Below are 70,539 nucleotides of genomic sequence, written 5' to 3' on the forward strand. Positions count from 1 at the left end.
TACTAAACACATTCACCTCTTCGATGACTACAGTATCAAGTTATGAAGGGTTGCAACATTTTATCTTTCTCAAGTTTCTTGTCATTATCAATCACTCTCATCCAATCAGCATGCAAGTTATCAAAATAACACGATAAGTGCGTACTATTGACAATTGAAAATTTATATTGACTCTGTTGTACCTACTAGGCGCCCTCATATATTGTCGTGACAGCTTATTATTAAATATAAGAAATGAGTCCTTCATTTAGGATATACGAAGATACCACAAAATGGAATCAAAAAGGAAAAAGAACGCTTAGTGGAATCTATCAATGTCCGGCAGTGAATGAGCTCAGTTGCGATGACATGCTGTATATAAAGAGAAATGATACATTGAGGTCGAACAATTTTCTTCTCTATTCATGGTTCACAATGGAATTCTATACAGGGACTCCAAGAGGTTAACGATTGAGTTTTCACAATGTTATTGTTTCTAACAAGGTTTTGAATGTAGTATAAGTAATTCTCAGTCCTTGTGAGAAATGATGGAAGATACATTGGGAGTTCTTTTACTTACTTACTCTTCACATTATATTGGATTTTGAAAAATAAAATCGTGAACAAAGATATGTTAATCACATATAGTGTTACACCATTGTCTATTGCGTGTGTTCTTTCACTGGGCTCATTTGTTTGACTGGAATATCGTTACATCGACACTATGGCAACGTACACTGAGCGTCAACTGTGTGCGAGTAGCAACAGTCTCAAAAATGGTTTTTACTGATATACAAGGCCGTTTCTTTTATCATGTGGTGACATTGCTATATTCTAAACTGTAACAGATACGAAGACGATTATAATAATAATAATAATATATTTATTGGCAAAGATACATTGTTCAATGATACAAATTGTACGAGTCAATTTCCAAATAAATATAGAATTCCCACAGAAGGATATACCTGTGCGTGGGGTCTGCAGCAATTTGAATACTAATGAATACAATTTAAAATTTGAAATATAAAGTGGTATCAGTGAATAAATAAAAGGTAAGACGTTTTGAAATTATCAGACATATTATTTTAATTATATCATCAATCGTCTTGTATGAATATGTGAATCAGTTTCTATGCATGTCACTATGATAGTAAACATTTTTCATATCAACGTGTTGGTGTATCTGAAGCCTTGGCAAGCCTAACACCCAGGTTTTGAGTTTATTCTTAAATGAATTATCACTCCTGATATTTTTTATATGATGTGGGACGAGATTATATAACCGAGGAGCTAGGTATGAGTAAGACCTTTGAAGGATGTTTTTCCTTGAATTCGGGACATATGCATTATTTTTTTGTCGAGTTTCATATTGGTGTTCTATTATCCTTAATTCATGTCTATTATTATGTTGTCTTATTATAGTTTTGAGAAAGTAGAGTTGTCTTATGTCTAGAACTGATGTTTCTTTATATAATGAGTCGGTCGGGTAAGTTCTTTTTTTGAGGTGGATAATTTTCAATACTGATTTTTGTGTTTGTTCTAGGTGTTTCAGAAAAGTTGTGTTTGCTGCGCCCCAAGCAATTATTCCGTATGTAAGGTGGGTTTCGAACAATGCATAGTATAGCATTCGCATCTGGGCTGTTTGTAGGTATGATCTCACGTATTTTAATCTATATGCAACAAATCGTAGTTTTTTGACTAAGTAATCAATATGTGCATCCCATTTTAGATGTGCGTCAATATATATACCAAGGTATTTCAATTTATCCACTGATGAAACGGAAAGTTCTACGTCATCGTATTTTATTGAAAGTGATTTGAAATCTGGTAGATTCTTGGCATACGAAGTGAAGGTAAAGTAAAATGTTTTGGATATATTTATACTCAATAATTTACTTTCGAAACATTTAACTATTATTTTGAAATTTTTTTCTGCTTTTTGTTTCAGAGAATTCCAGGATTCCGATTGAAAAATAATTGCAGTGTCGTCAGCAAAGCTGATTATATCACCTTCCACATTCAGTGAGAACATATCGTTCAGGTAGATGTTAAAAAGTAGCGGACCAAAAACGGTTCCCTGAGGTACGCCGTACTCAACAGTGTGTAGGTCACTCTTGACGTCTTTAATTTTTACACATTGTTTTCTTTGATTCAGATAACTGCGCAATAGTGAGTACGGTAGATCTCTGAATCCGATGCTGTCCAGTACTTCTAGCAGTTGATTGTGACTGACAGTGTCAAAAGCTTTTTTCAAATCTACGAATATACATAGGGATGGTACATTTTTATCTACGTATTTACTAATGTGGTTTGTGAGAAATGATATGGCGTCTACAGTTGATTTGCCCTGTTGAAAACCGTACTGATTTTTAGATAAAATATTATTTTTATTTAGGTATGCACTGATTCGCGATTTCAGGATAGACTCATAAATTTTTGCGAAATTTGTAATAACAGATATTGGACGGTAGTTCTCCAGTTTGGTTCTATTTCCAGATTTAAATATTGGTGTTATAATAGCAATTTTGAAGGGGTTTGGACATATTCCACTACTGAAAGACCAGTTTATCAGGTAAGTTAACGGTTTTGCAAGTTCTTTAGCTATTAATTTGATAGTTTCTGCTCGGAGATTGTCGATTCCGGGACATTTTTTATTTTTTAGGTTCTGTATAGTTCGCTCGATTTCTAATTCATTGGTTTCTTCTAGGAAAAAGGATTTAATTTTTCTATTTTTCAGATAGTTTTTTCTGTAATTTGGCCTTTTAAGAATGTCATTTGCTAGGTCTTGACCAACTTTCGTGAAATATCCGACGAATTCATTGGCGATTTGTTGGGAATTAAATGGGAAAAAAGGTAAGTGTCATTGGGAACAAAACAATGATCGAAAAAAAATTACGGGGACTCTCGCCCTTTTCGAGTTATACGGGGAAAACCAAAAATGCTGTTTTTGGTTTTATATCAAAAAATGGAAAGAGAAAATATTAGTGTATTCGGAGTGTATGACGATGTGATAATAAATATTCGATGAAACGTTTCGTGTCATCATGGCTTCCATCAACTTTTTTTTTCAATATAGACATGTCTATGAATAAAGCGATACATTCACAATCCAAGGGTATATCACCATCTATTGTTGGTGAATTTTGATTCGTTCGTCCATATTATTTTTTTACAAGTATTTCCAACTTTCCTATTTCTACGTCTTAACCACTTCGCAAATCGTACTCTTTTTTCGTAATTCTTTTCATTGAGGTGATGAACTCTGCGTATCCTGTAGCATTAGTATTTGTTCTCTTTCAAAAAAGTTCTGGTGGACTCTACAGAAATCCCCATTTCGTGGGCAATTTCTCGTGAAGAACAATCCTTATTAGCATATTTTTTGTAACTGGCCAATCCCAAATCAAAAGAAAGATGTTTCACTGTGTAAATTTTTTATGTGGTAATATTTGCCTACCCACAACATTTATTTGACTCCTCACACTTCCAATAACCACACATTTTCTTGTATTCTTTCTGTCAAATGAAACATTGTCCCTCAAATTTTTTCCTAATCGTCTAAATATTTGGATGTTCGGAATACGACGATTCGCGTATAGCTCAACATACATATTTCTTGCCAAAAGAGAATTTCTATTCGATTTTCATCATTTGAATGCATCTTTGATATGTCCATAAATGTCTGACAGTTCTCAACAGATATCAATAACGTATTCAATTTTCCTGCCATAGAAATCAAGCAAAGCCTACGCGTTTAGGATGGTAAATGAATTGAGATGCTATTTGATCATACGAAATACAACAATCGAATTTTGAGCAGAAATTAATGTTTTCGTTACTTCCAGGATTGAGAATCATAAAAATTTTACGACTTATAATTGATTAGGGAGAAATAAGCCTTGAAAGAAGGATTACGGCAATACAAAACTTTCAAAACGAAAAAGTACGAATTTTCATTTTGTCAAATTTTTTGGGTTGTCTGAATTATATTTTGAAGAAATCTAAACAATTCACAAATGGTGATGGTAGTTATTTCGAATGAAACGCTGTAAAAATATCAAATGTAATATATTTGAATTTATTGCTTCATCAATATCTGTGACAGATAAGTCCGTATTTAAAAAAAAAAGTTGATGGTGGCTATGTCGACACGAAACGTTTTATCGTCATAGTGCACTTCAAATACAATAATATTTTTTTTCCATTTTTTGATATTCTCTGTAATAAAAATTCCATTAAAAAAAAACGAAAAACCGCATTTTTGGTGTTTTCCGTATAACTCAAGAAGGACTAGAGTCTGCAGCAACGGCCTGTGTAGTATACAGAATCGAAAATGAAACAGGTTGAATGTCTTCAAGACACGTTTACCGAAAAATGATGGAAAAAATAGTCGATTGTGAATTCGAGAGGACATTTTTCTATCATAACCGCAACTGTCATACCTCCTGTCCCACCCGTTGGTGACCATCACTCTCAGAATGTCAATAGAGAAATAACTCAATGTTACATCTCTAAACGATCAATTTTCTGAAGAGTTCATCTATCTGACTGTTCACTACGTAACATAGAATGTAGGGGAGACCGGGGCTACAATTAACAGAGGTAAGCATTAACAAGCAAATTTCTCTATAACTATAAACACTACACCTCCAGTGCGTGTCGCAATTTGACAACTCAATCGCGCCACATGCCACAGCCGTCGGTTAGTTGCGCTCCGCGCGTCATGTGAGTGAGTTGTGTGCCGGTTGATATTTTTAAGCAGGTAACAATCTTTTTAGAGTTCACGATTTTTTTATTTGTACAATAATTATAAAGTGGTATAATTATGTTTTTTTGTTTCTCTAAAAGCATATTTTATACTCAACAATTCTAAGTTTTTTAATTGCCATTAATATGGACCAATATTTTATTATGTTATTTAATACCCAAAGTGTACCTTTGTGGCTATAATTACCACATGAGAGGGGCTAGAATTAACTTGTTAATACTTACCTCAGATGGGGGGGGGACTGGTATCAACAGATTAGCTTAATGTGTGTGAATGATTATTTTATATGTTTCTTCTTTAGGTATGACAGCATGAGAACTTATAAACAGACAACTACGCGTGTTCATTCAAAAATTATATGAACAGAGCACAAACTCCTTGGATGGCCAGTAACCCGTAATGTAATGTCTATATACATATGACCTCCCTGGAATTGTTAAAGAAGCGCTACCGTTGGCTTCAAACCCTACGAATATAATAAACGCTTTTGAAAAGTCTGGCATCTGGCCGTGCAACGAAGATATTTCTCAGGAATCTGACTTTGTGCCTTTTTTTGTCTCGGACCGCCCAGACCCCAGCGATCAAAACCAGTCACTAGTCCCTGAACCAACTGTTGATAATGATGACGTTGATATTGATGATCCGTCACTAAATTTGAAAAACCCTGAAATTTTGGACGATGTAACAAATTTAGATAATAGCGTGACTGATGTTATATCGCAAATGTTTCGTGAACCAATACCTGGACCGTCAGGCATGCAGAAAGGAGCTAGTGATTTTACACAGTTGAAACCATAACATATCAAATCAAATCAAAATATGCTTTATTACCCAAGATATAAACATCTTATTGGCAAAGTCTAGTAAAGTAGAACATGTATAAGGGACAATTAACAAATATAAACTATAAAATAATGCTTAAACACCGGAGCAGAGTATATGGACAGAACAATATTAGGTCCAGCTGAACAGCTACAAATATAAGTACATGAATTTATGAATATTAAGTAAACGTAAATATATAATTCTACATAATGAACATTGATAGCCATTTTGTGTTGGTTTCAATAACTTGTTTACACAAAGCTACATGTCAATTATTCGATAGAGCCTTGGTAGAATTCGTCCACACTATAATAGGGCCTCCCAACAAGGTATTCTTTCACTTTCTTTCTGAATTTCTTTCCATTATGTATTCGCCTTAAATTAATGGGAAGGTGGTTAAATAACTTCTTGCTATTGAAAATAATAGAATTTTGTGTAAGGGCTAGAGAAGGTGTGGGAAGGGAAACGGAGTAAGACTGACGTGTACTATAAGTTGCGGTGTTCCCAAATTGATTTTTATATTTTTTGTGGATAAGACACACTGTTTCCAATATATATACCAATATATATCCAATATATATACCAAAAGCTCCACCACGAATTACGTCAAACAGAAAACGCGCTATTTTTACTAATAGGTACTCCGGAAAAAATGCTCTAGAAGAACATGAAATTAGAGAAAAATCACATCAAAACACCAGAATGAAGAAAACAAAAAAGATAAGGAAAAAGGTAAGAGAAAAGGTAAAGGAAATGTGAAAGGAAATGTAAATAAAGACGAAAAAGTAGGAAAAGTGAAAAAAAGGATATCAAATGAAAGCAATAGCTCTAACGATGATGATGACTATTTTTGTATCATTTGCGGTGCCTCCTATAATGAAGATACATCAGGTGGTGAATGGATCGAATGTATCTTTTACAAGAACTGGGCGCAAGCAGGATGTATCAAAGGTGATATCACAGCATTCTGTTGTTTAAATTGTAATTCAGATGATGAATACGAATAGATACTCTTTCAGTTCGTAGGCATTTCAAATAGTTCTCAATCCTTGATATTTTTTGTTGATTTTTGTTTCAAACTACATTTTATATACGTTGTTTAGGTATAAAGACGATAATAATAAAGTTTAAAGATGTTTACTAAAGACTCATTACCTAGCTTTTAAGATAGAAAATGTGCCAAATGATATGATGTTATTTGAGTAATATGTCTAATTAAGTTCAAATATAAAAAATATGTCCTGTTTAGCACTCATAAATTCTTATAAAATAATTGAAATGCTAATTTATAAGAGGTTTTTAGCAATTTCAAGTAAGCGTTGAGTTATTTGAGAGAGATTTTTTATAAGTTTATAAGAATACGAGTTCCTTGCAAGGCTCTATTAATAAAACTTTCATTACTAAAAAAAATATGTCCTAACTATATTTATTTTTCTTTATATTAGTTAGCATAACCTATGTTGATTTTTGCCCCTTCTGTTAATACTTGCCCCATACCTGTTGATTCCAGCCTTAAACCTGAGGTAACAATTAACAATTTTTGGAAAAAAGTGTTTATTAGCATTATTGATATTAGCATCATGAATCCCAAAAATCAAGTCTGAATATTGAATTATTTCTTAGCTACAACTAAAAATATATTTTTTGTTAATTGTAGCCCCGGTCTCCCCTACATTTTTTCAAGTTCTGTTATTTCTTTTATTACATGTTCACGTCATATTCCAAATGATGTATTATGATTTGAAATACGGAACAGCTGCTTTTTCCGCAAGAGGGCACAAAAATGCAAAGTAAAGAACTGAACAGTTACATAAATGAAATCTTTGTAAATTAACGTTTTCAGTGATGTGCGACAATCATTAGACCCTTTTCTTTTTCAGTTTTGAGGGTGATAGTTACTAAAAGACAGAGGGGAGCTGTGACACTTGAGGTTATAACTGAATTTATTAAATTTTGAAATCAATATGTTTTGAATGTTTTCATGTTCAACTGAAATTATTTCAAAGTGAAATATTGGAAGTTCTGAAATCTGAATGTTTTGTAGAAATTCTTCGCGAACATCTAGTGGAAAAAAAGAGTCATAACATATCATTGTATTAATATTCATTTGAGTTCAATTGAGTTATCAAATTTTAATAGGCCTGGTGACAGCAGTGGTGAATACAATAATAAATAATTACGACAAAATGGCAAATGAAAGAAGAGAGAAAAGAGAGAAGGAATTGAAGAACCAAAACGAGATGGAAATAAGAATAGGCTGGACAGAAAACAAAATGGAAAGAAAATGGCAACATAATAAAAAGTAATCAAAATGAAAGAAAACTCAAAAGAACAATTGATAGAAACACGAAAGTTTGAAAGAAATTGAAAATAGAATAACAAAATAAACCGGCATGAGAAATTAAAATAGAATGAGAACTTCAAATTAGTTGAATTACCAAGAAGAAAATCCGATAAAACGAACTTTTCCAACACCAGTCCCAATAAAAGGGTATGAAAAAACATAACAACACTGAGGTAGACGATGAAATTCGAAAAAGAAATCAGTCCGGCAACAGAACGGAACCAGCCGGAGAAAAATTATTGGAAGAGTCTAACGAGTGTAAGAGGAAGTATTCTCAAAACAATCAATGGAGTTAAATGTTGTAGTAGCCCTCTATCCCCCATTTGGAATGCATGCTCTTGAGAATGTAAAAACTGAAACTTATCGGTTTTTCATATCGCTTCAATTTATTTTCTCGTGCGATAATTTCGATTTTGGGGTAGCTCATAGGATAATAATTTCAATTATGTTCTAAGTGGCAATTATGTTATGAATGAAACCATTATATTTGTTTGAAGGTGGTTGACAATGTTTCGTGGTGTATTTCATCAGTTTGGACTTCCATTGTCTAATTTAATATAAATTGATTTGAAATCCCTGAACGAATCTGTAAAAAATTGAGAAGATTAACCAAAAAATAATAATTTTATTGAACAAAAAACTGAAATTACAAAGAAATAAAATACAAGCAACAACCCAAAAAAAAATAAATTATTCATACAAGCTAAAAATTAAAAAATATTATCAACAAGAAATGAAAATTAAAAATTAAAAGATTCCAAACCAAGTTATGTCACGACGTTTCGATTGTTAGTATCCATAATCGTCTTCGGATGACAACTGGAGGGATTTCTTCGTGATCTGACTATTTATAGGTCATTCGAGTGCTTTCACCTATCTCCTCTTCCCTTTCTCCGCTTCATTGGTTTAGCGGGAGATGACCGTTTGGCGGGAGTTGTTCGTTTTCCGCTTGATTAGACGTTTCCATATATTACGTATCTCTACGTTAGCTTGACTAAATGCTTTGTCGGACGGCTTCATTGAATTTTCTCCTAAGCCAGTATTCCTCCTTGTGGATGATTTCAGCTTGAGCTCACTTGATGTTATTCTGATGAGTCCAAACATGCTCTGCTATTCCGGATTTGCTGGTTTCTCCTCGTTGTGTGCGTTTCTTGTGCTCAGTAATGCGAACTTCCAATGGCCTCTTTGTTTCACCGATGTGTGATTCTCCGCACTCGCAGGGTATCCGGTAAATGCAATTCTTGGAATCGCAGTCCTCGTTTGGTGGCCTGGTTTTCGTGAGGCTAACACAGGTAGTGTTTCCAGATCTGAAACAGGTCCTGATATTATACTTGGACTCAATCATTCTTATCCTTTCCGATAATCCTCTGATTTAGGAAAGTACAAGTACCGGTTGTGGCGGCTTCTCTTCCTTTGAAGCTCTTGCTGTCTTCTAGCTAAAGCCTGTTCTACCATCAATCTGGAGTAACCATTCCCTTGAAGGTCATTTTTGATGATTCCTAATTCCTTTTCGAGACCTTCCTTTGTATTACTCTCTTAGTCGATTGATGGTTGTTGGATTTCTGGCTCAGAAACTGTCCTGTGTGAGTGGGTTTTCGATATACAGATGTTTCCCATTTAGTGTCGGTCCTTTTCACCAATACGTCTAAGAAAGGCAATTCGTTGTGGACTTCCTTCTACATAAAAAGTGATGGAAGGACTTACGTTGTTGATGTGCTTCAGGAAAGTGTCAGGAAAGTGGCTGAATCTCTGGAGCTAGTGATCGGTCTGAGCGGAACATCCTTTGGGTTGTTGCTTGTATATTTTTTTTTATTTCAGTTCTTGGTTGAATAAAATTGTTATTTTTCGGTTGATCTTCTTAATTTTTCACATATTCTTTCAGGGAGTTTATATCAATTTATATCAAATTAGACCGAACTGATAAAATAAACCATTATATCATTCCAAATTTTGAAATCAGCTTGGTGAACTATGCAACCGCCGCGAATTCTTACGGATAACATATTTCTACAATTTCTACAAATTACATCAATGAATTGAACCTCCCGCTCGAATCATTTCCGACTTTGGTGAAAACCATATGATTGGCAGTTTTTGAGTTTTTCTCATTCATACAATCACGCACGACAATAAACTTCATAATATATACTGATTATTAGAGCATTAAGTATATATTATATTTTACATAATACAGCCGAACATTACAGATAATCCCGAACATTCTAGAAGATTCCGGAATTTTCTGGAATGTTGGTGAATATTGTGGAATACTCCCGAACACTCTACTATGCTATTAACTGATTGCACTAAAGTGCGGAATTTCCAATCCCTCCATTTTCAAAAGTATGTCTTCCAAATAAAAACTAGAACCCTCTAGTTTTTATTTGGGATGTGAGAATGAGAGACCTACCACACCATATAACTCCCTCGATAAATTCACAATAATCTAGCTCTTCCAAAATGTTCCATATTATTCTTGAACATTTCTCTTCATTTCACTTCTGTGACATTTCCTGTGAATGATATATGATTCGATTCTATTTCGAATGTTTGGAATACAAACGGAATAGAAAATATGTTTTTCGTATAATTCGGTAGGGTTTTTCTTCCAGTTTCTGTCTGAAAGTTACTTCTTCGCAGGATCAACATATCTTCGAAAGATTCCCACATTTTTTTATCATGATGAAGAAATAGAAAGCCAAAACCTTCTTTCCCAAAATTTGATTTCTCTTCAAAATATTCCCTTTCAATTTAAGTAAATACAGGTCATGCTTTTCCATAGAAATGATACTTGATCTGCCGTCAATAAAAATCCATTGATAATAATAAGTATTCTTTTTAACGACAGTTCAAGGAACATTCCTTTAGAAAATCGGTGGAATAAAAATACAAATGATTAGTATCATTATGTGAATCAAGTAAAGAGAACTATTATATCCTCTACAATCCTGTAAATAATTTCTCGTCCAAAGAGACCCAAGTTTTTTTTTATTTCCTTATCAAGCTTTCCAACGCGGACACCAAGCTATAATCAGTTCATTTCTAGCAACCACAAATTCAACCCTTTCTCCCTATGCAATCACACTTCCGTAATACACATGTCCAAATAAGATGAACCTGTCAGTGTTGGTAAATTCCAAGCAATGGAATGCCCAATGACAGGCGAGAGTTATCATCCTCAAAGACTTACAAGAAATAGGAAATGAACATTTTCCACTACATGTAATAGTACAAGGAAGTCAATTTGACTCGACATGACAGGTCTAAATATGAATTGGGCTGACATATCCGTCGGAAACTCTAGAGACAAATACTGAAATTTAACGAGATAAATAAATCTGAAGTAGCGGAAATACATAGGGGACCAGACTTAGAAATGATTATGTCTTTACTCCTATTTATTCAAGGACAGCTGATCTGTAGAGAATTGAAAACTATTGTTCTCTTCTGTTTCAAATATGACGATATCAAAGCAAAGCAAAAATGTTTTTCATTTATATTGTATTGATCGTTCGAATGATCATTTTAGAGAATATGTATACAGCTTGTCAAATCTAGGAAGAGACTTGAGAATTCTCTCTCTCTCTCTCGCTCTCATAGTCTTCTAAAGAACGCACATCTAGTGGGCGGGACCATAACCTAATTCAGAAAGGTTTTTGAAATCTGTTTTTTCGTTAATCAGCTGTCGCACCCATACCAACAACAACTCTCAGAAGTTGAGAAACTTGTGCGAGCTAAGAACTAACGAGGTCTTACCTTTTAACGTGTGATTCCCAACACGGCTCTTCCTATATTTGACAAACTGTACCTGATATAATATGATGATATTTTTCGGTCTTCTTATAACGATGAATCAACTCTCTTTGTATCATTTTTTTCAGGACACAACACAAGCACTACAGGAAGATCCTTGAGGCGCTCTCAGAGCGGTGTCTGTGCGGAAGTAGCGATTCACATTGGATTCGAATCACTGGAGATTCAATCCAATGTGAATCGGTCTCAGAAAGTTTATTTCACATAAACGCAGTTCTCCAGATGAAAGAAATCTTAAATAGTGAAGTTCGAGAAGTACTGAGTTGAACCTCAAAACGATGAGCAGCCACAGTTCGTCGAGTATCGGTGGAATCAAATGTACCAAGTCACTTGAACACTTCCCGTGAAAGTATCTATAGAAGAAAGACAAATCTCCAACCTTTCTTCGATGTTCTAGGCTATCAAGGTTCCAAGTGAAGTTCGCGTCTCCAATCAGGCTGATGTCTCTTTTCTGGATGGAATCCAGCAACTTCAGGGTGTGTTTGGAGGCAGAGCCTCATATATGAGAACAATACTACAAAGAAGGTCCTGAAAGAGAAACTAAAAGCTGTTCGAGAGAGACAATGGACCCGTCTAGAAGAACTGAATACTGAAGACCAGTCTGCATGGCGAATGCAGAAAGTACTCAAGAACGGACCTCGACAGCCATGCCCGCCAATACACGGCGAGTAAGGAATCGTCTACACTGACCAGGAGAAGTGGGACCCATTCGCGGACAACTTCGAAAGGCAGTGCAGAGAGAACGACGTCCCGTTCACGGACGAGGTAGACAAAATACAGAGACAGGTGAAAAGAACGGTACGAAGACTAAGAAAACGAACGGACAACACGCAACCCCTGGCCCCAACATCTCTCGAGAAAGTGAAAGACATTCAAAGACGTCTATCCACTCGGAAAGCACCAGGCCCTGACAACATAACAAACCGGGCACTGAAAGTACTACCGCGCAAGGGTACAGCAGTCATAACCAACATCATAAATGCTATAGTCAGATTGCAGCACTTCCCGTACCCGTTCAAAGAGGCAACGGTAATCCACATCCCGAAGCCCAAGAAGAACCACCTGTTCCCACAGGCCAATTAGCTTACTTCCTTCCATAAGCAAAGTGGTGGAGCGTGTCATCTTGAAGAGACTCGAAAACCAAACCAGAGAGCTTGGAATCCTTCCGGATGAGCAATTCGGTTGTAGATCAGAACACTCGACAGAGCTACAAGTCCTGAGGGAAGTAGACTTCGCGACCGAAGGCTTCAACCTCGGCAAAGGATACCACACCGGAGCTATCTTCTTAGACGTCTCCAAGGCGTTCGACAGAGTTTGGCATGACGAACTACTGTGGCCAAGATGAGCGATTTTGGATATTCAAAACCAATGGTAAGATCCATTCAGTCTTTTCTAGCTGACAGGCGATGCCGTTGCAGAGTAGGAGACGAACTATCAACAATTCGACTTTTCTTCTCCGTATAAACAGCGGACGTGCCCAAGCCAGAGAACAACTTCAACAACTTGGCACTCGCGGACGACACTGCCATGCCATGCCATGGAGAGATCCACGAGCCAAGCGCATGTCACGAGATACTTGCAGCAACAGGCAGACAGATTAGTGGGCCACCCGGTGGAAGATCAGTATAAACCCTGACAAGTGTCAGGTGATACTGTTCATTGGCAGGTTTGTACAACCGGAAGGCAACGTCACCTTCAACGGACAAGAAATTCCGTGGACCAACAAAGCGACATACCTGATGGTCATCTTAGACAGGAAACTAACATTTCAGTTTCACGTACGGCAGAGAATTGGAATGGCTAGACACGCCAGAAAACGCCTGGCACCTATCATAGGACGCAGAAGCAACATGGGATTGAAAGTGAAGTTGCTGATGATCAAAACCGATCTCATTCCCATAATACTGTATGCCTGCACTGCCTGGGGCCAGTGCGCACAGACATACAGGAAGAAGATACAGTCGTTCATGAACGCGAGCGTAAGGGCCGCCATAAACGCACCGTACTACATTCCCAACAGATTTATATACAGTGACCTAGACCTGGACACGCAATATGTGGACGTGTATATGAGAGAACACGCAGAAAGCGTGTTCGATAGAATCATTTCGCAGGACAACCCAGCGCTACGCGATCTACACGATGCGGTAAATATGTATGACCCCAGATTCACAGAAAGGGATAAACACCCGAGGCCAACAAAACAAAACCAACGACCACCCTCACGAGTCGCCCTCAGGCAGCACAGGTAATCATATCATTAATTAGATAAACTCTCTTTCAGGTAGGTTCAACGAAGAACAACTCGACCGCGATACACTTCTCCTTATATTCACTGAGGAACGCTCGACGCTAATAACAATTGCCGCCAGTTAGTTTTTGGGGGCCCCCATGCAAAAATTCAGTTAGGAATAGTCACGACAAAACACTTCAACCGATCGCAAAAGAATAGCACCTAAAGGCTGGCTTTCGACCATAAGAGGTCAGATCTTGCTGAAGTGCCCATCAGTAAGTTGAGGATCGCTCGGAGAGCGGGGGTGGATGGAGTGGGGTAGTAGGTTCTCCTCGCTAACTAGCTGGTGGGAAAGCTTCTACTTCAGGGCACTCAACCCGGGATGGGGCATGGGGAGGGGGAAGGTCCAATCTGAGCTTTATGCATCAAAAGTTGCTGAGGTGTGTACAGTTTTCTAGTTCGGAACAGTGTTTCAAGCTTTTGAGAATCAACCTTTGCAATTCCAGCGACATGATTGTGCCAAGACATGTTGGTGTCCATTTTAACTCCTTAACAAACTTATCGAAGCAGAAAGCGGAATTGTCTGACCTGACTTTATTATATCCGGTTCGGAGACATTTATCTTCTTGGAGAAACCCAATGCTTGGGTTTGTGTGGCATTGAATTGAACCTAGTTACACGCCAATTCGAAATCACTCCTAGATCCGCGTTAAGATATGCAATCTCCTGCTGCCGGTGAAGATGTGCCTCCGTAGCCGATGCCCTGGAATACGAATGGAATGAAGAGACAAGTATGCTGTCGTCAGAAAAGCAATATATTGGATTCCTGATTATAATCAAGCATTCGACACTAAGAATCATGAACTTCAATGTGCCAAAGTTCAGTATATTGGTTTTAATGAGATCTCACAAAAATTCATCAAATCATTTCTCAGTAATAGAACGCAACATGTTGAACTCAACAGTTTACCATCTGATTATATTCAAATCTCACATGGAACGCCCCAAGGGTCCATCTCATCTCCGCTACTCTTCATCATCTATATTTCTGGATTGAAATGTGTGAGACTTAATATTGACTAAAAATGACACTTTCAATCACAGGTCAACTCACTAACAGGTAAGACTAATGTATCAATAAAAAATTCCATTCGAACAGTCATTTTCTCAGTCGAAACGTGAAAGTCATTTTATGCAATAATTTAATATTATGCATATTCAACTACTGCGATATCATCTATGGCCTTTGTCTCGATCAAGTCACGTCATCAAGAATACAGAGAGTTGAGAATGTATGCACAAGATTGATTTTGGGTTTAAAATTTGGAGATCATATATCTTCTTTCATGTATCAGACTGGCTGGCTAAAAATGTTCAACAGAAGAAAACTGCATCTGGCTAACTTCATTCATAACCTCAGAATAAAACAGCAACCTCAATATTTGCTGAAGTTGATATACAGTCGCGATACACATGATAGAAGTCCCAGAAATCGGAATTAATATTCCATCTCACGGCATAATTCCAAACAATATGAGCGATCCTTCTCTCATCAGGCCTTTACTATCTATAATAATATCGAAAAAAGTAGAAAACAGCTTTCTTTATTATCTTCCAAATATAGATTTAAAAAATTTGGCCTGAATAAACGATGATCTTGAAATCAATTAACAAAAAAAAAAATCTTTGAAATATTTTCCGTTTCAGTTCATTTTCAACAGTTTATATTTCAACATACTATAATTAATTTTATTTGTATGTTTTTTCAAAATTCAAATTCAACACAAAATCGGGCAACAATCATTGCGAAATGAATTACAACAATTACAAAAAGTGGTTGCGAGAAATTTTCTTACTCTTTTAGAAAAAAGCGTTTTGGTTATAGACAATGCTCCATACCACAATGTTCACTAACAAAAGTGCTCAAACATTTCCTCGAGGAAAGATGAGATGAGAGGATGATTAGGACAACGGAACATTCATTTCACGGATGATATCCATAAACCACGATTCAAATTACATGAAATTGATGGGATTATGGAGACATGCTGCACTCGGATTGCCTCCTTATCGTTCAGATTTGAGCCCAATAGAAATACTATGGGCATCACTCAAACAAAATGTGGCTGATAAAAATTTGGACTTCAATTAAAAATCTGTTGGAAGATTAATCTCAAGAGCAGTGAAAAAAGAACGTTGGGATCACGCTAGACGTTTCGAAGAATTTTATGCCTCGATGGAACTTGCTCTTGATTTCGCAATAGACAAAATTATTATTATTGTTCAAGATGATAGTGATAACGATAGTACCAGTGAAAATAGTGATAACACTACAAGCAATTCCGACCTGTCTGGAGTTAAACCTTTGTAATTTTCTGATCATAACTCCAATTATATTTTTGTTTGGAGTCATTATTCTTAATAAACATAATGTTTCCCAATGGATATTCGTTTGGAAATTTAATATTCAACTATATATTCAGAATAAGTATTTCTAACTTTCCTCAATAAACCAGAAATAAAATGCAATTCAGGCTGCTAGAAAACAAACTCATTTAAATTCATTTACGTATACCGCATTATCATACTAAACTAATAATTGAGCATTAGTTAAAAAAACCATCAACCCTTATTGCTACTTGCGACTAGGACTGTACTCTCAAGCCACTCTAAAATCCAAATAGGCGCACCAAGTCGCAAGGCAGATTTCATCGTTTTCTAACCTAATGCTTTCTCTCTCAGTAGTGTACGCAGGTGATATGTTACAAGTCGCTTTCTAGATTTGACAAGGTGTACTTCAGGGGATTTGGAAAAGTGAACAAGTCAGACGATATCCAAGTAGTAGAGAAAAAATCTGATCAAGGCCGTATGACGCAGTTCAAGGTCAAACGTAAAACCATCTAGAAGTGACCTAGTCACGAACGTGTGACGTGCTTTAAGATTGTTGCGAATTCAAGTAGTGGAAAGAAGACTTCGGAACGGTATAAATTAACTTCCTCAACATTTTTTTTCTTGTGAATATTGGTAATTATTTCTCTATATGTTCATTCAATGAGTTTGTTGAGAAAAAATCGCGATGCTTGAAAATTTCTACTTGATTTCAGGTAATATTATTGGTCATTAGTCAAACTCGTGTTGTGGTTTTATAAACTGTTCAGTGAAAATCCTACAAAAAACATATTTACAACGTGTGAATGATAAAATGTGCTTATGAAGAAAATTGAAAATATTGAATATTGATCACCATATTCAGTTTCTACCCCACAATAAAAATATGTTGTTCTTTCATGATATTTTTTGAATAACTTTGGATGAACTATTCCAATGGAAAAATTCTCATGTATTTCGCTTCGGATTTTTCGAATCTCGGGTGAGTAGAAGTTCTGCCATCTGCAATTCAGTTTTATAATTACGAATTGCACCAATTTTTTTTCTAGAACCACTTTTCATGATTGAAAAATAGTTCTAGTTGACTAATCTATATATATATATATATATATATATATATATATATATATATATATATATATATATATATATATATATATATATATATATATTAAATAGCAATCAGCTGTTTTCTCTCATGGTATTGCCAAATGACAGTTTTCTTTGAGAATTGGAAATTAATCGATAAAATTGTGAAGTTTTGTTGTATAATTGATAATAAGTATGTTCATGTATCATCGAAAACTCAAAAAATCAATGTTAACCTAAGATTATTCTCTCCCCAAAATACTTTTCGATATTATTTGCAACAAATTAAACTTTTTGATTAGAAGGTTCTTGCATATGAAGATAGTTATGTGAAAATGATTTCAACAGAAACTTTCAGAGGAGTAAAAAGGGCCATCATGAAACGAACATAATATTGGTTATAATTGGATATCAATTTAGTCTCAGGCAAAAAACATATTTGTGTGAACTTGTAGCCCATTGAACTGACCTCAAACTTTGTGATTCCATGAATTTTAAATGAGAAAAAATCCTTTGCAATCGGTAGCCAGGCGGTTCGACGTGGGTGCTTTGTTCACTCACTCGAATTGACTGCCGTGTTGGTCGTTGGTTCAAGCCCTAGTCTGAAGATCGATTTTCACTTGCTATCGTCCAATCCGTGTTGGGAATCACACGTTGAAAGGTAAGACCTCGTTAATCCTTAGCTCGTACTAGTTTCGACTTCTGAGATTCCAAACAATTTTTTTTATTGAATATATTTCAGATCCCGAAGAAACTAGTGCCCTCCTCTGTATTTAATTTTGCCATCTTTCTGTGAGCAACAGCCAAAGCCTATAAATCATTTTGAAGTTATGAATGACACCATCAAGAGCAGCATTTACATATTCATTCAAAAGGGACTACGATTTTTCATCGAGCCAGTGAATAAGGCAGAGCGGAACTTTACGTCAAGATATTTTGAGAGCTCCTATGGAATAATTCTCATGAAAATAATTACTGCGCTGTGTGTATTTCCAACGGAAAGTTGGAAGCGGAATTGAAATTCCTTTTCTACTTGAGACAATATTTTCTAATTATTGTTTTATCCATTTGGTTCCGTCAGTTTCATTCAATATCACTGTGAGTTATGTAACATTTCAGTGCCCGATGATGGGAAAATTTATATTGTCACAAGTTTCCATTCATTTGAACGTTGAGTAATGATTAAAGGAACTAGGTATACATTTATTTTATTTTTTCTGAATTATTTTTTTCTGCTATTTCATACCTGACTCTACTTGTGAATCTTCTATAGAAAAGTAGGATATGGAACAGTGAACTCAAAAATTCTAGTTATATTCATCTAGTAATCGGGCGTATAAACACTGAACACAAAATTTTTAGTCGATGAATTGAAAACTATTAAATTTTCTCAGAGAATTGATCTAACAAAGTAACACATGGTAATTATACCTGTTGAAACAATTGGCAACTGACAATAAGTTTTACGTATCGCGCTTGTATACGTCAACAAATATTCTGTTAGATTGTTAATAACGCACTTTCAGTCTGGGACACAAGATCATATTTTTTGGAACTTCTGTCCAAGCGCACCGAAAATTATGATCCAGGGCTCGTTCGATTCGAAATCACCTCTAGCAACTTTTTGGAGAATTTCAAAAGAGATTGGAAATAATTGCAAAAGTTATAAACAATTTAGTTGAAAAAGGGGGGGTTGCAAATATCTCGGAAAATATTGAATATATCCGAAATTTGAAAAAAAATTCTTGATGAGGAGGAAATTTCCTGAGAAGAAGTCCCACCTCCTGGAACTCTATCACCAACATTTATAATTTTAATTTGGAGGCGAAAATAGCGCTAAAAGCGGACGATGCGCGTCCCGCATGTGCTTACCGATACGGACCGAAGAACAATAAAAATTATTTTAACCCATTAAACATCATTATTGAGAAAATCCAGATAACTTCAAGATATTTTACATATCTCAACCAGACGCAACCTTCATAATATGGAACCATGGGAATACTGAACTAGACACCTTCCTGAAACACATTAACAGCGTGAGACCTTCCATCACTTTCACAATGAAGAAGGAAATCCACAACGAATTGCCATTCTTAGACGTTTCGATGAAGAGGACAGACACTAAGTGGAAAAAATCTGTATACCGAAAACCCACTCACACAGGACATTATCTGAACCACGAATCCAACCACCATCAATCAACTAAAACAGAAATCAACAAGACTCTATCGTGCTCTGTGACACGAAGGAAGGTCTCGAAAAGGAACTAGACATCATCAAAAATGATCTTCAACGGAATGTCTACTCCAAAACGATGGTAGAAAAGATTTTGACTAAAAGACAGCAGGAGCCTAGCAAGGAAGAGAAGCCGTCACAACCAGTGCTTGCCCTTCCCTACATCAGAGGATTATAATAATAATAATAATAATAATAATAATAATAATAATATGTCTTTATTAGAACAGCATGAAAAACAATTTTTTTTTGTAATAATTTACACATAACTGCTGACCTAAAAGGCGAAGTTCAGTAGCCCACTACGTATAACCTAGTGAGGTCCTGCTCTACCACTTAACCTTTCACCTTACGATATTAGAGACCGCACTTGATACATGGTATCCTGCGAGGTCTCCAGTTACACTAACCTAACCTACCTTATCCTACTTAACCTACAATATTTTCCTAGTTTACATTCATTTAGAAGATCTTACACTAGGATAACTAAATAACTGTTTGTTTGCTCCAAAGGAATTATATCAGTAAACGCGTTTGATGAACTTCAACATATTTAAAATACAAGATCTAACAAATCAAAATCAAAACTGCATGGTTCAGATGTGATCGTAAAGTCAGTTAGAAGGGTTGAGAAATGCTGCGTCAACTATCAGTACTTCAGATTTTGGTTGGTTTTTTTTGAATTTATAATTAGAGGTGACTATAATATCTGAGGGCAATATATTCAGGATAGTACCTATATTATAAGAGAATGAACGTTTAAATAAACTTGAATTGTGTCGTGGGATATGGATTCGATTTTTCTGAAGAATGTTTACAGAGTGAATTGGTGACCGAAATGATATTTTGTTATATAAATATTTAGGTGTCTTTTCTATCAAAATTCTGTGGAAGGTATATGCACTATGAAAAAATATTCTTTTCTTCATATTCAGCCAGCCAAGTTCCTTGAGTTTAACCGATACATGGGAATATCTTCTCAAACCGTATATGAATCTGATACACGAATTCTGAATTTTTTGTAATCGGGACTCATCTCTTATAGTTAGACAAGGACCATAAATCACATCTCCGAAGGTAAGCTGAGACAAGATCAATGATTCTGATAAAACAATTTTTGTTTGCTGATTCAGAATGTGTCGACATTCATACAGGAGTTTAATTTTACCGAAGGATTTTTTAATAAGGTGGTCGATATGTGCCGTGAATCGTAGTTGATAGTCCATATACAAGCCCAAGTTTCTGGCATTGTCAACTATTGGGAGAATTTCATCGTTAATTTTAATAACAAAGTCTCTTAGAAATGTTAAACGCTTTGCCTTAGATCCAAACAATAACACTACAGATTTGGAGGGATTTAGTTGTAGACAGTGGTCATTAGATAGAGTTACTAAATTCTGTATATCAGTATTTAAATTGTCTATTGATGACTTACTATTTTCTGGTTTGAAGGATATGTATAGTTGAGTGTCGTCAGCATAGAAGTGTGATTGACACCATGAAAGGCTGTTTCTCAGAAATGAGGTATACACCGAAAACAATAGAGGGCCTAAGATTGTTCCTTGTGGAACTCCGCAGGATACATATAGTGGCTGCGAAATTGATTGTTCAATTTTATCGGAGAAGAAAAACAGAATTGGTTTCCAGTACAACATCAGAACCTGATTCAGATCTGGTAACACTATCCGTAGCAGCCCCACGAAAACCAGGCCACCAAACGCGGACTGCGATTCCAAGAATTGCATTCACCGGATACCCTGCGAGTGCGGCGAATCATACATCGGTGAAACTGATATATCGGAAACTCCTATATTGGTGAAACGAAGAGGCCATTGAATGTTCGCACTGCCGAGCACAGGAAACACACATAGCGAGGAGAAACCAGCAAATCAGGAATAGCAGACCATGTTTGGACTCATCAACACAACATCGAGTGGTCCCAAGCTGAGATCTTACACAGAGAGGAACATTAGTTTGGGAGAAAATTCAAGAAAGCCGCATACATGCTGTCCAACACTGTAGTGTAATGGAAGGCGGGGATAAGTGAAAGTTTTAGAACGACCCATAGATAGTCATCTTTCGGAAGAATCAGTCTAGTCATCACCCGAAGACGATTGTGGATACTAACAATCGAAACGTCGTGAACTAACTTGGCTTGAAATCTCTCATTTTTTTATTTTTTCATCTTGTTTTTCATTTTGTATTCCTTCATTCTTATTTTTTGTTCTATTGTTTTATTTTTACTTGTATTTTATTTCACTATTATTTCATTTCAGGTTTTTTTGCTTCATATAATTGTTATTTACAGCTATTTATTTTCAATTCTTCTCTTTCAGTTGTTTCAGGGATTTCAAATCATTTTATATATTAGACAATGGAAGTCCGAACTAGTGAAATTCATCATAAAACATTGTCAATTACCTTCAAACAAACGTAGACTTTTTTCTTCCTTTCTTTGGAAAATTCACATATTTTTTTGTATCAAAATGGAGTAGTAGAAAGTCAAAAACTTTCTTTCCCAATAATTTTTACAATTTTAAAAATTACAAATAAATTCTGCTAATTTTCAAACTAAAAAACCTCAAATTTTGTTCACTTCTTGGATCTTTTCTTGAAAGCCTTCAAAAAAGATTCCCGTTGGAAAATTTGAAAAATTTTGATTTTTCACTTCCAAAGATGTTAAAAACTGAAAAATCCAATTGAAGCAATGAAATTTTGTTTTTAATATTCAAATTTATTCATATTCTTATTATTTGAAGTCAGGTATCGAAAGTAAATATGAGATTTTCAGAGATGAACGTAGATTCTCCTACTCGAATGTTTTGAACAATATTGAATATGAAGTAAAAACAATCAAGCCTTCAAAAACTATTAGTTAGTCAGAACATTTTTTTTAATTTATGCGTTCAAACTTAGTTTCTACTGAGGCCGCTATATTTAAAGAATTTTTCCGGTCATAGCAGTCTTTCTCATAGAAGCTTTCAGCTTTTTTTCAAGATAACGATTGATTACAAAAACTAGCCGAAATTAACTTACTATACCACTCAGAGAACATTAGTATAGGATAAAATGATCACTTACCCCATGGATATAAGCATAAAATATCAGCTAATGACTCCAATAATCGACTTTATTCATCGGATTGATCAGAGGAATAACTACTTTGAAAAAGGTTCATTTATTTTCTTCAGAGAAGTTGATATTGTACACGTTTCTCAATGAGCTTTGACATTACACTCAAAATAATGTTAGAAAAATTGGAATTCTTCATTATTGTTATGGATTTTTCATTAAAATCATGGAAGCTTCATATCATGAAGTCGATCAGGGTATTCATAATTGAAGAATCCGTACATTCATGCAATTGAAAAATACTATGCCAGAAATAATCCAAAAAAATGTTTTGCTGATACATTCCTTGTCAGATCTAGATCTTGTCAGATCTAGGAATTGTGACAACACCGCAATTTTTTTTTTGCAGTGAGTAAGAAACCCAAGTTTTTACTGGATTATTTTCCAAAATGCAAAAAAACGATAAAAGAATTGAAGGCTAGATAGCTTTTACAGAGTTAACAGCGATTAAATACACTAGACCTATTCGATCGAATAAAATAAACATGAATCGGTGCTTCTATTTCATAATAATTCGGAAATTTGGATTTTGAAGATTATATTATCGTTTCTTTGTTCTAGAAAAAACTTCAACGTATTATCCCTCGAACACCGAGCTCAATTGATAAAAATTCGTGCAATTCCATAATTCAAAGAAATTTGCATTAGCAATTGCTTTCGTCTATAATAATTTGAGATAAAATACTTCGACCTACAGTCCGAAATTTTATCAAATTTTCATACACTCAAGTCATTTGTTTGGTAAAATTTCGAGAATTATAGGTTTGCACACATTTTAATCGACAGAATTCAATACAATCAAAATGGGATATATAGTGTTCCCAGAATTCAAACAAGAGGTATGATTGATAAAGGATAAAACTGGAATCTCTGGCTTAGAATAATTGCAAAACGAGCACTTCTCACAATCACCAAAAATGCAATACTTTCAAAACTAATTATTACAATTCATTGTATGATTTTCATTATAAAAGGGTTTTACAGAAACCGCGGTACGTGTTTCGCTATACAATAGCTCTTCCGCTTGAGGAAGCTTTTGTATAGCGAAACACGTGTCGCGGTATCGGTAAGTTCTAATAAATGCAATACTATTCTCGACACGCGATTCACTAACCACGTTGACGTCCTCAGACTGAGTTGACGTCTTCAGACGCCAAGTTGATTGGTGAAACGCTCGTTGAAGAGAGTATTGCATTTCTGGATAGGAAAAAGTGCTCGTTTTGAAGGAACGATAGACTAAAAATTGTTGAATTCCATTCAGAGATTGTGTGATTGAGTTCTATTTGGTCGGAATTGAATTTCAGGAATATTTTTAGTCGACCTTGACTGACAAAAGTTTTCAGGATAAAAAATTATGGCTAGCACAAATATTTAGTCAAAAATATTTAGTTCCTACTCTGATCAAACCAGAATTTTTCAACAAAACCAAAGGAGTTGTATTCAAAATCAACATAACGTGATTATACCGTTTGTTTGAAAATGACTGTCAAAGTTTCCTAATGAATGTTACATATGCTTACTCCTATTGTTTGAAAAACTGTTTGAAATCTATGAAAAAATAATTCTGATAAATTTTTTTTAATGAATCGAATATTGAAGTTATTCTAAAAATAAACGGAATGAAAAGAAAGCATTTCGACCGAAAGCAGGAAGCTGCATATCTTAATGAGGATCTAGAAATGATTTCGAATTGGGGTGAAAGTAACCAGGTTCAATTCAATGCCACAAAAACCCAGGACATCGGTTTTCTCCAAAAAGATAAATGTCTTCGAAGCGGATATAATAATTTCAGGACAAACAATTCCGCTTTCTGCTCCGATGAATTTGTTAGACGGTAAAATGGACACCAATATGTCTTGTCGCTTCTCAAAAGCTTGAACCAGAAAACTGTACACACCTCAGCAACTTTTTATGCTTTATAAAGCTCAGGTCAGACATTCTTTGGGGTATTGTTCTCATATATGGAGGTCCGCCCCTGAATATCCTGAAGCTGCTGGATGCCAGGTAGAAAAGTCTGAAACATCGAAGAAAGGTTGGAGATATGTAATAAGCACCACATTCCTGAGTATTAGGTATCATAGATAACGAGTTGAGATTTGAGAACCATAACAGAATTCTCACTAAGAAACCGTCGGGTTGTTTTGCGGTAAGAATAACTTCTAGAGAAATGGGATATTCTGCAGCTGAATCTATGTACTATTCACTAGTAGACTCACATTTAAGATATCGAATTCCATTCTGGGGAGTGTATTCTAAATTCATTTGAATTAAATGATTGTACTTCAAAATATAGCGATACGTTATCTCTTCAAAATGAAACAACAATACTCCTTTAGGCCTTTATTCATCATAATTAATATTTTGACAGGGTATGCGATTTTCATGTTAGAAACGGCCTGTTTCATAAACATGGACAAAACATGAATCCTGCCATTTGATGAGAGCTATGCATGTAGATAGGTAGGTCTAAAGTGAGTGGGTCTATTCGACCTTCCACCGCAACCCGCAGGTGTTTATTGTGGTTCACACCTATTCACACTCGGCCAAATAAACCCAGCTTCTTAACGAAGCCAATCAGTATGTATGGTGAGTGGTTTTTCAGGTCAGATGGTGAGAGTACGGATCTGCCAAACTCAAAGAACCTGATTCGGTCCCCAGCGGGGCGGGCACAAAGTATATGCTCTGCTGTTTCATCATTTTCCAGACAGAGGCGACACACACTGTCTTCCGATAGTCCAAATCAGACCAGAGACAATCTGTTAAGTCTTTCTATCGAGAGTCGTTTTTGGCAGTTTGCTACCAATTTAGACGTTGCTCGGTAGGAGCCAAGAACTCCAGAGCTATGTATGTACTGGTTACCTATGTATGAACTTACCAATAAAACTAATTTTCATTATTATCGTTAATTCAAGACTGCCTATACGCACTTCAAAATTTACTAAAAACTCAGTAATCTACAGCGGCCTAAAAATATTCAACCACCTACCAATAGACGTTGAATGTATGAACACCTCCTCAGAATTTAGAAAAGCAATCAAAATTTTACCCTCTGATAGATCCTATTGAAGTTTGGATGCATTTTATGATGATAACTTCCATTAACACTTATTCTGAATTACATCCTACCCCAACTTAATGTGAATGTCAAACTAAATTATACGTTAATTATACGTTTCATCTAGCATCTGCTATCACTCATTATAGGTTTTGAATTATATAGTATATATTTAAATTATATAGTACTAGTACTATGTTGCTGTATCGCTGCTGTTCCAATGTTTTGACAGAATCAGAATCAACGAACTTAGTCGGGCGCAGCGTTATAGAACAGTGCTTTCAAAAAATTGTTCTACAGCGACATCTAGTGGCGAGTTACAGAAAAATTGATAACCTGAAAACCTTCTCTACGAAAATTTACCTATACATGTCAAGTTTCATCACGATCGGTTGAGCGATATAAAAGTTTATCACTTACCAACCAACCAACCACCAACAAACATCCATTTTTATATATTAGATTCATATATGCTCGCATACATTTTATCTTACCACACACGCTTTGTCAACAAGATGCATTCTTCTAACAATAAAGCTTATTCGTTATCATTGTTTTTATTATACCTAGCCCAAATTTGAGTCTGCAACATTCATATCACAAAAGAGGAACATACATATATCTGTTAAGTCTTTCTACATGGTGTTTCTATAGTTTTTTTTTCAAATTTATTTTCAGACTAAGCGAACGAAAATACTCTACAACTATTCATCTTATACACATTTATGTATGTATGTGAATACATATGTCACGTAGGTTCCCATTTCATTCATAACAGATTTTGTTCTTATCGGTATCGGTAAATTTAACGCTTCATTTCTGTATTGGATTGTATTGTATCTAAATTGTATCAATATATTAATTACTATTATTGAAAATAGAAAAAATTTCGTCAACAATAACTGTATGTGTCCAACTAATGCATCAATCAAATGAAATGAAGCAAATGAAATAATAGGTGAATTAATTAAAGACTGATTATTCAAAACAATTAAAGGTAGAACGACATTTCATACTTCACTAGGATCTACAAATGTGTGCCGAAAAATACTCAAATACTACTCTCAAGTTCATGCCTACTGTTATCTAGTTTGTACCTTTCCGGCACTGATCTATATACGATCTATCTATACGATAGATTCAGGCGAGGTCGTGATACTGGATAGATTAGCATCTGCAGAAATTTCATTTCTCAGGAAACTTACACACTTACATCAGATGTATGATACAATATCTATCGTGGTCTTAGCTATTATATTCCTTTCCAGCAAGCATTTTCCAGATTTCACGTTGTAGGAAAACATGAACGTTTATGCAACTTCATGGGATACTTTTTTACTGCTTGGGGCTTCATTTACTAGTTGGAGCTGCTGATTGTCAACAGAAGATTTTGTATAACGAAGAAATCAATCAACATTTCAGATTAGAGTAGAGGGCTCTCTGTCTGACAACAGAGAGATCCTCGCTGGGGTGCCACAGGGAGCTGTGCTCTCTCCCACGTTATACTCGCTCTACACCAGTGACTTCTCGAATTCCGAGCGTGTGAAGGTGTCTCTCTACGCCCGATGGCACGGCTCTCCTCTCATCTTCCATTGGGCGAGAGCTCGGGACCGTCTACATGTAACGCACATTGGACGACCTCGAGCACTGGTACCTTGAATGGAAGATCCGAGTAAACCAAGAAAAAACTCAGGCAATAACAATGAAAAAAACAATATATTCTCCGGCTATGACAGTGAGGGTATCTGGAAGGAAGATCAACTGGCAAGCGCGAGTAAAGTACCTCGGCCTCCAAATACACAGTTGGTTCACCTGGAACCCACACATTTTATACTTTAAAACAAGGATCGAGGGCGTGATAGCCAGTCTGTACCCTTTGATCAACAGAAGATCTAAAATGAGCCTCAAAAATTAAATTAAAATCCACAACACGTTGTTCAAGCCTGTCATCATGTATGCATCGGTTGTCTGGGGACATGCGGCTCCGTCTCCGTCTCCATTCTGGAGAGTTCGCAAAGCAAAATGATACGGATGATTTTGAATGCTCCGTGATTCGTGCGGAATGAAGCCATCCGCAGAAATTTGCAGCTGCCTTCCATTCGGCAGTCCATTCAGTCGAGGAATCAGCGAGTTTTTGATTGCGCAGAAACTCACGATAATCCATTAGTTAGGAAAGCTATAGATTATACTGTAGACTGTCTGAGGACATTCATGTCATCCCACCATGAGTCATGACCCATTTGTCCCTCTGAAAAACATCAGTTGAATGGGTAAGGAAGCCAGGCTCCAACCTGACCTAAAACAAGACGACTTTCCACCAAGAAATCATTCGAGTTTCGTCTTGACTGGATACTTTCCTCACTGACGATAGGCATTTATTCATATCAAGTTTTCAAACAATAGGAATAAATAACTCGAAGAAAGTGTTTATGCGGGTTTTTTTCATTAAAATATCAAAATAATCGTCAAGTACGCTATTGAGAGTGTAATAAACATGTGAGAGAATAAAAATTCAAAAATAAAACAAATGCTCAACTCATAAAACATTTAATTTTTGTAAAACTTCAGTTCGATTGATACGTATTGATATATCATTGGTTTATTTTTCATAGTTTGACAATGAAAAGATCATTAACATAGTAAATGTACTGAAAGGCATATATTTAATATATGACAACATATAACTGCACTGTAAATGAATATAAATAAAATAATAGGAATACATACAAAAGAGACAAGTACAAAAGACCGAACTAACTATATATTGGTAGTGTCATTTAGAAAATAGTTACCATCTTTTTCTTTTTATCAATCCAAACAGTTCTACATTTCTCCAAATGGTTTTTGGATGGATGATTCGGTGGTGTGAATGAGTCGGTAGTCTGAAAATAGTCCCCCAATCCACGTCCTCTAACATGGGCAGTACTGGTTTACCACTTGAAGGATATGTACATCCTGGAGAACAAGGTTGGTTACATCTACAGGAAGGCATCTGTATTACAGGAAAAGCCTGAAGGCGGTGGTGCAGATCCAGGCAAGATGGGGGACATTGGACTTTATTTGAATAAAAATGTTTCTGCTCTAGTCTCACTCCATCTTCATCCCAAACTCTGAGGAGTTATATAAATTATAAAGTTATCATTGGTGAATGTGAATACTGTATTCATTTCAAAACAATTTTTCATTTAATTTGATCTATTTTGAATTTATAGATTTCCACTCCTTTGAAATTGAATATTCCAACAAATCAAATATTCCAGCGACTATGTGGTTATATTCCTTTTGGATTTTTTTTATAGTATACGAAGTCAGCAACCTTTGAAAATGAGAGATAACTATTTATATATTTTCAACATTATTTATAGTTCTGGAAAAAATGATTTTGTGTCTTTTTATTTATTTCATTATTATTTTTTTTATCAGGAAAAAATATACTATATTAAAGAAGAAAGTAATAGAAATCATGGAATTATGAAACAACAGGAATTAATTAGGGCTCCGGGGCGACTTCATTGATTCCAGAGGCGCATTTGCTTTTTCAGTTGCAGGAAAACTGGGGAAAACCTGCAGCACCACATTATCTGAAAAATTGATCTGCCAACGTCCTCTCTTTCATAAAACTAAATGTAGGGTGTCTTCAGAGGCTCCAATAAATTCAAGATATCGCCAGAACAAGACAATCGTCAAACTTAAACTAGTCCGTTTCGTCTTTGACCAATGCATAATAATGACCAGATTCAACGCCAGAACCACAGTGAACAATGACTGCATGAAGATTATAATAGTGGTCTGGTAGATTGAAGTGTTCATCTATTTCGAACCTTTGTAAGAGTTTATTATTACATATTCACGTAATAACTATGACACCACGATTGAAATTAATGAAAAAAAAAATTGGAACTTTGTATGTTTCTCACCACTTTCATTTGTATCTAACGTTACTGGAGCTTTTTCCTATAAGGACATTTTCAAACTTATGCATCAAAGTTTAATGTATAAGTTCAAAAATGTCCTTATAGGATGAAACTGCAGTAACTAACATAAAGTATATTACTGGAGTTTTTTCCAACACCAAATCGTTATTTTTAACACCTCGACACGTGTTTCGATCACCAAGTGATCATCTTCAAAGAGGAAGATTATCGTGTCGAGGTGTTGAAAATAACAATTTGGTGTTGGGAAAAAACTCCAGTAATATTCATTACTACACCAAAGGTTCTAAACAGTGCATCATAAGTAACGTAAAGTGGTAAAGAAACATAAAACGTTTCAATTCTCTTTCCTTCATTATGGTTTCCTACCACGTAGTAACGGCTACATTCATCAATTGACCATTAAAATTGTTTTTGATGATGGAACTTAGGCGTCTGAAAGGAATCGTAGATAGAAATATAAGTTGTACTCCAATCTTGAAAAAACTGAATCATGATCTATCTTCATACGAAAATTCAGGCCCTATTAGCAGAGCACATCCTCTGTGCCTGCCCCATCGCGGTCCGAATCAAGTTTTTAGGGTTTGTCAGAGTCAAAAGTTCATCAGTTTCCTCCACAAAAAACTAAACACCACTAATATATATTGAAGCCAAGCAGAAAGTGATGTAGATCATCTATTTGTACGATCACCTCTAGATAGTTACTTCTATGATGTACTTGTAGCAGAGGACATTAATGAGTTAGTGATATTGTTATGTCATGTGTTTTTGTAGCACTATATCTTATAAAATGTATTCTATTTTGCCGCAATTTATACTGATCGATAGAGAATTTCGTACTCTATACATTGATGTGGTTCATTTATTTTCAAATTTCCAATTTTTTCCTCTCTTCAATTCATTACTATGTGAAGATATTAGGCGATTTTCAGACAATTTTCCTACAAGAATTCAAATTGAACCAAAGCGGTGTCAAAACAGCCAATAACATCAACCAGACATTCAGCAATGATAGTGTTAATGAACGCACTGTTTGATATTGGTTTGCCAAACTTCGTTCCGGAGATTTTAATCTTGAAGTAAAATATCCCGACCCGAAGTGATCGATCTACGGTGATCCAGGACGAGGATTTGAGGGCCATGATGGAGACTGACCATCACAAACAGTGCGATGGATGGCCGAAGAACTGAGCGTCAGCTGCCATGCGGTTTTTGATGGTTCAAAACGTACTGGAGAGATAAAAAATCTCGAAATGTAGGTGCCCCACGATTTGAATGATTGACAAAAATTGGCACGTTTCGAGGACTGCTCTTCTTTGCTTTTGCGCAACCAAAACGATCCTTTCCTGGATCGAATCATCACGTGTGATGAAAAGTGGATCCTCTACAACAGGAGAAGTTGAGGACAGTGGTTGGATACCGATGAGCCACCCAGGCACTTCCAAAAAGCAACAACACACCAAAAAAGACCACAGTCACTGTATAACTTTCTGCAACCGGGCGAAACCATCACAGCAGACTCTTTTTGTGAAGAAATCGACGAAAGATAACGAGAATTGCGTCAACAGGAGCCGGCACTGGTCAACAGAAGAGGTCCGATTCTGCTTCACGACTACAATCGTCTGCACGTTTCACAAATCATCGTCCAAAAATCAAACGAATTGAGGGTCGAAGTTCTGCCTCTTCCACCATACTCCCCAGAAATCTTGTCAACCGACAAGACCAGGCGACCAGGCGAAAACGTCAACTTCATCGAATCCTAAGCACACACTTTTTATGCTAACAGAATGAATCAACTTGTGTTACGTTGGCGTTTGAATTGAATGAGTATTCACTGAAATATTACAGTTCAAAGTGGACTCATACAAAAGACAAAACTTTCGAAATAACCTACTATGTGTTTTGCAATATTCGTGCCTGTGTGATTTGCTATATTTTGGTGAAACATCAAAACTTTCCAGAGTGAAAGAATCTGAGAGAAGAGTAACATAAAAACGAAGATTTAAGAACATATTACTTGACAGATCATATTTCAACAATCGACGATACGTAGATGATGACTTGGTTCAAAACAAGTACCGTTTCCAAATACCGCAACACCTTTTCGACGTGTTTCACTAACCAAGTTAGCATCTTGAGGAGATCAAGTACACTTTGAAGACGCCATCTTGTTTGGTGAAACGCGCGAATAGAGTACCTGTTTTAGATTCATTCTACGACAGACGTTCTACCTTTTATCTCATTTCTATATTGAATGTGGAACTTTCAAACCATTGACTCGTATCATAGTCTGCTAGATTTCTAATATCACAAGCAAAAAGTATAAAACAGATTTTGTCAAAATTGATAGTGAGTAGATAGAACAAGTTACGTTGGGAAAGTTATTTGAAAATAATAAAGACAAAACATCCAAATTCGAGAAATCAGGAGTGTATAAATTGAAGTGTGATACGTGTCCTAAGGTATACAGGGTGTAAAATAAGTACGTTAAAATATTCAAGTGACGTATTCCTGAAACAATTTTAAGAAAATACCTCTTGCAAAAAATGAATCATTTGCACGAAACTCTGTATCCGGGGTTTTTTGATGAGGGAAATCATAATTTCGTATTAATTTTCATGTGACATCTAGAGGGCGCTGCGTACGCTGTCATTATTTATTTCAAATTGCCCTAACTTTTTTGATAGTGAACTTTTGATACTTTTCATGGAAAAACCTAATTCCCACACCTTTTCCAAGTAAAAAAGGTACACTACCTCAACAACGCTGGAGGTGATCGTTTTCCAGATATTCACAATTTTCTATATCGATGCATATTACTCAGCTCCTAGGGCGCTAAGTGGAGTTGCTGAGAATATTACAAAAACTAAGTATGTGGTGGATCTCATCAAAATAAACAACTTTTCCCTATAAAATGTTTAAAAAGAAATGATTCGTTTTCGAAATACACATTATTGAAAGTTTTCAAAACAAGGTAAGTTTTTGTCATAAGTTTTTTGCAATTTTGGTTATTTTCATCAAACTTTATAAGCAGTATACCCGTACAGACTTCTTCTAAACCGAGCATTATCGAACTGCTCATTCAATCCAAATTAAAAAAAATTGTTAGGTTTAATTATCCAATTAGAAAGTGCTACATGTCGGAATTTGTAAAAAAACAGTTCGGAGAAGTACTATGTTATTTATTAGGAAAATAAACATATAAAAATTGAACGAAACAACTATTACAACAACTGTTCAAAGTGACGACCCCCAACAGTAATACAAGCTTCTGCTCTTCTCATCAAAGAATTCCGCACCTGTTGAAAAATGCCCGAAGTGTTTCTTATCGTTTGGCAGCAAGCTATGATGCGATCCCTCAACATTCACTCGTTTCCAATGTGGCTAGCATAAACTAATGATTTTAGATGTCCCCAAAGGAAAAAATCGACGGAATTGAGGTCCGGTGACCTCCGGGACAATGCTCAGTGCCTCACTTTCCTATCAATCGTTGAGGATATGCTACGTCTAAAAAATTTCTTGCTATCACACTGAAATGAGCAGAAGCTTCATCGTTTATAAACCAAGAGTGATTTCGGAAACCAATGGGAACATCTTCCCTAAGTTGGGGAAGCTTGTGTTCCTAAAAATGTAAGCAAGCATGTCCATTCAAACGTAAGGGAAAAAATAGGGCCCAATTAAATAATCCCCAATTATGCCTACCCATACATTGAAAGAGAATATGTCTTGGAAGTGATTTTGCGTTATAACATGTGGGTTATCTTCCGCCCAGATGTGAATGTTACGGAAGTTCATGATACCATTTCTTGAAAAATTAGCCTCATCTGGAAAGAAGATTTTCGATAAAATTTGCGGATGTTGTTCGACTTTTCTTTGTAGCCACTGAGCAAATTCGATACGTGGCTGGAAATCACGTAGCGTAAGTGCCTGGACACGCTGAATATGATGAGGATATAATTGCCGTTTCTTTAAAATTCTGTAAACTATCATGTGACTCACATTTGAAGTTTGACTAATTTTTCTTGAACTTGTCTCTGGATGTTCACTAATTTCTTCGAAAACCACCTCCTTCAGTTCTACAGTTCTTGTTTTCCGTGGCCGTCCTTCTGCAGAATTTGTTTAAAAGCTTCCAGATTCGGAAAGTCGCCGAAAAAGATTCGCAAATGTTGCTGCACAAGGAGTGACGCGTTGGGGAAACCTTCCTGATAGACGCGTCTGGCCTCGCTTGAATTACCGTCAGTCAAGCCGTTTGCAAAAACCATATCAGCCATTTCAGCATTCGAAAAGTCGAGTATGGTACAAAAAAATCACTCTATAAACTCCGAACTGTGGATTTGTCAATCAATAGTTAAAAATATGACAGCGAACTTCTATTTTCATAAACAAACTTTCATAGCCTACTCGATTTAATTAACTTAATTTGCAAGCGGAGACTGACAAAAATTATTGAAATCAAATTTGGCTATAACTTCCAGCGTTGTTGAGGAAGTGTACCTTTTTTACTTGAAGAAGGTGTGGGAATTAGGTTTTTTCATGAAAAGTACCAAAAGTTTACTGTCAAAAAAGTTAGGGCAATTTGAAATAAATAATGACAGCGTACGCAGCGCCCTCTAGACGTTACATGAAAATTAATACGAAATTATGATTTCCCACATGAAAAAAATCCCGGGTACCGAATTTCGTGCAAATAACTCATTGAAAGCGAACAAAAACATTCAATTTCAACACCCCATATCTCTTAAACGAAGCATTTTCGGACACAAGTTCATATAGACTTTTTTTCTTAAAATTGTCTCAGAAATACGTCACTTGAATATTTTAACGTACTTATGTTATACCCTGTATATTGCTCAAACTGTCAGAACAACAACAAAAACAGAACAGAAAACAAGTTCAACATATTCAAATCAATTTTCAGAAGGAAATCATATCTTTAACAAAGAGTTCAAAATTCTGCACACAGAAAACAAAGGTTTGAAACTGAATTATTTGGAAGCAATGGAAATTAACAAACCTAAATATGCGAACATTCTAATGAATGATCACCTGGATTCAAATAGATCACCATTATTGCACTTGTTTTCTTAAAAAACTGAGGAAGTTTTATTGTTGATGTAGAAGTGAGGTAATCTACTTCAGTTATTCATAATTGAAGAGGTAACTCAGATATACAAAAGTTGTAGAGGTTTAGGTTATTTGAATGAGGTAGTTTCGATTGTAGTTACCTGTAGTATATAAATATTAGCGTAAGAAGCAGCTTGTAGTATTCAAATCATTTTTGAAAAAGGTACTGCGTTAGCAAATATATCTCAAGTAAAGTTTTTAGGGATCAAATAGTAAGGTACAGTTTATGAAATTGAAAAAGTTATGATTTTTTTAAGCCTCCTTCAGTATCATCTTTTGATGATAATTTTTATAAAAGACCGCAGCACCTTCAGCAACACCTGTATTGTTCCCGATACTGATAGTTTGAAATGAAATACCTTTTTCAACGGAAATAGCCATGTCAAAAGTGTCAATTTGACAAATTTGTGCTTCTGGAAAGGAAATTGTACTATAGTTAGTGTTTCTCCTGAAAATAGTGTGTTATTGAAGTGAATTATTTTATGGTTTTTCAATCTGTATTGTAACTCAGTAAAAAAATGAATCATTGAACGGAAATTTCACCGTTTCATTATTTTTTTGATTTTCAGGAAGAACAGGAGAGCAAACCCGTCAGATCATCAAACATCAAGAAATTAGTTTTCCAAGTTTAAATATTCATTATTCTTTTAGTGATTGTATATAATAAATTCATTATCAAGAACCTTCAACGACACTGTAAGTGTTTTCGAACAGGTTTATTATTATAGGTTTATAGTTGATATTTTCTTACCGCAATTTGAAGGAAATTCTGATAAAGGGTGCCTTGAAAAAATTACTATTTTCATTCATTTCTGAAACAGGTTGTCAACCATTTGATATGAAAGCTATTAACTGACCTCTTGTTATTTCACATTCAAGTAGTTACTGATAGCCAATAACAGATGAATGCTTTAATAATTCGAAATCGTTATTGCTATAAAAACGTTTTTCATTATGAACTATAAAAAGTGAAACGGGCACTAGATATATTGTAAATGTGAAATGATTATTAGCTTCTACAATAAAATTTTAGTTGAAAAAATATTTTGAATGATTAATATTTGCTTACCGTTTCCATTCTTCCACAATTGTGAAATAATTTACATTTTTTTTACATAGAAAACATTTCTTAGACGTCATCATGGTTCTAGTTCTCAGATAGGAGAATATTGTCTTATAAATAAAATAACCAAATATCTTTCGACGAAGTTTCGACTAAGAACACAAATATCTGAAAGAATACGAAACGGTCTGAATTTCACAAAAAATGATCGAGTTTTCAAAAAAATACACCCAATGGTATTTTGTTAGATACGACGAATTAGGCCCTATTCTCAACAACGTTGTCATGTCAACGTTATTCATCAAATCTCAAAACTATTTTTCTTGGGGTGGTTTCAAGCATCAGTCTCATGTGAAAAGTCGTAAATAGTTTGATCATTGATGTTCGAAATACTTTCAGAAATATATTATGTAACATAATAGAAAACTGCTGTATTTCACTCAATATAACAAACGAAATTTTGGATAAATGACTACAGGGTGTTTCAAATTTGATCCTGATCATTGCAATCTCGGAAATATTTACCTGACTAACAATATGTTTTTGAGAAAGTTCCGAAATTCTGAGTATATCCGGAGATATCCGGAAAAAAACAGAAATATCGGAAAATTATTTTTATTTGTTTCTGACTTTCGTTTTCAAAAGATTCGAAAATAAATTGCACTTCCACATTGCCATTTTTTCCCTGTTACATGATGGTGTTTTCAGATTTGCTATCTAACGTTTCGTCTTCCCGCCACTATCATCAACTTGATTTTTTCTTATGAGGGCTACATTGGATTCTTTCTGTTTTGAATAGAACCAGATTTTACTTTTTCAATAATGTTTGCAATAATGTTTGCAAATGTTTTTCAATGAGTTTGCATTTCATTAGTTCGAACTTCCATTGTCTAATATGATATAAATTGATTTGAAATCCCTGAAAGAATATGTAAAGAATTAAAAAAGATTATCTGAAAAATAACAATTATATCATGCAAAAAAACTGAAATTACAATGAAATAAAATACAAGCAACAACCAAAAAATAAAAAAAACATTAATACGAGATGAAAATTCAAAAATTATCAACAAGAAATGAAAATTAATATTAAAAGATTCCAAGCCAAGTTACTTCACACCGTTTCGATTGTTAGTATCAATAAACGTCTTCGGGTGATAACTGGACTTATTTCTTCGAAATCTGACTATTTATAGGTCATTCGAGTGTTTTCACCTATCCCCTCTTCCCTCTCTCAGTTTCATCGATTTTAGCGGAAGCTGTCTATTTGCTCGTGTTCCGCTTGATTAGAGGTTTCCATATGTTGCGTATCTCTACGCTATCTTGGCTAAATGCATTGTTGGACAACATATATGCGGCTTCTTTGAATTTTCTCCTGAACCAGTGTTCCTCCTTGTGGATGAAATCATCAACATGATCATCCACAGCTAGCGTATATCTACGCTAGCTTGGCTAAATGCGTTGTTAGACAACATATATGCGGCTTCGTTGTGTTTCTCCTTGTGTTCCTCATTCTACTTCTCCATCATACGAAAAAATGTAGAAATTTTCCAAAGTGAGAAAGATATCAATTCACTTCAAAATAAACTCTCCACGATGATGTGTAGATCATGCAAATAAATAACTTTCAGAAACAAACTGGAAGAGAAAATCCTCTCGAAAAATAGAAACATAGGAACACGTGAATTTTGAAACAACTTTTATCTGAACATTGTGTCTGAAGGTACTTTTTTGCATGATCTACGCATCTTTATAGAGAGTTTATTTTGAAATTGATTTATTCCCTCATTTATTTGAAAAATTTCCTCATTTTCTATATATGTTAGGAATCATACGTAAAGGTAAGACCTCGGTAAGCTAAGCTTGGTAAGAGAGTTGTCGTTCGTAGGGGTGCGACAGCTGGTTAACGGAAAAAACAGATTTTGAACAGATTTTTGAACAGAAAGATGTAGAAGTAGAAAGCCAAAACCGTTCTTCAACAAGAACGATTCTCTTCTAAAAATATACCAATCTCAATTTGAACACGATTCCTATGACTGGGATTGAAATCTGTTCAAAATATGTTTTTTCGTTAACCAGCTATCGCACCCTTACAAACGACAACCCTCTGAAGTCGAAACTTGTGCGAGCTAAGGACTAACGAGGTCTTACCTATCAACGTGTGATTTTTAACATCGAATAAGCCAATAAATGTCATTACGTGCTGTCATGGATGACATGAGCAGATATTACTCATTCGTGATATGACGTCCAATTTTCATGGAAGAATTGAGTGATTCATCTTGTAATGTTATTCAGATTGGTGCTGAAGAGGCAATGAAACAAGTGTCTCATTTCGAAACATTGATGTCCGCCATGTGAGTGGAATTTTACTTTATTCATATGCCAAATTGCTAGCAATCCTGTTCTTTTTTTTCAAGACAAAACACAAGTACTGTAGGAAAATCTCAAGGCACTCTCAGAGCGGTGCCTGTGCGAAAGTAGCGATTTATATTGGATTTGAATGGCTGGAGATTTTATATCCATTTATATGGAAGTTCATTCCACATAAACGCAGTTCTCCAGACGGAAGAGTTCTTGAACAGTGAAGTTCAAGTTGTACTGAGTTGAATCTCAATTGAGTAGCAAAAGTCCGTCGCGTACCGCTCTTGGTGAAATCAAATGTGCCAAGTCACTTGAACACTTCCCGTCAAAGTATCTATGTCGAAGAGAGACAAATCTCCAACCCTTCTTCGATGTTCCAGGCTATCGAAGATGCACGTGATGTTCGCGTCTTCAGTTAGGCGGATGGCTCTTTTCTGGATGGAATTCAGGATATGTTTGGCGGCAGAGCTCCATACATGAGAACAATACTCCAAAGAAGACCTGATCTGAGCTTTATAAAGCATCAAAAGTTGCTGAGGTGTGTACAGTTTTCTGGTTCGGAACAGTGTTCCACGCTTTTGAGAAGCAACCTTTGCAATTCCAGCGACATGATTGTGCCAAGACATATTAGTGTCCATTTTAACCCCTTATCAAAGTAGAAAGTGGAATTGTCTGACCTGACATTATTATATCCGGTTCAGAGACATTCATTTCTTTGGAGAAAACCGATGCCTGGGTTTCTTCGATGCCCTGAAATCCAAATGGAATGGAAATAAGTGTGATATCGTCTGCAAAGCAATATTGTTGTTTTTTTTTTTTTCAGTGAGTCGTTGATTTATAATAAAAAGAGGGTTAGAGGCAATATGGATCCCTGGAGAACACCAGCGTTGATGGTGAAAGTAATCGAGAGATATCCATCGACGGCCACTTTCAGGGAACGTTCTTTTAGAAAGCTGAAGAGCCATACATGGTTCGAATGCATAATGAATGTGTGGAGTACACATTGAATGAACAGTTTTTTTCATATATTCAGATATTTATATTGAAGAAGTGGTTTTGAACGTAATTTTTCTTTCGTGTAATTCAATGTTTATAGGAAAGTAGTTATTTCGAAAGAGCATTTTGTTTCAGTATGTATCTGATTGTTAATTCTTTGCATAATCTACACATCTTCATTCAGAGTTTATTCTGAAATTGATTGCTTTCTTTCTTTGAAAAATTCTCATGTGTTTTTGTACAAAGATAAACAAGTAGAAAGCTATAACCTTTATTTTCGAAAAATTGTTCTCCCTCAAATATATACCCCTTTCAATTTGGAATTATAGTGGTTATATAATTCATAAAATAAATTCATTCAATCATTTTCGTAAAGAATGGTACTTCATTCATCTACAAAGCATGAAGTAAGTTCACATATAATTGAATCATCAGTCTTTTCTTGGACCTCTGTCGACAATGTTCCCTTATCAAATAAATAATTCTAACGAAAACTTCTGTTGAGCCGTAGTTGAAGTTTATTTCCAAAGTTTCTCCATCATTTATCATACCCCCTTATAACTTCATACTTTTTGTTCGGATCTGATGAAGTGAGTGAACTATATCTAATTTCTCTATAACTATCGAATCGAGAGGGTGTTATTTTTCACGACTTTCATTGTAAGTAATTCGGAAGCAATTGTTCTGGTGAATCTTTCATCAGATCTTAACTTTTGGTGAAATAACTCAGAGTAGATGGAGTTATGCACCCCGATGTGTTGTGGAATTTTACACGAGATTACACTCAATATCTGACACTCTCAGTTGCCCTATGGTATCCTAGGATAAGGATACAAAAAGTTGGTGTATATTTATTCTCATTAAAGTATGTGGTATATGAGCTGTCTGTTCAAAAACTAAGGAGAATTTTCATTATTCTCAAAAAAACATTTATTTATTAATAATTCAATAATATAACGTCCCTTCCAAAGTAGCCCCTCCTCAGCTAGCATACACTCGTGCCAACTATTTTTCTAATCCCCGTCTGCTGTATTCTCTTATTGTCAGTGGTGAATAATTGTATAATTGGATGGCTATATAGCGTGGACCTCTTTTTGTATTTCTAAGTCTACGTATAAGAAGAATGAGGTTTGAGTTATGCCTAGTGAATGTTTTCATGAATGATGAATTTTTGTTCACTCCATATAGCAAGAAGTAATTTATCACTTTTGAAAATATTACGACACGAGTGTGAATGAAGTTCATGTTCAGCATAGTCTTTATAATACTTTTTCGCACGATGAAAATGTTATCCAAGTGAGCACTTCTACCACAGAAGATAACTTCGTATTTAAGAAGAGAATAGAGAATATCATAATATGCTGTTTTTAGTGCAGCTACATTCCAGTGACTTCTTCAAGCTCTAACTGCAGAACATTTGCTAACAAGTTTTTTTGCAAGATGCTGAATGTGCTCGTCGAAGTTCAGTTTGTCATCTAGATAGACCTTTAACATTTTTCTACATGGTGAAAAATATAATTTTTCAAGGCCCATGTTCAAAAAATCTGGAACAGTGATGAAGGTTTCAACTCTTCTGAAAATTATTCGTTTAGTTTTGGCTGTATTCAAAAGCAGTTCATTTTGAATGAAATATGTTCAGGCTGTAGATAGCGGATTAGTTATTTTCTATGCAAACATGATATGCCGATATGATTATCGGCATTGAGATTTCGGAAAATAAATTGACGTCATCCAAAGTGGCAAATTTGACAAATTTTCAGCATCTAATGATGAATTTACGATACTTTTCGTTGGCCAATATTTTTTATTGAAAAAATGGATTACAAATAATCAAATGTATTTATAGGTGTAGCAATAATAATATAACACTGAATCAATTAACATTTCGGAAGTGTCAGTTGGCAAAAATTGAATTATTTTTCATACAGGCAAATCTCCCACCCAAAGAAATTGCATCAGAACAACATTGTTACAGGGCATATTACCAGCTTGAAACGTGGCTGGATAATGAACTGACAGCAACAGATTGGGGCCGAAAGCAACATCAATGTGGCTTTTTGCCCAAATTTGCAGAAAAGATAATAATTTCGGAAATATTGCTCAAAACTATTTGCCGCAGTTGTGAAACTGAATGTTACAGTTTAAAATGTGGCTGCTGAAATTTGAAATGCACAAATTGTCATGTTTGGAAAAAAGCCTATGAGGAAGTAAATGATTCAGATGAAATTCTGGATGAAGAAACGATGCAGACTGGAAATAATATCGGTGACGAAGACGGTGATGGTCTTGAAGATTTTGAAGATCTGCTAGAATCAGAAAGGTTTGTTGAGTCTAACGACGAAAGAATGACATCAAAGAGTCAAAAACTAATGTATAAAAAATATTATAATTAATGGATAACATAATCAGTACATAATCATGAAAAAGTTGAAATTTATTTTGGTTCGACCGAAAATAAATCCATGTGAGAAAATGACAAATGCAACCACGAACAATTCTTAGAATATTTGATAGAATATAAACACAGGTGGCCATTTCGTGTGGCGTGTAGCGTTTTTCTCCAAATTCAAAATGGCGGCACTATCGTCATCCACGGTAATATTGTTAAACAACTTGATGTAATAAAGTGTGTCTGAAGTCCAACTGATGAAGTCAAATTCATAATGTGAATATTGGGTAATATTTCATATTTATGTTTATAATGACGCCTATACAATGTTTTTATTGTCACCCGGTATTTAACTCTCTAGATGTTGCCTGGAGTACACATTTGAAAATCAGAAATTATGTATACTCCAGTCAACACTTGCCAGACATATTCGCAGTAGGCACGTGTCAAACATTATTCTCAGAATTGCTGATTTAAAGTTTATTACTGAAAAAAAATCTATTGATGCAAATTTTTATGTCTTCTCAATCAATGTTCACCCCTTCAGGTCACCTGGAAAAGTAGGATATAATATACCTAGTCGGTGGTTATAATAAATTGAAAGATTTTAGGTGCATAAAATCGACAAAGCGAATAATTATAACTGAATATTTTTCTATGTGCACCCCTCATATTTTACGCATTTACTTATGTCGTAAAATGAAATGGTGCAAAAAAGTCACCGTATATACTGGTAGAGACGAAACCTGTTTCCAATATTGTTAACTAAATACCCAAGCAAACCAGTGGTACTTTTTATCAACAGAGTATAAATGTCTGACCTTGAATGCTAAAGGACACACTGATTAGGTTTGATTTGCTGTTGAAAATAACCCTTACCAAGGAAAAACATGAAATTTCATGAAATTCTCAAAATTAAAAAATGAAGAGTGTCAATATAACCGATGTCCAGTCAATTCTTTTCGTATATGGTACTATTTGGACAGGTACAAACGGATCTAACCTCTTCATGGCTAAAGAAAGCAGTGTGACCAGCAGAACTTCCTTTGCATCCCTCACAGTATGAGTCTACTTTTCCCATGCACTTTTCAGATTTCAAATCATGGTATACAACGTCTATGATATCTTCACTTTTAACTTATTCTAGAAAACTTTCATGCATAGATAGATTCACTTGAAGTTCATCACATTTTTTTTTCTTTATTGTTGACAATCTTTGCACTAGGTTCAACTTGTACTTCATTTATTTGGAAAACAACTTCATTGTCATTAGAGTCAATCTCTGTTTTGATGAATTTTTCTCTTCTATCGGAAGCCATGTCTTAAAATTTCCAGAAAAGAAATTCAGCCAGAATGGCACCATTGTGAGAAGTCGAATGCTAAATTTCGTCAAATAGTGAAAGTAATATCTTCTATAGTACCACAAGAGTTCCGAATCGTTGGTGGCCTTCATGTGCATCGAAAATTTCCTTTTAGAAAGGTGTAATATAAAAAATTTGATTCAAGACAATTCAAGTCGGTTTTTGGGTAGGAACCATACAATTTTTCTACTGTTTTTTAGGTATGTAACCTTCCACAGATTGTAGGAGGTTGTATACTAAAAAAACCAGTAAGAAGTATTGAGTCCTTCACAAAAAAATCTCAATTTTCAATTTGAAAAAGACCCTTTTCTGCAAAACATTAACAAATTCTTCTGGATGTAAATAAGAATCATACTAAGACAATAACACCTCTATTCAATTTCCATCGATACATATCTGAAGTGAATGACGACCCTCTTCTGCGAAACATTAAAATATTCTTCTTCTGGCTGAACTGAATTGAATGAAAATAAAAATCATATTGGGACAATAACACCTTTATTCAATTTTCATCGAAACATATCTAAAATAAATGGTAATAAAATAAGTAAAAACATTGACAGTAATATAGATAGTGTACTAAAAACTGAAAAATAATTCGGTAGGTCCTAGGTAGCAGTCATCACACCACACTCACTGATCAATATTGTAGATTGCTGAAGAAAGTTGTAGCAGTCATCACACCACTTTCTTCAGCAATCTACAATATTGATCAGTGAGTGTGGTGTGATGAATGCTACCTAAAACCTTCCGAATTATTTTTCAGTTTTTAGTGCATTATCAACATCATTATCATCATTTCTTTTTCAGTAAAACCATTCGAAAAAAAAGTTTCACTCATTTTATATATAATCTATGTTATGGAAAATTCGTTTCAGTTGAACGGGATACATTTTTAGGAAAAATCACTTTTTGCTTTATGATTTTCTAGTTTTCCATTTCAATACAAAAAATGTGGGAAACTCCCAAATGAATTATCAAAACAATTCGGTTCAAATTCATAATTCATACCATCATCAACTCAACTAGAAAGACAGGTAGGAAAGCTTTTTTTCATTCACATTCACACATACAAACAAAATTTAAATTCTACACAATTATTTTCAGTCAATTACTGCTGCAAGCATATTAGTTCATTACACTTCCAGTAAATCAACAACAAATCATAAAATCAAATAATATCGAATATATGTTGAAGCTATTTTTCAACATTTGTTAATAATGGTACTTGTTATATTCAATTTTCATATATTTTAATGACTGCTTCACTAGGGTAGTTGTAGTTGTGATCATATAACATTAGGTTTCATTATTTCCCCGAATATGGTTCATACAAATATATTAACGAGAAAATACATCCAGGAAATTCGTTGATACATTTCCTGAAATTTAATTTTCCATAATATTCCAATTGACTTGTGATATTTTCCACTTCCGTTATTATTCGATTGGTTTCAGGAAAGTTTATTAATCAATCTTCCGATTTGATAAACTTCGTTGTCACAAAAAGTTCGTCTGAACATGATGTTGTTCATTTTATCAACAGTGGAATTCTTCAATTTCTTAAGGGTAGCCTTTAATTCTTGAAAGGGTTGAAGATAACATTGAAAAAAGAGTAGATTCAAGATAAATAATGGTTAATCATTATTTATGTAAGATATTGTGAAAATGTCAATAAAAGAAGCTTGCGTATGATTATAGATTTCTTTATTGCTCTTCCATGATTTGTTCATTTTATAGTTTACACTGAATGTTTCAGATTGAAAAATCAATACAAAATCAATTCATCATTTTTGTATCCAATATCTGATAGACATCAAAACTTCATCAAAAAGATTCTGAAGATTTTCCTGTTCTTTCTGATAATCCATCTACGAACAACATATAAGTATACTCGATTTTTACCTCTTGAAATCTATAGAAATTGATTCAGGATAAAAAAATATAAGTCTCCGTCACATAAGTACAAAGATAAGGTTGAAAGTTCACTGTGTAGGTGTCCCTAGCATGGACACATATACAGTTGGGTATTAAAGAGTGAACCAAACAATAAAAAAATTGGTTTGATTTATTGTTTGATAAACGCTACATCAAGTTGAAAAATATAATTGCTGGATACACACAAGTTTCTGGTCAAGAAAATTGAATATTCGATTTTCAATTCAAATAAGATCCTTGTAGCTGGAATTAAATTAACTTACAGTTTCAAGGTTCATACAACCGTCAGTGTGACCAGTGCAGTGCAGTGTCTGTGTCTCGTTCCGAAACTTTGAAGTTCTATGTGAGTGATATGTTCATGTTGAAACTATACAGTGCATTTCTTTAATGCCCCCCCTTTTATTTTTTGAACGAGTAAACTCAAAAAATTGAAATTTGGGATAATGAAATTAATGCATGAATACTTTATTTTGAAGTGAAATTGACAGATGAAACTTTCAAGATGGCGACTAGGTGCCATCTTGGCACCTAGTCGCCATCATTGTTCAGTAAGAATATTCTCATTTAGTTTTCAGTTTTACTAGTAAAAAGGTACTTCGCCAACAATCTCTAAAATGGTCAATTCTCGACCATTGGAAGGGAAAATTGAAGCGATTTTTATTTACGGTAAGACGCGTAACTTTCACAAGACCAAAAGGATTTTCAATGAACATTTTCCGAATCATCCTATCTGTAGAAAATATTTGAGGGAACTTGTATCCAAATTCACAACTACCAGTAGTGTACATAACAAAAAGCTTCCAGGTCATCCGTCCATTCCGGAAGAATAGCAAGAGCAAATAATTGGTGGTAGTAAATCCTGAGCCGTCTACTTATTCCGTCGCGAATGTTTGTGAGGTGTCTCCTTCTACTGTGCTGAGACTTTTGGAGAGAAATAGGTATCTTTCATACAAAATCAAAATGGTACACCAATTAACTCGGAACAGAATTCTGCGAAATCATGACGGAAACCATTTCAAGGAATCCTACCTATCTCCACATTATATGTTTTAGTGACGAATATACTTTTTTTCAAAACGGCAATATTTACAGACAAAATTGCCGTTATTGAAGTGACACCAACCCTCACGTTTTCCAAGAAACACATACCCAAAACCCAGAAAAAATTAACGTTTGGGCAGGAATATTGGAAAACCATATTGGTGCACCTCTATTTATTGATCAAAATTTTACAGGGGAACTGTATTTGAAAATTCTGGAAACCACTGTTGACCCTCTCATCACTGAAATCATCGAAGCGATTCCTAATTAATTCGATATGCATATTGTATTCCGACAAGATGGAGCATCACCACATCACTCTAGGCAAGTAAGAAACTATTTGGGTACTACTTTTCCCGGTCGTTGGATTGGCCGTCGAGGTCCTATAGAATGGCCAGCCTGATCGCCAGATTTGACAATTTTAGACTTTTTTCGTGGGGCTATTTGAAGCAAAAGGAGTACGAAACTGAACGAGCTTTAATATTGAATATACGGCAGATAATAATAAATGTTTGTAGAGATATTGACGTTACTGTGTTCGAAAAAGTTCGGCGTGAAATATCGGATAGACTGTTCGTATGTCAAGAAGGTAAAGGCTACAATTTCAAGCAACTTCTGAGCCGACCTGAAGCTTATCACCTCATATTATGTAGTTGAATGTCAATGTATTCAATTATTTAGTAATAGTTGAAGATATTGACATTATATCGTAGGGTTGTGAAGCTTTTGTCATTGTTCACCTTTCACTGCCTGAACCACTGTGCATGCTGTTTTCGGTGAATGCATTGGCTTGGTATGTGGGGTTTGAGCAAACCGGCCATCGGATGCCTGCTTCCACGTAGCCCCGCTGGATACGGGAATGACATAATCACTTGTGTTATTCCCTGTTATTCCTTAACTAAATGGCATCCGAACGATGGCTTCATCCTAAGGTGTGTGTATCCGTGCCGAGAGGATAAATGGCACTGAGCCTATTAGCTGTCTCTACGGAACCTTCGAGATACCGGGTGCCCTCCCTTCGTAGCATCGCCTTGTCACGGTAATGCGGAGCTCTGCCGTGATTGACCTGCTTTCCCTAGCTACTCGTGGGACTTTTATGGACAGAGTATACTTAAAAACTCTTTCTGGCAGTGAGTTAATAGAGGAGATGGATGTAGAGCTCACGACTCCAACTGACCTCCCTATAAACTTAGATCAGGAGTGAATCTACAGAGAAGATGGATGTCGAGTTTACGACTCCAACTGACGTCCCTGTGAATTAAATTCAGAAGCGAGTCTACAGAGGAGATGGATGTCGAGTTAACGACTCCAACTGACCTCCCAGTAAATTTAATTCAGGAGCGAGTCTACAGAGGAAATGGATGTCGAGTTAACGACTCCAACTGACCTCCCAATAAATTAAATTAAGGAGCGAGTCTACAGAGGAGATGGATGTCGAGTTTACGACACCAACGGACCTCCCTGAAAATTAAGTTCAGGAGCGAGTCTACAGAGGAGATAAATGACGAGTTTACGACTGCAACTGACCTTCCTGTAAATTTAATTCAGGAGCGAGAGCTGCGGTATTTGCAGAATCTGTCTCAGTCGGGGGAACAAACCTCCCATGAGCATATTAGCAAACGTTTGTACTCAAGTGATGATTCACCAAGACCAGGGGTGAAAAATCCCTGCACGGCTAAATCTAAGGCATCGTCAGGTGTAGCTGACGTGCAAAAACCCTCATATGGGAAGGTTTTCGTGGGTATCAAGGTGGGAATCTTGCAACTTGACTATCCGACTACCTCATTGACAGAGCATATCATTTATGCCTGCCCCGCTGAGGACCGAATCATGTCTTTAGATTTCGGCAGAGCCGTACTCTTACCATCTGTCGTGAAAGACCACTCACCATACAAAGTAATCGGCTTCGTTAAGAAGCTGGGTTTATTTGTCCGAGTGTGAATAAGTGTGAGCCACAATAAACCCTTGCGGGTTGCGGTGGAGGGTCTAATAGATCCACTCACTTTGGATTTAACCTAACCTAACCTAATCCCCTTTCCATTTATTTTTTTCCAGATGGCGCCCAGTCGCCATCTTAAAAGTTTCATCTGATTATGTCACTTCAAAATAAAGTATCCATGCATTAATTTCATTTTCCCAATTTTCAAATTTTTGAATTGACCTATTCAAAAAGTAAAAGGATCCCCGATTAAAGAAATGTACTGTAAAACTTTCGGTAGTGTATTACATTACGTATGTTTTGAGTTCTGAATAAGGTGAAGTGTATTTCAGTGTTCATATTATTGAGAGTAATTGTTTCCGTTAGAGTCTTTCATTCATTTGTATACTAAAGTTACTTCTACGCATGCTCTGTATATCTCTGAATAGAAATTTCACTGAGGTTGATTACTTCATGCCTTCGGAGTTCCCATATGCGTTTTTATACAATAATGGAGAAGTAGAAAGTCAAAACGTTTTTTAAAGCTAGTATTTTAACAAATACTTATGTTCATTAGAACTCTGCTTAAGAGGACATCGCTGACCGATCTATTTTTCTCAAAGTTCGGAGTGCTTTCAAACTTTCCAAGTGACTATATATTTTCCCTTATTAAATTTTTGAGACGAATACTATCGGGAATTCTTGGGTGCTTCAGGATTCAAAGTTTGTTATATAGAAGCGAAAAAGGTATAAGAGGCTTTCAGTCATCTCGTGTATTCAACTTCCTAGAAAACTACATGGCGAATAAACGACAATAAAAGTAGCTAAAAAGTATGCAGTTTCCTTTACGGACTCAATATTATTTTAATAATGTTCAGAATAGAAGTCTGATTAAATTTTCAAATATGAATAACAATAGGTATAATAGAAAATGTAATACAAAACTTTCATCTATTTGAATTGAAAGGGTATTTTTTGAAAAATTGCTTTTTGGGAAAGAAACAATTTGTCTTTTTACTTCTCAATCTTGATACAAAAAAATGTGGAAATCTAAAAATAAAAAAATACATTTGCCTAAGAGACTGACAATAATCAGTATAGAAAATAGAAAAATGAAAATCTAAACGTATTCGCAAAGTGATACAGACATTCATGTAACAAAAAGTCCTTCAATTTTTTTTTAATATTTATATATTCAAAGTCACCAATGTGTATTGGAAAAGCATTTATAATCTTAGACTTCAGCGTGGTACACAAGACGTTGATTCTGCAGGCAGCAGGAGCCTCGCAAGGAAGAGAAGCCGTCACAACCAGTGCTTGCACTTCCCTACATCAGAGGATTATCGGAGAGGATAAGAAGAATTGGTTCCAAGTACAACATTAGAACTTGTTTCAGATCCGGTAACACTATCCGTAGCAGCCTCACGAAAACCAGGCCCCAAACGCGGACTGCGATTCCAAGAATTGCATTTACCGGATACCCTGTGAGTGCGGAAAATCCTATATTGGTGAAACTAAGAGGCCATTGAATGTTCGCATTGCCGAGCACAAGAAGCACACACAGCGAGGAGAAACCAGCAAATCAGGAATAGCAGACCATGTTTGGACCCATCAACACAACATCGAGCGGTCCCAAGCTGAGATCTTGCACAGAGAGGAACATTGGTTCAGGAGAAAAATTTAAGGAAGCCGCATATATGTTGTCCAACAACGTATTCAGCCAGGCCAGCGTAGATATACGAAACATATGGAAACCCATCATCAAACGAAAAATGACCAACTCCCGCCAAATCGGTCATCTCTCACGGAATCAGTGAAGCGGAAAATGGAAAGTAGAGAAAGTGAAAGTATTTCAACGACCTATAAAATAGTCATCTCTCGGAGGAATCAGTCCAGTCATCACCAGAAGACGATTGTAGATACCAACAATCGAAACGTCGTGAACTAACGTGACTTGGAATCTCTACACTTTTTTATTTTTGATTATTTTCTTTTTGCTTTCCTTTAATTTTTATTTATTCAATTATTATATTTTTACTTGTAGGTTATTTCACTATCATTTCATTTCAGGTTTATTGTTGCTTAATATAATTGTTATTTTCAACTATTCTTTTTAATTATTCTTTTTTACTTGTTTCAGGGATTTCAAATCATTTTATATAATAGACAATGGAAGTCCGAACTAGTGAAATTTATGATTAGTTTGATCTTTCTTTCGAAAATGATCACTTGGTGATCGAAACACGTGTCAAGGTGTTAAAATAACGGTTTAGTGTCGAGAAAAAACTCCAGTAATATTAATTACTACACCAAAGGTTCCAAACACTGCATCAAAAGTATGTGGGTGTGTTCATGGCTCTTTCACGCCTAAATGACTGAACGGATTTAGATGAAACTTTATATAAATACAGCTTATGCATCAGAATAATATATAGGCTACAATTTACAAAAATTTTGTGTGATTTTGGTCATAACATAACAATAAGCATTAAGTAAGTCGTGAAGATTATTTCGAAATAAAAGTTCCTCTTATGTGGTAGCCACTATGTGCAGAATATCGAGCCATAAATATAATATAGATAGACTTTGTCTTTTACACTATGTAATTTGGACGAATTGTTTAAAAGTTATCACGATGAGAATAATTTGACGCAACGTAGTAAGTCATTGAGCGTCGCATTTATTGTAAGACAATTAGGGACGATTCGTGGGAGTAGAGGGGCGGTTTAAGCAATGAAGAGCCCTAGCCGAGAATGCAACCCGAACGCTGGCAGACGCGTGAGGGCAGACGTTGTTGACGGTTGTGTTATTTTTGCGAATTTCTTTATAGGTAAAATAATTCGATTCTCAGTGCAGTTGACATATTTTTTCAGTTAATGTATTTTTAAAGTAAAAATATGAATTTCTAGCTATTGCCCGCTCTTATATTAACGTACAATCGAAGCTAATAAACCTGAAATATTGAAATATGCAGGTTGGTTCTTTGTATAACGTGAATAAGCGTCAAGAAAGAAAATCAGGCATTTTCATCCCCGAGGGGGAAAAAAGACGTTCAAAAAGTGTATTGATTTTCGTCAGTTTTGACGCTTCTCTACTCTAATACTACTATGATAATTGAATATTTCGTTTTTCGAAAAAAAAAATCCGAATATTGAATACAAAAGCCGAAATGAACTATTTCCGTCACGTAATTCACACTTCTCTCATCTCAGTGAAAATCAATAACATGTTATGAAGGTCTTCAAAGTTGATTTTTTCGTAATACATTCATTTATTTCTCAAACATAGCTGACTTATTCCATGTTTTATAATTCATTATAGTAGAATCAGATGATGCTTTCTCGTAGTAGATGAAGAAATTATTTCATCCGATGTAATCCAATCATCATGCTCAAGTTAACCCTGTGAGAAATCATTACCTAATTATAGTCGAGCTCTCAGCTACAAGGGAGGGTGTTCCTTTGTTTTTCAAGGGATGATTTCGTGCTATTAATTATTGTCGTTAATTAGACTTAATAGCTACACAATGTTTGATGTTGAGTGTTCTTCACTCCATAAGTTCCTCATTGGGTTTTCAACTCGGTTTCGTTCATGCTATTCATTGTGCGAAACATTAAACTTTACTGGAAATGGAGTGATAGGATGCAGTAGAGCACCCTTCGAAAATGAGGTGGATATTTCAAGCTGTTTTGTTCGTTATGAAACAGAATGTATGGAGATTCAGTTAGATTATAATTTGGTATTTGTATTGTGAAAACTAGATTCATTCAACTCAAACTACATCCAATGCCAAAGAATAGCAATTTTCACAATAAGGATTAAAATAATATGCTCTCATGCTCATGCTCTCATCAATATAAACAATATTCATTTTATCGACAGTAATATAAAAACAATGCAATACAAACATGGAGAAACCCACTAAAACCGAAGTTGTGTATGGAATTCGTTAGTTGTGCAATGCATAACTGATGTGCAGAATTGATTTTACATTCAAACATGGCAACGGAAAAAAATCAGAATTGAACTAAAACTGAAAGACAAAAAATTAAAGATTAATTTCTAAAATTAATGGTATTTTATATGTATGTCTATATGAAAATACATTTGACAGTATGAACGAATAATGATAACAGAGATATTTTATTTTGAAGTACAAACGGAGATCATTTATTTTTTTGTGAGTATATCATGAACAATGTCTGTAGTAGTATCAAAAACATACTTTTTGAAGACGGTTTTCATCAGGTTAATATTATTTATTTTCTTTAATGTATGTTTTGTTCATATCAGGTACGTAGGTAAACATTTTTGCACTGTGATATTTGTAAGAGTATTCTCCAATTGACTTTTTTTGTTGCGTTTAGTTGTGCATTACCTTTTGCTTTAGTGCTCGCATTATAATAATTACCGATTTGTTATAGAGATGTTTTATTATGCATATTAATTATGTTATACATATATAATTGTCGTACATCATATAGTTTTGAATCTTTAAAGATATAATTAGAGGGGTAATAATTTTTTCTATTGTACATAATTTTGATTATTTTTTTTTGTAATACCTTTTTTCATGTGGATGTCTAACATGCGACCCCAACTGAGTGTGACATATTGGAGCCCAGATTATACTAATGCATAGTATTTTGTTTAATAATTTAGTAATTTCTTTAATATCTGTTCAAAAACATCTGTTTAAAATCTGTTTTTCCGTTAACCAGCTGTCGCACCCTACGAACGACAACCCTCAGAAGTCGAAACTTGTGCGAGCTAAGGATTAACGAGGTCTTACCTTTTAACGTGTGATTCCTAACACGGGTTGGACGGTAGCAAGTGAAGATCGATCGTTCAGACTAGGGCTTGAACCACCGACCAACACGGCAGTCAATTCGAGTGAGTGAACAAAGCACCCACGCCGAACCGCTTGGCTACCGACTGACCAGATGCTCAATCCATCTGAGATGTGAATCTATTGTGACTACCAGGTACTAAATATGGTCTGTTCTTAAGACTTCCATACTTTTTCCGTGGTTATTCATTATTTATTATAGTAAGGTAGTTGATTTTACTTTTGATTTAATTTTACTTTTAAGTTGTTTGATATGTTCAATGAATTTGAGCTTATTGTCAATTATACACCTAGAAATTCAAATTGGGTCTCGTTATCACCAAATGACAGGTCACCAAGAACACATTTTAATGATGGAATGTTTGTTTTAGTTATATTAAAGGATAGCAAATTAGCGTCACACCACTTCTTGAGTTTTTTCATATCAGTAGATATCGCATTGTGTAAATCAGCGAAAAGAGTGAAATTTCCAGAAATGTTCAAAGTTGCAATGTCATTGACATATAATGAGAATAAGATGGGTCCTAAAAACAGAACCTTGAGATATACTATTTTCCTTCAAGTTTTTGATCAGATACTCTATGAACGTTCAGTTGAATGAATTGTTCTTTGATGATTGGTTTCGATTATGGTCAGACTTTCACCTTGTGTAAATTCTACTGAGTATATTGCATAAGGACCAATTTTCATCAGGCGAAAATATTTATGTGACACGAGAAAAGATGTTAACAATTAGAACTAGGCCTTGAAATGTATAATGTACAATACTTATCTTTCCATCCTCAATAGTCATCTTATATTAACAAAGGTTAGATCAATCTTTTTTATTTGTTAGTAAATAGTTAGTAGGAACTGCATCCAAAATTTAAATATTAAATTACTCTTCCTCGTATTTCCATTTCCTTCGGCAATGAAATGTAAATTATATGGCTGACTTTCGCAAGAGAAAATAAACGAGCGTAAGTGATTGTCACAATATGTCGTGGATTAGCATTTAAATCAAAGTTTCCAGAGTATTTTGGCAGCCCAATTTTTTCCGTAGTGTTTCTTTAACGAGAAAGGAGTACATTACTGGATTATGGATTGGAGTTTCCCTCATGACGGAATTTAATAAGAATCAAGGCTGTCACTTTTGATTCAGATCTTTTGACTACTACATTGTAGTTCAATACTATAGGCATTTTGAAGGTTATATAAGATAACGTTAATTCAAGAAAATAAAGATATTTCTTTTCTTCATGGGATGTCATTTGTGTTGAAGATAGTAAGAATTCGAAAAAAAAAACCAATTTGGTCAAAAATCTGTATTTTGTTTACAAGTTTTTGTAGTTCATTCAACCATCAATAATTCATAACGGTAATTGCAGATGTAGCAACAATTGTGGGTAAAACAATTCATTAAACAACGAATATTGTAATTTCAAAATAATAATACAATCAGATAGTTAGGTGAAGCTTTCGTTCGTTTCAACGAACGTTGAAACGAAACGCGCAATATTATAAATTTACCAACGTTTTCAACGTTAGTAAATTTATAATATTGCGCGCTTCCAAGATAAAAAAAAGATGTGAAACTTTCTGCTTTAAATAATATGAAATATCAGTTTGAGTTTTCAGTTGTTCGAGAACTTGTTTATCTAACGATAATAGCAAATTAGTTTTTAAAATAGATTAGGGAGAAGCGAAACATATTCTCTACTTCGACGATTTCACTTTCGAAATACTTGAAATATCGTTAGACAACGAGATGACTGCATATTTCCTCAGTCCTTTCAGAGTACTGCAATAAATTCATATCAGTCTTATGATACCTATCTAACCCCCGTGCTAGGAATCGTACGTTAAACGGTAAGACCTCATTAATCGCCAACTTGCACAAGTTTCGACTTCTGAGAGAGGTCGTTCATAGGGAGCGATAGCTGGTTAACAGAAAAATAGATTTCCATAGATACAGATAGCATTCAGTATACAATTTTGGATTATCGACTTTTTAAGGAGTTTTTTTTAAGAGAGCTATTAGAAACCCACAAAACTCTTTTTGAAAATTCTCCGGGGTTGATTTCTGAATATTAATACCTGCATGATTTTTGTAAATAATTCAAAGTCTTTCGGCATTAAGCCACATCCTATAGCGACGGCACACCTATTGGCCGTTCAGGAAGAAATTACAAAGATGGAAAACTGAAGAAACATACACAAAAAACTCATATCTTATGTGGGCACTTTTGAGAAGATACGACTCAGTACGAGTATGTCTGGATGCTCGTCATCTTGTTAGTTTATTGGAAAATTACCTAGAAATACCTAGGAGAGTTGAATAATGAAAATTTTGGTAATGTTCGGTTGTTGTCAACCGTAGACTCAATTTATGCATATTGGCAAGTACTCGTCAAACCTGAACATGAACAGTAATCGGGTTTTAGGTTCCTTTGAAAAGGTTTCTATTTCTTCCGAATGGTTCAAAAAAAGATGTGGCATATTCAACAAGGTACATGAATCAAATTCTTGGTCCATACTTCAAACCATTTTTTCATGGTTATGTTGCGATTTATAGGTTACTTCAAAATCTCACATCAATTATTTAATTACACATATGTGAGAGGGTGGTATCACTGATGAAAAAAAGTTTTTTATCGAACATAAATATAATTCTCAATTCCTGAATTATTCGAGAACTCGTCCAGATCTCTTTAGAACTTAAGCTATCAGGATACCCAAAAATATAAATGAATTTTAAGAGTTTTAGGGACCTTGTATCAGAGTTCATTACGAGGCCGTATTCAGCTACCGTTGAATCTTTCACAACCTTATTGAGTAAGACAGATAAAATAGTCCTGATAACAATACAAAATGAGCCTTTCTTGAAGTTTTACAACAGCCGTTTATGTCGGAATAGTGAACGCTACTGCGCAGCCATTTTTTTCTGCGTTTGTGAATTTTCATTGTCTTCTAGAATAGTTTCGGCTAGTATTTATTAGTCTCTTCGAATCCAATGACGAGTCGGTATCCCCAGGATATGATTTCTCTTACGTTCAGAGAGCTGGGTACATAAACTTTTTTTCTTAGTTTCAATATAGATCAATCCACAACTATCTACAAGCAATCCAGGATATTGTTAGTGTTGCTGAATTCCCTCTGGGGTTCAGAGCTGATCTTCAACCCTCCATCTCTCTCTGATAGTTTTCATTTACCTTAATATCAATTAATTTTACGTTTTTTCCAGAAGGTTCTAAATCCGGTCACTAACATTCTCCACACGTGGCAGAAAAGCTTTTTCATTGATAGGCCTATTTGGAGTTATTTCGGCATTCTCTTGCCTGTGTCGTTTGCTTGAAGGCAAAGTGTTCGAATTTCATCATAAATACTTTTGCCACCACAGGCATTTCGTTGAACTACTAGGGGAAATCGAAGTCAAAGAGCAGGATCAACTAATCAGTTTCGACGAGGAAAGCCTCTAAACCAACGTTCCTGTCGAAGAAGTACTTCAAATCAAACAGAAGAAGCTATCCGGGGACCAGAAAGATAGAACAACCTTACCAATACAAGTAATCATGGAATTACTAGGATGCTGTGTACGAAACTGCTACTTCCAACTGAAGGACGAATTCTTTACGCAAGATGAGGGACTGCCAATGGGATCGCAACCTTCACCTGTTATAGCCAATTTATATATGGAGTGGTTTGAAACTTTGGCCATTGAAGAAGCCCAGAAGAAGCCCCGAGTCTGGTTGAGATACGTAGACGACACCTTCATAATATGGAACCATGGGAATGCAGACCTAGACACTTTCCTGAAGCACATCAACAACGTAAGGCCTTCCATCACTTTCACAATGGAGAAGGAAATCCACAACGAATTGCCTTCCTCAGACGTATTGGTGAAGAGGATCGACAGTAAATGGGAAACATCTGTATATCGAAAACCCACTCACATAGGACAGTATCTGAACCAGAAATCCAACCACCATCAATCGACTAAGATAGGAACCATCAAGACTCTACTGGAAAGTGCTTTTGGGCTCTGTAATACAAAGGGAGGTCTCGAAAAGAAACTAGGCATCATCAAAAATGACCTACAATGGAATGGTTACTCCAAAGTGATGGTAGAACAGGCCTCAGCTAACAGACAGCAAGAACTTCACAAGGAAGAGAAGCCGTCACAACCAGTACTTGTACTTCCCTACATCAGAGGATTATTGGAAAGGATAAGACGGATTGGGTCCAAGTATAACCTGCTTCAGATCTGGGAACACTATCCGTAGCAGCCTCACGAAAACCAGGCCACCAAACGCGGACTGCGATTCCAAGAATTGCATATACCGGATACCCTGCGAGTGTGGAGAATCGAACATCGGTGAAACTAAGAGGCCTTCGAAAGTTCGCATTGCTGAGCACCAAAAACACACCCAGTGAGGAGATACCAGCAAATCCGGAATAGCAGAGCATGTTTGGACTCATCAACACAACATCAAGTGGGTTCAAGCTGAAATCATCCACAAAGAGGAACACTGGTTTAGGAGAAAATTCAAAGAAGCCGCGTATATGTTGTCCAACAGCGCATTTAGTCAAGGTAGCGTAGAGATACATAACATATGGAAACCTCTAATCAAGAGAAAAACGACCAACTCCCGCCAAACGGTTATCTCCCGCCAAAACCAATGAAGCGGCAAGACGGAAGAGGGGATAGGTGAAAGCACTCGAAGGACCTATAAATACTGTATATGAAGTGTTATCATACGTTTATTATTGCCCTTATTTGTTATATATGTGTATATGTATGTATATGTATATGTATGTATATATATATATATATATATATATATATATATATATATATATATATATATATATATATGTGGGAATATATTGCCATTAGCTTCATGCACTATTAATCGATACTATTTACCATAGGCTAGACGCACACCACAGACAGTCTTCGACTTTGTGGTTTTTTGAGTTCATTTTTTATCATTTGTTATCAAATTAGTGCTTCATATAATGTTACAATTTGAATCATATAGTTCATATTAGTAAGAACATAAAAATTACTAGTGAGAACAAATAAATTATTATTATTATTATATTATTATCACCCGAAGACGATTGTGGATCGAAACGTTGTAACATAATTCGGATTGGAATCTTTTAATTTTTATTTTTTCATTTTTTGTTGATAATACTTTAAATTTTTTAATTTTTTTCAGCTTTTATTATTATATTAATTTTTATTTATTTGGTTGTTGTTCTATGTTATTTCTTTGTAATTTCAGTTTTTTGTTTGATAAAATTCATTTTCGGCTTATTGTTAAATCATCTGAAAATGGATTTTTTAACAGGTGATGATCGACTGTATTGTCAAACATGCGCCAAACTAACTGACTGTTATATGGAAACAAGTATAGCTGAGGCACCAGTCAATCTAATAATGACACTGATGATTTTCAAACAAGACTCAACCTCTAACGGAAGCAAGAAACTCTTTGGAAGGTTCGAAAGAAACTCTTTGGAAGGTTCGAAATAGTTGAACATTCCAACCTAGCAGACCGCTATTATAATATTCATGCAGTCATTGTTCACTATGGTTCTGGCGTTGAATTTGGTCATTATTACGGACTGATTTAAGTTTGACGATAGTCGTATCACGAAGTGTTCTGGCGATGCATTGAATTTATTGGAGCCTCTGGAGACACCCTACATTTTGTTTTATACGAGAGAGGACATTGTTGGATCAAGATCTTCAGATGATGTGGTGCTGCAGGTTTTTCCGGGTTTTCCTGCAGCTGAAAAAGCAAATGCACCACTGGAATCAATGAAGTCGCCCCGAAGCGCCAATTAATTTTTATTGTTTTTTTTATTTTATTTTCGGTTAATTTTTTTTTCATTTTTTTATATTTATTTATTATATGTAATCTATATTTATTATAATGGAAGTCCAAACTGATGAAATACACCACGAAATGTTGTCAACCACCTTCAAACAAAAAGGATTTAACAAGCTGCCCATTGCGAAATCATCAATTCATCAATAGAAAGTGCCTTTCCACTAGAGATATTCCGATGATGAAAAATGAGCGAGCGGATAGGTTATGTTTGCCGGTAATACCTCTCTACTTAGGTGGTTAGATTCCCTGAATAAAACCACGTCGAAGTAAACTATTATGTCTCCCAGATCTGATTTCATATCTCCCATCTTTTCGATACGATGTCCCATGTATTGGATGACTCAATTGTTTCCGTGAGCGACTGCAGTTGAATCGTTGAGTGTTTGACCAGCTCATGAATTATTGAACCTATCGCATCCTTGATATAGACTTGAGGATATTGATGACGATATTGATGAAGGATTTTCTATGAACGAACAGGTGATACCAAAATGGAAAATACTATTGCACAGATGTGAAGGTGGGCATGTACATTGAATTGACGCAGACAAACAGAAATCTGTATAGATCACCAGTCATGATAAAATAGGTGGATAATGAAGAGTTCAGTTGGGAAGGCCCGACACATCTGCGAATCTGAGAGTCCCTGATTATCAAAATTCTAGAGTATCGCAAAGTGAAATCGATAATTTGACCACCGTAAATCATCAGAAAGAGTCTATGATGAGCTTGGTACCTCAGATGACCTTTAGATATACAAAGGAAAATCTTTTTCGTAGTGCTTTCAGCAGAAATGCATGTAGCAGGAACGTGTCCTTGGAAGTGGCTCGGACGAGGCATTTATGGTGCAAGGATCGATATTTTCCCAGACAACTAAGTAGCAATAAAATCTCTGGAGTACATCTAGCAGATAAGTATCAAGTTATTTTGACGCAAATCATATTTCTGCGGTTCCCCAGAAAGTCACATGAATAAATATTTTCGACAATATGAAACTGATCAACTCAGACATCACTGAAATGAAGCGCTACCACCAAAACGATCGGAATTTTTGATCATATCCTATTACCAAAGGAAGCTTAATAACTTCTATAGTTGGACAAAAATACCTCAAGCTGGTGATTGGAATTTCTAGTGGACAGAACACTTTCTTCGCCACCAGAGCCAGTCTCTGATCTATAAAGGTTTGAGGTTCCTGGGAAAATAATATAAATATCCTGTTATATTGAGGAAATAAATTAGCTTCACTAGATGTCCCAACATGACGTGGTTTGAATCGATCAGGGTTATATATATAGAAGATAAAAGACCTCATGAATCTCAACGTGGAGGAGAGAGAGGCACTAACGATTGACTTCAGTTCATGAACGGAAAGAAAGAATATATCTGTAGCAACTACTTTTTTGCGAAAATCACAATTTCAGTGATTATTTTTTTTTTTAATAGGATTATTTTGGAATGGTATAATCTAGGATTATACCATTCCAAAATAATTCTTCAGTTTTTCTGATTATTGAATACTCAATCCTCAACTGACGTAACGAGTTTCTGAAAAAATTTTGTACAATCGTTGCAAAATTCAAAATATTTCAGTCATATACTTTTTCATATAATTTCATTATTTTTAACACTGAATAACGGTGGGCGGTGAATTTAATTCAACTTCTAGTAATTTTTTATTGTTGCAAACACGAAGCGCTAAACTAATATTTTCAATAAAACTCAACCTCGTGCAAAGTGAATGACCCTCTGGAATCCTGAATGAATCAAATGAAATAAATAAAACTCAATAATGAATAACATCAATATATTTCTCTTCTCATATGACGATCGGTCCATGTTCATAGATAAATTTTCTTCGCACCTCAATGAGATCTAGACAAATCGCATTTGTCGCGCAAGGGTAAAAGCTGTCCTAATCTTTTAATTGCTCTTTAATGCGCTCAGAAACCCATTAAACGAAGTTTCGTCCTGCGACCCGAAGATGTTTGCAAAGGATACTGTTCTCGCGACATTCAGGAGGAATGGATGGAACGATGTGAAGCAATTACTTAAGACACCTACAGTAGCGGATGAATTAGATCTCTTCGAATCCCTCAAAATCATCTACGTATTGGGAAAATTGAAAAATCGGAGTTGAAAATTTTTCAATTCGATAAAATATTTCATTGGAGACTATTGTTTTTGTATCTACTACAATCTGAATTCGATCTTTATTAGCTACTTTCTAATTGGCATAGTTTTGTAGGACTGAATTATCACGTGTTTTCACATTGATTTTCTGATGATGATTGGTTGGTTGGTAAACATAATACATACTTCTGTCGATTAACGCACATACTTGTGAATGCTTTGTGTGATGATTTTCATACCAGTTTCAATCTCCAAGCGTGTTACCCTAAGTGTTTGGTAGATGTATTTATTAAAGACCCGAATTTTACGACATTAAAAACGAAACATCGTTTCGTATGTTATTGTTCACAGGTTAGCTGCACTATAGATTAGTAATCGATAATATTTGAATTGAAGGGGTTATATTTTTAGGAGTGATTAATTTTGAATAAACTGTGTGTTTTTTCTATAATGTTATCCAATTTGGTGGCAAGTGTCTTAAGGCGAAACATCGGTGTATACCAGTGAGGGTGACAGTGTTCCATGTAAGTGCAATTTATTACAATTCATTTAAAGTAGAACTCATGTGAATGATATCTGATTTTTATTCCACAAAGAATGTTTGAAATACAAACTGAGTAGAGAAAAGTATCTTCTGTATAATTCAGTGTTCATATAGAAGTATTTGTTTAGAAAGAATTTTTTATTTCGTGTAATTCAATGTTTATATGAAACTAGCTGTTTCAGGAGGACTTTCTTTCAGTTTGTGTCTGAAAGTTACTTCTTTACATGATCTACACATCCATGTATAGAGTTACTTATTTTAAAATTGATTACTTCCTTCCTTTCCTTGGAAGATTCCCTCATCCTTGTTTTTTTGTATCAAGATGGAGTAGTAGAAAGCCAAAAACTTTCTTTCCCAATAATCGATAATACTTCTCGATATCAAAGTAGTTGAGAAGTGTACTTCAAGTGAAGAGGAAGCTGCGTGCAGAACTTAAAACAATCGCACAAAAAATTTCGCTACCTTTTGATTTGTATTCAGTAATACCTTCTCATTTTAATGATTTCAAACACGGATTCATAAAAATGAGGCCGTGGTGAATGAAGCTTCACTTTTCGAGTTATTTTCAACTGCATTGGTTGTCACAACAATCATCATTAATTACTCCTTATCAAAAAGTTATAGCAATCCGAGACGCTGATATTTAGTTGTTCAAGGTGATGCAAATTTTTCAGCAAATCAAGATTTCTTTCATAAATTTCAGAGTTCAAATCATTATTGGAGAATCGATATCGTTCAGTTAGTTTAATGCAGTTTGTATGTTTTACCTATAGATTTACATTATTTAAATTACATCCATCTTTATTTGGCCAAAAAATTACCGAATCTTTTTTAGATAGTTGACATGAATTTTCAAAATTTCAAACATTGTTATAATGAGTTCATCGCTACAATGAGGCTTGTGGATTGACCAGATTATAACTTTTTCGTTAATTTGCCGTAACAACATTTGCATGAAATCCCTACCCCTGTAGCCTGCTACCAAAATATTCTATTTTTGCCCTCTGTATTCATATTGCCTGATATATTCATTGGCTTGTTTTTTTGTCTCGGAGTTGAAATTGTTTGAGTCTCTTCGTCAATTTTAATGTTTTCGATCCATCTTTTTTTGGCGCCACTGGCTATAGAACTCCCTTCAGTTGCGGTTGATTGAATGTTTTTATGAACATATCAGTTTGGGTACAGACAGATTGTCAATGTATCATTTTTTCCATTTGTAATTTTTTGTTGACGATGATCTTTTTCAGTTTTCATCTCCTCATTTTTTTATGCTGTTTGATTTGAATAATTTTTTCTGCTTCCATTTTCAGTGCCTCATTCATAAATAATTCAATTCCTAGTTTGTTTCAGCAGGCTTAGCTATTCATTGTTGCTCATGTTTTCGTCACTGTCACAGCAAACTATTTTTTCATCAATGCATCGGATTTTGCTTCTGAATCTTAAAAGTCAGCTATGATGATAAACATCGATGCAATTAATGCATATATAGTAGATGAAAGATTCAGTTTTACAGCACTTAAAAGAAATATTGCTGGAGAACATGTTGACTCAACCCCACTCACTCACAGTAATAATTGTAGGTGTATGTTATCATTGTAATCAAGTTGAAATAAATTTCAGCATTTCCTATCAAGGAAGTGACATGGGACGAAATTTACAAACGAAATACATCATACAGATGTGTTTCACTTCAACACGTTGCTCACCATTTTCTGGGCTCAATAATAATAATAATAATAATATATTTACGGCCATGGGTTTCCTATGAAACATCAGCAACGTCAAATACAAAATCAAAATTTACAAACACACATATAAATAAATGAGTAAATACTTAAATGACATCAAAATTAAAAGTAAAATGTAAAAATATATATCATCACTTAGAGTACGTTCATTTGTGCCTGTTACAAAAATAGAAGTAAGTATGCATATACAACTCATACATTACACTTTAGAGACATTGTAAAATTCGTCAAGTGAATATAGATGATTTTCAGTCAGATAGTCCTTCAAAGTTCGTTTGAAGATACTCATGGTATTGATTTCTTTGAAATGTGTAGGCAGTGCATTATATATTTTTATACAGTTATAGTACGGACCTTTCTCGAAGAGACTTGTTCTATGTAGTGGAATGCGTAGATGTTTACTTCCTCTTGTTACCATATTGCAAATGTATTGATTATTTGCAGGAAATTTGTGCAGGTATTTTTTAGCGAATATTGCAATATTATATATATATATATATATATATATATATATATATATATATATATATATATATATATATATATAGGCACAATGAACAGTCATAATTCCTAAATTAGAAAATAATTGTCTGCAAGAGGTATCATTTTTCAGGTTAACCATAGTTCTTATGATTTTTTTCTGATAGATGAACATATCCGTGGGTCTTGGTGCATGATACCAAAATATTGAGCTATAATCAATCACCGAATGGACATAAGCGAAATAGAACATTTTGATACTGTTAATACTTATGAGGTATCTTATGACACAACAAGCTGGCGTTGATTTTCCCATTACTGCTTTTACCTGATCAGTCCAACGCAATTCTTTATCTATCATAATCCCTAAAAATTTGGAGGAAAATGTTTCATCTATTTCGGAATTGTCTATATTGATATGTATTGGGGTTTCCGTACCGTTTCTGAAATGTATATAATTGGTTTTATTTTTATTGATTAAGAGACAGTTCTTTTCACACCACTCAACAATTCGAGACACTGTTACATTAGATGCTTCATTCAGAGAATTAATATCCCTCTCTGACACAACAACTGAGATGTCGTCAGCGAACAGAAAAACTGAGCTGATGTCTATTTGGGGACTCATGTCGTTGATAAATATCAAGAAAAGAATTGCACCGAGTATAGAGTTCTGAGACACTCCTATGACAGTTTGTACTTTTTCGGAGTAGGATACCGAAGATTTGCAATTATTTTTAGATGAGATACCGACTAATTGTGTTCGGTTGCTGAAATGAGATTTTATTAAATCATTGGCTTTTCCTCTAACACCATAGCGCTCTGGTTTTAGCATTAGTAGCTCATGATTAATGAGGTCAAAAGCTTTCGTTAGGTCAAAATAAATACCAGTTACTTTATTGCCTTTATTGAGTTGATTAATTATATAGTTGAGTGAATCATAAATTGCAGATTTGGTAGATCTATTAGGAAGGTTTTTGTTTCTCCGTCGAGCCACTCGTAGTTAAATACTAGATAATACTCATAGACACAGAAAGTTTTACTTTTCATATACTTGTGTATTTTTGTTGTTCCTTGCTACTGAATATTGTCCAACCTTGCAGTTGACTATGCCGTTCTGAATTTAGAGCCGGGTGTGAATCCGTTCGTTTCTGCCACTATCACTACCTTGCAGCAAGGTCGCATTTTCCATATTCAGGCGCTTTGCTTGGTAGCTGAGTTTGAAACTGTCGTCTTCCAATTCAAGATGTTTATCATTTCCTTTATCACATTATAATAGTATGTATGTTGGATGTTATGTGGAGGCCCTGCTATAAGCTTATCCCTCTTCAGAGGTGGACTTGGTTTACAATTGGTTATTTTGGATTCAGACTTCACAAAGTTTTTCTCAATGTGAGTTAGTACTTCTTGATGTGAGGCATGATTTAAACTCTAGAGTAGCTCCGGGCTGTCCACTAAATGATCGCCAGTAAAAAGTCATCGAGAACGCTTTGGAATCACTCAAGAATGTCCTTCAGGGCTCCTATGAGCCTGGATGGGGGGAACGGGAGGTTCTTTCCCATCATACACTCACGCGTGGCTTCCAGGTGGTCAGCTTGTCTTCAGCAGCGGCGTTAGTGCTGTTAAATTTCCCATTGACATATCGGCCTTAGAGTTCCTGAAATCTCGTATTGACGAGTGTGAGTTTCACGATATCGTAAAGTTTGTCCAAGAGGAATCGGTGGGGATGGTTTGTATCGGAGAGATCGTACATTAGATATGGTCCAGGAACGATATAATGAACATTTTACGTTTGTAGTCTTACTGATGCATCTTTCGAGCATGCCTCTCTGGGTTTTGAAGAGATTTGCTCTTTTCTGGAATCTGTCTAGAGTGTCGCGTAGGTCGGCTTTCCAGTTGAGGGTTCTCGTGAAAGTTATTTCCAAGTAAGACACCAAGTCTTGAAGCAGGGGGGTTTCTCCCAATAAAATGGGATAGAAGGTGTTAATGGTTGAACTTGGGCAGATTGTAGTGTTAGGGTGCTTGAAGAAGATGGTTTGTGTTTTGGTAGGGTGAATTTAAATTCGCCACTTGCTGCAACAAAGTGCAGCAAGTGGGTTTGTAGTACGTGTTTGGTTCGGATGAATACAAGATGGTATCGTCTGCGTACTAGAGAATTATCTGTATAGTGGTTGCTTCGTGTACGAGAATAGAGAAGAGCTTTGGGGGTGGAGGTGGTAGAGGGAGAGTTAACGACTTTGACGCGGATTTGCCGTTTGTGAAGATAGGAGGCGATAAGCCTGAAAAAGTGAGGTCGGAAGTTATTGCTCGCGAAGCAGATTTTATCGCAAGTTTTCTGGCAACCACAGCGTGAGGAAAATGAATTTTTTAGCGATCTGTGTATGAAGTTTGATAGGGTGGATTCAGGTTTGTTGTGGTCTTTGTGAGGTTTGGGGAGCATAATGGTGTTTGACTGTTTCCAGTTTCATGTTTTGGATAAGTGTTCGGAATATAGCTTAGGTATGGGAGAATGGTATCTAGGAGATGAAGTTGTCTTTGTTGATGCTTGTCGACTATTCATAAATTTCCGTAGGCTGTGTTTGTGATGCGGAATGTACTGATTGATCGTGCGGCGCGCATGATGTGGTGCATTTACTTGGTGAGAAGCGTTCAGGTTGGTTGGTGGGGTATATGCGTGGTGTAATGTATCTTCCTCGACTGTAGGATATCGGTTCTAGGTGGTGTGTTTATTGTTGGTGGTGCACTGGCCCTAATTTTGGATATACTGATTTTCCATTAAGCTGGGAGATTGTGTGTCTATGTTGAGACTCTTGAACTTTTCAATTTCGATTACCTTCCTTATCATTTTGGTTTTATGGTGCTGTTTACTTGCGATTCGTTTGATGTTTTGGAAACCGATGTTATGACCTGTATCAAGGTGATTTTTGTTCAGAGCTGAGGTTGTGTTTCTCTGATCTGATTCCCAGTTGCCTATTTATTTGGCTGACGTATTTTTCGCTACGAACTCCACATGCGATCTCATACATGCCTTAGATGTCTAGTTTTTTATCCTTTAATTTGTTTGAGGAATTTCTGATGATTTTTGAAACTTTATATGTTGTTTGTGTGTTGTGTCGTTAGGATTCTTCCTATTAAAAGAGTAGTGGAAGCCATTTCCAGAAACGATCTCTTCGGCTCATTTTGTTCGATAACAATAATTTTGCTTGAATTATAATCCACTTCCATTCGTGATAACTGATACCAGTTAAAACCAAACACATGTGAAACCTTATTTATAATAGAGATCAATAAAGATAGATCACAGGTCCTGAGCACATTTTTACTTTTTGAAGTATGTATATTATGTTGCAGAAAAGGAAATTTCACCTAAACATCAGTTTTTCAAACAAGTACCCTGATGATTTCTTTGATGGTTATTGACATAACACCATCCAAATCGACATATATCATTAAAAAATATATTTTGAACTTGCAACAGTATCAAATTCATATTTTATGTAAAAAATTCTTGCAAAACCTTCAAACGTTTCTGTGACACAATATCAAAAGTACATGTTGATTGATGATTGAATTCTGCTTCTTTTCATTATCTGATTAAGTGAAGTAGATTCAGAAAACTGCGGCATACTTTTCTTGCGCTTGGAAATTTGGGTCTTGTTTGTTTGCATGTGGTGCAAGCGAAATCATTTCAAAAGGAATTCTGCCCTAAAGGAATTCATTCCAGAGTTAAAACTTCTCTCTGAATCAACAAGAATGATATTTCACCGTGATGCGACAGCTGTGGATGATTTTTCAGTTTTTACAGTTTTATGATTGAGCGTTCTGAACTGGCTCATTAAAACGGAGAATAATGAACCTCTTCGGGTCATTTCAGCCGTTTCTGATGTTGGGGTTCTGACAGAGGGTAGAGAAAATAAATGTCGAGTGAATGAAAGAAATTACCGAAGCTCGTGAATTCAGATATCCACATCCAAAAGCCGGTAATTTTTTTTTCTGAACCTACATATTTTCGTATTGGAAATAATGGACAGCATTTCAATGACGTTTCCACAATACGTTTCATTTTGGGTGATATTCTGGCGTCATATTAACCTAAAAAATATGCATACAAAACGTGTCGTGTTCACATTTTGCTATTGGCACTTGATATGGACTCTCAGAATATATCCATGAATCTTTTATACAGGGTGTCATCTGACTTGTGCCACCCCCATCTTTGAATTTTTAAATACGGCCTGTATTTTTTTTTGTTGTTTTTGGATCATAGACGTTCACTTCATACTGAAAAATTGAATTTAATTTTATATTTTGGGAAGTTTCGGCAATATTCGATTATAATTGTGTGAATTATTCCCTTTTGAATTAGGGCCCTGGAAATTCGTTGACTGAGTTGAATAAAAACATAATATAACTTACACGTCTCCCTATATATCGTTTTTCGACAGTTTTTTTTTTATTTTTCGGGTACCTAATCATATTTTTTCCATTGGTCTGAGCGTTTTCTACAATGAACTTCGAATAAGAAAACCTTTTATGATTATTTGAAACATATCTACATCGAGAATATATTATATGTTTTTTAATAAACAGAAAAAGAAATGAAAGCAATAATAACATCCGAAACGAACACTATAATTGTAATGAAAATTGAAATGAAGTAATTTATATACGAGCCCAAAAAAATTATTGGCGCAATAAATGTTTGAATTGGAGTCCTTCCATTTCGAGACATTTTTATACTTGGTTTTTCATATTATTTATTGCCCTCAATACACATATTTGCTGCATTGCTGCGAAATCATTCAAAATCCTCAATCTCGGAATTCAAAATCCTCAATCTCGGATCTTCCACATTTTCTATCTCTCTGCCAGCGTAAATCCTATTTTTCAATGACCCCCATAGAAAATAGTCCAAAATAGTAAGATCTGGTGATCTTGCGGATTGTGTTATTGTCCCATTATTTGTCTCGAAATGGAAGGACTCCAATTCGAACATTTATTGTACAGTTAATTTTTTTGTGTATATAAATTACTTACTTCGTTTCAATTTTCATTATAATTATAGTGTTCGTTTCGGATGTTATTATTGCGACTATTTTTTTTCTGCTCATCAAAACACATATAATATATTTTTGTTGTAGATATGTTTCAGATAATCATAAAAGGTTTTCTTATTCGAGGTTCATTATAAAAAACGCTCAGAGCAATGGAAACAATATGATTAGGTACATAAAAATGAAAAAAAGATCTCGAAAAACTCTACGGTACATAGGGACACGTGAAAGTTGCTATTATGTTTTTATTCAACTCAGTCAACCAATTTCCAGGGACGTGATTTAAAAGGGAATGATTCACACAATTATAATCGAATATAACCGAAACATCCCGAAATAGAAAATTTAATTTAATTTCTCAGTATGAAGTGAACGTCTACCATCCAAAAACTACAACAAAAAATACAGATCCGTATTTAAAAATTAAAAGATGGGGGTGGCCCAAGTTAGATAACACCCTGTATAAAAGATTCATGGATATATTCTGAGAGCTCAAATCAAGTGACAATAGCAAAATGTGGACAGATTTGCAATATGTCTGCGAATAAAGAAGATAAAGGCAAAAAAATTATTTGGGATTCTTTAGTTTTTTCTGTATATCTCCAGAATCAAAATTGAAGGTAGACTCTTTCACTTGAATTCCCAATTGCATATGCAGAAAATTTTCTATAAAGATTCCTGCACTGACTCCTGTCGGATATAATCCAACGCCGTTCGTGGTATTAGCCAGTGGAGTAGTTGTTTTCTGATAGGCGTCAGTCAATTCAACCCACTGTGTAGGTATATCCGAGATGGGATTGAACATTTAAAGTTCATTTCTTTAGATCTGTTTACTGCCCGTCTTCCAGCATAACCCACTGACTAATAAGAAAGTTTTTCTTCTTCATTCAGAGGCATCGGGCAAATTTCGGATATGCAGTTGGTTAGTACCTCATCCACTAGATGGAGTGACACTTTTGATGTTCGCTCCAACTTAAGACTAGGAATGAAATACTCTGAAAGAGTTTCGATTTTCAATAATGGAATATCATTGACTTTAGGTCGATGATGGTCACTATCTTGTACTGACTAGTGGCTAAGGAGCGCAAAACCGGTCTGTAAGTGTGCCCGTTCCGAAATTGAAGGTCGACTCTTTCAGTTGTATTCCCAATTGCATATGCAGGAAATGTTCTATGAATATTCCTACACAGACGCCTGTCGGATATAATCCAACGCCGTTCGTGGTATTAGCCAGTGGAGTAGTTGTTTTCTGATATGCGTTAGTCCATTCAACCTACTGTATAGGTATATCCGAGACGTGATTGAAGATTTAAAGTTTATTTCTTCAGAAAAGCTAATATATGCCTAATTTCAACAATTTGGGATATAACCTCATTTCCGAATATTGAAAACAAAAATTGATGGATGATGTGAATCAGGACGGTTCATTTTTTAATCTCGATTGGAGCAAATATTGAGTGAAGTTGAGCTACTGATGAAAATAATTAACACACACATCGTGCAACCTTAGTTGAAGCATAAATGATGAAATGACCTTCAAGCTCCATCTTGTTAACAAAGTTCGACCATTGAGAAAGTATCCCATGTTCTAATCTAACTCGTGGTAACATGTAAGCATGAAAAATGAATCGCTATTCATCTAGAGTTTGTAGAGCAATGTAGACCAAGCTATTGTGGCAGGTTCATTGCCATCTTCAGAATGATGCCAGCTGGTTAACGACAAAATGTATATGAATCTTTCAATATCAACTTGAATACAGTAGGAAAAATCCAAATGTTTGATTCTAACAGCTGTCGTGAATGGTAGGATTTGGAAATTACTCATACATCCTGCAGAAAAACTACTCTCCTTGTTAATA

General features: G+C 35.2%; 3 long non-coding RNA genes across 3 annotated transcripts in view; 1 reads left to right on the forward strand and 2 right to left on the reverse strand.

The window, feature by feature from the left end:
• LOC141481146 (uncharacterized) overlaps positions 1–786 on the reverse strand; it is a 1,333-nt gene extending 547 nt beyond the window's left edge. The window contains exon 1 of the long non-coding RNA XR_012464766.1: positions 560–786. This is a non-coding gene — a long non-coding RNA (uncharacterized lncRNA). The remainder of the gene's footprint in view (positions 1–559) is intronic.
• A 409-nt stretch (positions 787–1,195) lies between these two features.
• Positions 1,196–2,046, forward strand: LOC141481147 (uncharacterized). The gene is made up of 3 exons (XR_012464767.1): positions 1,196–1,630; positions 1,712–1,835; positions 1,931–2,046. It is a non-coding gene; the product is annotated as an uncharacterized lncRNA (long non-coding RNA).
• Positions 2,047–28,395: 26,349 nt separating this feature from the next.
• Positions 28,396–36,448, reverse strand: LOC111505986 (uncharacterized). The gene is made up of 2 exons (XR_002722207.2): positions 35,990–36,448; positions 28,396–28,974 (listed from the first exon to the last, which is right to left on the reverse strand). It is a non-coding gene; the product is annotated as an uncharacterized lncRNA (long non-coding RNA).
• Between the last annotated feature and the right edge of the window lie 34,091 nt (positions 36,449–70,539).

Source organism: Leptinotarsa decemlineata, unplaced genomic scaffold, assembly GCF_025532065.1.
Source record: "Leptinotarsa decemlineata unplaced genomic scaffold, Ldec_3_MD MMD2_tig00000035_RagTag_RagTag, whole genome shotgun sequence".
In the NCBI taxonomy this organism is placed as follows: domain Eukaryota; kingdom Metazoa; phylum Arthropoda; class Insecta; order Coleoptera; family Chrysomelidae; genus Leptinotarsa; species Leptinotarsa decemlineata.